Source organism: Symphalangus syndactylus, chromosome 14, assembly GCF_028878055.3.
Source record: "Symphalangus syndactylus isolate Jambi chromosome 14, NHGRI_mSymSyn1-v2.1_pri, whole genome shotgun sequence".
In the NCBI taxonomy this organism is placed as follows: Eukaryota; Metazoa; Chordata; class Mammalia; order Primates; family Hylobatidae; genus Symphalangus; species Symphalangus syndactylus.
This window is the reverse complement of record NC_072436.2, coordinates 20,767,616-20,839,704: the sequence shown is the minus strand read 5'-3', so window position 1 is coordinate 20,839,704 and position 72,089 is coordinate 20,767,616. Positions and strand designations below refer to the sequence as shown.

At 38.7% G+C, this 72,089-nt stretch overlaps 1 protein-coding gene across 3 annotated transcripts; it reads left to right on the top strand.

Annotated features, from left to right (window-relative positions):
- Positions 1-13,204: 13,204 nt before the first annotated feature.
- Positions 13,205-43,650, top strand: KCNJ16 (potassium inwardly rectifying channel subfamily J member 16). Of its 3 annotated transcripts, XM_055241471.2 has the most exons (3): positions 13,208-13,284; positions 16,470-16,550; positions 40,066-43,650. In XM_055241471.2, exon 3 carries the CDS (start codon positions 40,159-40,161, stop codon positions 41,413-41,415), a length of 1,257 nt encoding a protein of 418 aa, XP_055097446.1. In that variant the 5' UTR covers positions 13,208-13,284; positions 16,470-16,550; positions 40,066-40,158; the 3' UTR covers positions 41,416-43,650. The 3 variants fall into 3 exon arrangements, with proteins under 3 accessions (XP_055097444.1, XP_055097446.1, XP_055097445.1); XM_055241469.2 differs by lacking the exon at positions 16,470-16,550 and having other exon boundaries at positions 13,205-13,284; XM_055241470.2 differs by lacking the exons at positions 13,208-13,284; positions 16,470-16,550 and adding an exon at positions 39,419-39,558.
- The last annotated feature ends 28,439 nt before the right edge of the window (positions 43,651-72,089 follow it).

The following is a 72,089-nucleotide window of genomic DNA, read 5'->3' as shown; positions in this document are numbered from 1 at the left end:
AAGCCTCATTCTTAAGGCAGAGAAACGAATGCTACACAACACCAAAAAGGCTAAAATTTGTTTTGCATTATAAATAACAGAATCCTAAAACATCTACCTAAAAGCACATTGGAATGAACCATAGCAAGTTCCTAATTTTGTTTTTCATTTTGTTTTTATTGTTTTATGAGTCTTAGTTTCCATATAGGATCAAAATGACTCAAATCACATCTTTTACATAAGTGTTTTCTACTTTTAGCCTGTATATTTACAATTATGGAAAAAACCATATATGCAAGTTTAACTGCCTCCAAGAAAATATGCATGCAGTGGATCTGTAGATACCATGTGAAGTCAAAGAACAACATCTTAAGATTTTTATCACTTCCTGACCATGGGATGTTTTACAACCTAAGAATGGCATTTCTGAAAAACAAACTCAAAGCATGAGTTATGTAAGAGGCAGTTGGTTTTACAGTTCGAAATAACTGAAATATGTGCTAGTCCATTGTATTAGTCAAGGTTCTCTAGAGAAACAAAACCAATAGATGATAGATAGATAGATAGATAGATGATAGATAGATAGATAGATCGATGGATGGATGGATAGATAGATAGATGATAGATGAGATTCATAATGAAAATTGACTTATTGAATTATGCAGGCTAAGAAGTCCCACAATATGCCATCTGCAGCTGGAGAACTAGAAAAACTGTGCTGAAATTCAGTCTGATTAAGAAGGTCTGAGAATTATGGGAGCCAATGGTATAAATTTTATTTAAAGTCCAAAGGTCCAAAACCCTGAAGCTCTGATGGCTGAGGGCAGAAGATGGATGCCCCATCTCCAGAAAAAGAAAAAGACGTTTGTTCCTCCTCCACCATTTTGTTCCATCCAGACCCCCAACAGATTGCATGATGCCCCCCACATTAGCGAGGGCATTCTTCTTTACTCAGTCTACTGACTCAAATGCCAATCTCAAATGCCAGACATCCTCACAGACACACCCAGAAGTAATGTTTTACCAGCTATCTGGCCAACCCTTCGCCAGTCAAGCTGACACATAAAATTAACCAACACATCCATCAATTTGCAAAGGTTGAAAGTTAGTAAAAGATTCCTCACAAAGGAAGAAATGGAAGAAAATCTAAAAAAGGTGAAATAACCTTTTGGACGCAAGTGTCGATGCTCTATAGTATTATTTGTCTAAGGCTGCTGTGACAAAGCATTGCAAACTGGGTGGCATAAAACAACAGAAATGTATTTTCTCACAGTTCAAGAGGCTAGAGGTCTGAGCCAAGGTGTAGTGTTGGGAGGGCCTTGCTCCCTCTGAAGCCTCTAAGGGAGAATGTCCCCTTTCCACTTCTAGCTTCTGCTAGCCCCAGGTGTTCCTTCCTTGCAGCAGTGCAATTCATCTTCACATGAATTCTTCTCTGTGTATGTGTCTGTGTCCAGATCTCCTATAAGGACACCAGTCATACTGGATTCGGGCCCACTCTAATGACTTCACCATAACTTGATTACATCTGCAAAGACCCTATTTCCAAATCAGGTCTCATTTGCAGGTACTAGGAGTTAGAACTTCAAAATTTCTTTTTCTGGGACACAATTTAACCCATAATAGATAGTGATGATAAGAAAATGAGAGACTCCAGGAGATTCCATGCTTTCCTTATAAAAGGGTAGAGAAACATAGTGAAATGAAGGATGGCTTTGTTTTCATTTTCTTACTAATAATTCTTTCATTTACTGTGCTTTTAGTTTTTTATGGCCATTATGGGGAGGTAAGATAATACCACATGGAAGCACTTGTTTTTCTACTTATTATTTAAATCTTTCATTCTTTTCAAGAGGCTTGGCCAATTGTTCTGTAATTTGCCATAACTATTGGAATATGCTTAGGTGTCAGCAAGCAGGCAATCTTAGTACAGATAACAAAAAACAGAACATGTTTCACAAGGAGTAAGGGAAAAAAACAAATAAAAAGGGCAAATAAGGGGAAGAATTAACCACGGATTAGGGAAAGGTGAAAGACATGAAGCATTGTCAAAAATATTTATCCTATAAACTTGGTTTAAATTGCAATTTGGTATTGACTCAATGGCTCATGACTCAGGATTCCTTCCATAATATCTCTTGCGCCCCAGACAGCCCTGTGTTCTGAAGCTACCTTTATATTTTCCAGAATTCACAGCCTAAAGAGAAATAACAATTGTGACATTTGCATTTACTTAAGGCTTTGGAAAAACTCAAAGTGAAAATAAAAGTAACCTTCAAGAATTGTCTCCATGGAATAACGGTCTCAACTATTTTGGCCAAGACTGTCTTTAGGTCTTTATTTTCATTGGCAGGAATAGCAATAGTTTCAAGCTTTGGAGGGTAAGGGAAGTTGGAAAGGTGGGAATATCAATTGAATCTTTCTACAAGAGAAAACATCTACATGAAGAAATCAGTAGTTAGTGTTGCAATTAGAAATTTGAGAAATTGTAAAAGTTGAAAGAACTTGAACTGCTAACAATTAGTAAAAGTATGTATTTTATCTACAGATATCATCTAGAATGAAAGGATGGGAAGGTGAGGTATTTAAATTATTGTAACCATCCATTGCAATTATTTATTAGTCAATGAGGTGAAAGGTGGGGGGAATGATAAAATATATTTTCTTAATTTTTTGTGATTAAACAAATTTGAGGTGGTAGATTTGATAGGGCTGAAATTTATTATACCACTATCCCCCACAGATTTAAAACAATTTAGGACACTACATAGAATTACACTTGAAAGTAAATGCACTGTAGGCAAACCATGTTTCCAAGAACATGACACATCTTACTGGCTAGAGTTAACCAGTCCTGAGAAATGGCAGGAACTCTTGCTCTCAAAATCCTATATTGCAAGGCCGTAGAATTTATCCACAGAAAATCATCACCAGTCATCACTGAGCATTTGTCACAGTAGGTTTTATTAAGATCAGACAGATTCAATTATAATTAAATCAATCAACTTTTAATATATTGGCTAATAGACTTCTAAGAAAACCAAGCTTCCCTAAAAAAAAGCAATTAGATATTACTTTCTTGATTCAACTTATGTGAGCATCTGAGTAATTTACTTTTGTTTAATTCACAAATAGTTCAATTTATAAGTATTGGTGTGGGCTATAGGCTTAAGAAATGTATTTGTGTAAAGCTGCTATCCCACATAGCATTTACCACCATACTATGTTTTTTATCTGGAGAGGCTGAATATACAAATAAATACTGGCCAGACCATATAAGACAAAACAACTCTGACCACAAATCTCTGCAGGAACCAGCCCAGGAAGCCCAATCATAACCTTTGTAGCCATTTGGCCCAAAATGGTCAGAACTTGGTCAATGACTCCCAGCTTTTCTTATGCTTGCCTTCACTTCTGACCTAGAACCAACCAGAGAAAGAAAATGCGCTCCCCAAACCATTCATAGCGGAAGCCCGGCTTCCACATAGCCTACCTCCAGCTTCCCCAGGCCAACAGCTTTTGATCAGGGCAAACTTGAAGCTTTTCTATTTTTTCTACTATAAAGATTTTCCACTCCTCTGCCTGCCTGTGAGTCTCTGGCAAACAAAAGTGATGGTACCTGACTTCCTTGCAAGCTCTGGATAAATAACTTCTGCTTGTTCTGGTTCAGATGATCATTGTTTATTTCCACAATCTTTATTAGGATCTCTATACAGAATCTTTTAAATGGCAAGATTAGCCCTGCCCACATTTAGGAAATCATTTAGGGCCACTGGATATCAAATGTGGTACCAAAAAGTGTTGAAACTGATTCAAACTTGGGTCGAGATCCCTTTGATCTAGCTCAAATCTGTGATAATTTGGCATTTTATATTACTCAGTCCTCTTTTTCTTTTTTCTTTTTTTTTTTAGATGGAGTCTTGCTCTGTTGCCCAGGCTGGAGTGCAGTGGTGCGATCCCGGCTCACTGCAAGCTCTGCCTCCCGGGTTCACGCCATTCTCCTGCCTCAGCCTCCCGAGTAGCTGGCACTACAGGTGCCCGCCACCACGCCTGGCTAATTTTTTGTATTTTTTAGTAGAGACACGGTTTCACCATGTTAGCCAGGATGGTCTCGATCTCCTGGCCTCGTGATCCGCCCTCCTGGGCTTCCCAAAGTGCTGGGATTACAGGCATGAGCCACCGCGCCCAGCCTACTCAATCCTTTTTCCAGTTCATTTCAGCAAAAGCCTCACTGCTTGTGAGTGTCCTGCATACAGTCTGATTTGGGTGGTTGTTTTCTTTGTGGAACTACTTAGAGGTCATATGACATTTACCTGTGGATAGTTCAAATTGGCTCTATTTTCTTAGGTCCATTTTGCCCTTATTCACTGAGAAATGTGTGGTCTCTGATATAAGATTGTTTCCGTTGAAATTCTGCCAATACCTTTTATTCATCTTGTAAGCATGGACAAGTATTATGAACTTATTTAAATTTATTTAAAAATTTTTATAGTGACATTAGCACCTACCTTCTAAAGTTGAGAATTAAAGCATAATTTCTGTAAGACAATTACCAAAGTTCCAATATGTAATGCTTATTCAATAAATAATAACTATCATCATTATTATTATTACATCATAATAGGTGCCTATATTTCTAAATTAACAATCTTTTGTATTATTGATGTGACAATATGTACATTAAGTGGGGTGAAGAATTAAGGCATTGTCTTTATAATCAGGTGATAGCAACCTTCTCCTTTATTGGGAATCAAGCATCTCAGAACGAGCATGAATGGATATTAGAGTTTTTGCCTCAGTGTTCTCAACAGCTTCTACCAGTAGAGCAAGTTACAGCTAGTAACTTGGTCAGGGTTTTTGGATATAAACTTTATTGTTTAGAGTGTAGACCAAACTACATTTAAAATGTGATACTTCAGAAGTGCAGAAAGGTACGCGACACAGCCAACTGAAGAGGTAACATGTCCTAACATATTAAATTTTCTCTGTTCTCTTTTGAACCCTATTACAATCAAAGAAATCTCCATGGTGAAATGCTCATTTTGTAGACATGATATTGTGTAAGTTTAATTTCATGATCACACAAAGGAAAAATTCCTGGGCATTTTATGTGCACTTTTGTTAAAGTGATCACAGATACAGAGTTAGCCCTTCAACCCCAAATGAGACATGACCTCACTGGGAAGTTTGTTCGTTGACTACATTAGGGGGATCCACACAAAGGGCATGTCAATGGCACGACCCATGCGCTCCTGTCTCCCCACTCATGTCAGGATTTGTCCTGGGAAGTTTCTAGCAAACATTTTTGGAGCAAATATTTTGTGAGAATGTCACTGTTTTTGTTAGAAAGGCCATTTAGGGGTCTAACTAGGAACCAAGAATGGAAAGAGTTACCTTATTAAAAATTTTAAATCAAAAAGTGTTTATATTGTTTGGTGGGTTTCAGTAGAAATTAGAGGAGCGGGTCAGGAGCAGGAGGATGGAGAAATAGGAGCTCTATCAGGAGCACCAGGAATGCTTTTTAAAAACATACATATTCTATTAGATTCTCAAGGAAATGTGACTAAGAACAGGCCCTCATCACAGCCCCATATAGCATAGTTTTCAATTTTTTCACAGTGACTATTTCAAATATTTTCCATTCTCTTCAAATCTCTACTCCTGTCTCCTTTACCCACTACCCCTATTTAACAGGGAAAATAAAATCACAAACTTCTTGTCTACCATCCATAGACCTGATTGCATCTGTATCCATTCTTTCCTTGGAAAGAACCTTGACTCTTTCCCATCCTTCTACTCTGCTCCTTCACCTCCATTTTCTTCTCTTTCCTTCATTATGGATTTCTAATTATTGTTGATTCTGACTTCCAAGTCCCTCTTGAATCTGTTCCCTAGGTTATGACCTCCTCATCACTTGTCTGGCCAATCTGTTCTCCACACTAGAGCCAGAATCTTAAATACAGACCTTCAGTGTTTTATCTTTATGCTAATCAGATTGTGTTAGTCTCCTGATCAAAGCTCTTTAACGCTTTCCTAGAATAATACAAATTCTTTAACATGAATTACCAGATGCTGCTTACCACTCCAGCTCTGTCTCATACTTCTCCCCATTTTAGATCCCAGGATCCAGCCAAGTAATAATTTAAGAAAATCTTTCCTGCTAACTCTCATTCAGTGTGAACACAGTTTGTCTCAACGAGTTTGGTTCAGTATGAATAGAGTAAGGGTGTAAATTGCACCCTTGGGGAAATGTGACTCAACAAGTAACTACTGCAGAATGGATTCACTGGAGAATAAAAGCGAACATATTCATGCTTTGAAGAATTTAGGAGTCAATCAAGTGTGGAAAAGGCTAAACATAAAAATAATTTTATTCATGAGTACAGTTCTAACTTGAATATTCATAACATTTTGTTAATTTATCATAAAGACTTAAATGCTTACTGAGTTATAGGAAAACAATTTAAAAATTTAAGATAAATCATTTTTGCCGTATGCCTCTTAACAAGACAGCAGTTGAAATCTTCTTTCTCTTCCCTTTGATTAAAAAAAAAAAACCTTTATGGCCTAGTGGTATATAATAATGGTATTACGTGTGTGTATGTGTGCGTGTGTATAGATATTAAATTATAATGTACACTGATATACAGGCTTTCCCCAATTTTATTTCTAGCACTGTCATCAAAGATTAATTTTTTTCTGACTCAAATATTAGAAGCCAGAGGCTTTTTCTATGACTTTATGTATTTCCTCCACTCATAGTAGCTTTGAAGTTGAATTATGGAACCTTTGAAGTGGAATTGTGAACAGAATCTGGACTGATACGGGGCTGGTCAAACAGCACCTCAATAATTATGAATTAAAATATGTAACATTTTTTAAAGACATTCAAAGAATAACCAGGTGTTGAGCAAATTCTAAGTGCCTGAGCCAGCTCCTACTAGCTCACAAGAGCTAACTGTTTACACCTCTTATGAAATCCACATTCTGAAGCCTCATATCAGTGACTTGACATCAGCCATGCGTGGAGTGTTTACACCACAGAAATGGGAAACTCTACAAATCAATCCTTTTATTTCCTCCAGAGAGGCAGTTAAAATGCACCAGCACTCCACTTCTTACGTTTAAGTTGACCGTATATCACAGCAGTATTGATTGATGCCAGTTGTAGTTCTGACCCATGATTTTCACTTTTGTCCCCACCCTTTTCTCTGTCAAAAGTGACAGATTCAATAATCACTATAGATATCAAGGAAAATAATATAATTGGAGATTTTTCACTGCAAGAAATGAAGCCTGGGTTAGAAGGTAAAGAAGCAACTACAAAATGTTTATCTTTATGTGAAGAATAGGCTCCTGGAAGTAGTACAAGACTTGTTTTGCAGAGCTTCAGGGGACAGCATGAGGACAGGAAGATCTTGTGAAAGCTATAGGGAGACACATTTTTATCTGAGTTTAAGGAAGGACTTCCTCATGGGTAATGTCGAGTCATCATAAAATAGGAATAGAATGCGTTTGGGGGTGAATGAGGTCTTAGTCTATGAAAACAGTCAAGTAGAGACGGACAGCCCTCTTGAGGGGTGCTGTGGAGGAGCTGGGGCAATAAATGCTTGGGCGTTAATGCCTTTCTCGGGATTCATATTGTGGATTGAATCTTTCTCACGGCATTTCTTCACTCAGTCATTTTGGCAGTCCTCAGAGGGTCTTTGCCTGGTGCTATGTGTGTTTGGGAGTAGATACAAGGAGAAGAAAAAATAATTCACTCAAATTCACATAAAAAAGTGACCCAAACCAAAATCCTTATTAAGCCTCACTGTTAAGTTTTAAAATTAAATGATAATCACTAATTTGAGAGGAACTACATGTTAGCCAACCCATCACTGATTTATTTGTGATTTCAGATTTTGAAATCTATTAGGATAATCAATTCCACTTCAGCACGGTTTGGTCAAAGAAAGGAAAATACATCAGAGGGATTCAAATAACTTTAGAATCATAAGTAGTGTGAGAGATCTACAGGAGGAAAGTCCGTTTAGCAGTGAGAACTTCAGACACTTCCTCAATATCCTATGGTAGCCAGGCAGTTAGAATAACAGGAAGCCCTCGGGCCGGCAAAAATGGCACCTGTGAAGTTTGTTTGGGTCTATCTGAAGGCAGGATTTCAGCAGGGGCTGAGGCTGTACGGAACAACTTAAAAATTTCAGTTGGATAAGAAAACTCGGTAAAAATTAAAAATTGTATTCATTTCCTAGGGCCTATGTGGTATTACACATAAGTCAGACAATTGTTTTCTCTATTTCAAATTACTGAATTAGTTTGATTATTATATGGACTATCAGAAGAATAGTGGTACAGTTTTTCTCCAAGATCAATGCCTTTCATTTGCGGATCTTTCATCTTACCTGATACTTCTCTGCCCATGTCTTCGATACTGGAATTTACTCCAGTACTTTTTATTTTCTGTTTGTCTTTTCACCACCCGGAAAACATTACTCTCACTCACCAAACTATGTACATCTCTCTTTATATTCTCCCAATCAGACTTAACAAACACTTAGATGACATTTATTTTTGCCTGGTACTATTTTAAGTGCTTTACAAATATGAATTCATTTACTTCTGCTAAGAACTAATATATTTTTATTATCTTCCTTTTACAGAATAGGGGATTGAGGCACAGAGTGTTAAAGAAATGAGACACAGGATTCTAATTGGCAGACTGGCACTTTATCTCAATTCTTAACCACTGTGTTGCCTCTCACTTTAAAGATAAGAAATTAAACCAATTTTAACATGATTCTCTGAAAAACCAATACTTGCACTCCTTCCTCCATGAAAATGTGGTTTATCCCTATGCATTTTTCCAGAAATCCAGCTTTCTACTTATACGTTTATATTTTCATAAACTTTGCTACAGAGCAAATTCGGTGTTACAAACATTGCTTCCTTTTGTTCACATTTTACATGTTTACTGCCTCCTTAAATAATTCATGTTTACTGTATTTTAGGAAAGAAATGCTATTTATATATTTTGTGAATCCATAGTCTATAATACATTCTGCTAACTAAGAATAAAACTTGTCTACTTGGTTATTTGAGTCTAGAGAATGATTTTCAACCTGGGGTGATTTTGCTCACCAAGGGACATCTGGCAATGTCTGGTCACATTTTTGGATGTCTCTACTGGGGTTTGGGGTCATACTGGCATCTAGTGGGAAGAGTTTAGGGATGCTCTTAAACTAAATGCCATAACCACAGGTCATCTTCCCACAACAAAGAATTTTCTGGCCCTAAATTTTGAGGTTCAGAAACCCAGGTCTAGGATATTCTGTGCATTTAAAATGATTCCGTTGAGAAGAATTTAGGTACTTTCTCAATAGTACTGCAAAAGCTATATAAAAACTATATGTATATAAAAACTATATCTATCTATCTCTAGCTATCATTAATATATCAATCTGCTAGGTTAAGTAGACTCAATTTAACCATCTGGTGTTTCATGTTTGCTTTTGATTTGTAAAAGACTCAGACCTACAACAAAGCCTTAATGCTAATATCATTCTTGAGATAAATGATTATAATTGCAGATTTCTTTTTTTTGAGACAGAGTCTCACTCTGTTACCCAGGCTGGAGTGCAGTGGCACCATCTTGGCTCACTGCAAACTCCGCCTCCCAGGTTCAAACAATTCTCCTGCCTCAGCTTCCCGAGTAGCTGGGATTACAGGTGCCCACTACCAATACTTGAAGATTTCTTTAGTGCTGTGTTATTCAGCCACTCATTCATTTTTTTTTAAAGAATTAAGTATTAAGCATTCACTGTACACCAAGCAATGTTCTTAGTGAACAACTAATTTAGAATTAGATTACAATTAAATTGTGGATTTTAGGACATTTTAGTTAATGTTTACTGAAAAGTATTATCACAGAATTTATATTTTCTATAGTTTATGTTGTTTTATATGATTATAAAAGCAATGTTTTATTTAAGAATAAATTAAGTGAAGTATTTTACATGATGTGGAAAAAATAAGAGAGAAAAAGATGGAAAAGAGTTGATTGAATTATTCATTTTCACCTGATTAGTTGAAGCCAGTGGTTAGTAACATCACATGCACAAAGGACCCAGTGGCTGATTCAAAATAGCAATCCATTCTCTCCCTATGATTTTACAATGAAACTACGAAACCAATCAGGACACCTTCTTTTCATGTTCACCAAAAGCAATTTTTGTTTTTTTGTTTGTTTTTGTTTGTTTGTTTGTTTTTGAGATGGAGTCTCTCTCAGTTGCCCAGGCTGGAGTGTAGTGGCACAATCTCAGTTCACTGCAACCTCTGCCTCCCCGGTTCAAGCAATTCTTCTGCCTCAGCCTCCCGAGTAGCTGGGACTACAGGCACGGGCCACCAGGCCCGGCTAATTTTTGTATTTTTAGTAGAGACAGGGTTTCACCATATTGGCCAGGCTGGTCTCAAACTCCTGACCTCGTGATCTGCCTGCCTCAGCCTCCCAAAGCACTAGGATTACAGGTGTGAGCCACCGCTACCTGCAAAAGTAGTTATTTTTAATAGCAATGACACACAAGAGTAATTGCAGGACATTTACTTAACTAAAAAAATTAATCAGTTGGCAAAATCTTATGTGAAAAATTAAAACAAAACAAATAACCATTTCCCTGAAAAATTAACCCCTCTTGGACCTCCACATCCCTTCCCATCCATCACCACATTTTTCTACTCCTTCTGACAGCGGAACTCTCTGTAGGCTTTCTGCATGCTTTCAACACTTCCTGTCACCTTGTTTTTACTCGTCCCTAGTCAAATCAGGCATTTATCTCCAAAACTCTGTTGTGACATCTTTCATCAAGGTCACCAGTGACATCACACTGCTAAATCCAATGGTCAATTCTTGTCCTTATCTTGACTTATTGTTAGTATCTAACACAGATCATCACTGACTTTTTCTTTTTCCTTTCCTTTTTTTTTTTTTTTTTTTGAGACAGGGTCTCAGTCTGCCACTCTGGCTGGAGGGCAGTGGCATGATCAGGGCTCACTGCAGCCTTGACCTCCTGGGCTCAAGTGATCCTGCCGCCTCAGCTACTCAAGTAGCTGGGACTACGTGTGTGCCACCATCCAGCTTATATATATATTATATATATATATTTTATATATTTATATGTGTATATATTATATATATATATTTTATATATATTATATGTGTATATAATATATATGTATATATATTATATGTGTATATAATATATATGTATATATATGTGTATATTATATATGTGTATATAATATATATGTATATATATGTGTATATTATATATGTGTATATTATATATGTATATATATGTGTATATGTGTATATATTATATGTGTATATAATATATATGTGTATATATTATGTGTATATAATATATGTGTATATATTATGTGTATATAATATATGTGTATATATTACGTGTATATAATATATGTGTATATATTATGTGTATATTATATATGTATATATGCGTATATAATATATGTGTGTATATTATATATTTAATATATATTTATGTGTATATATATATATATATATATATTTTTTTTTTTTTTTTTGTCAAGACAGCATCTCACTATTTTGTCCGGGCTGGTCGCGAACTCCTGGGCTCAAGCAATCCTCTCACCTCAGTCTCCCAAAGTGCTGGGATTACAAGGGTGAGACACCATGCCCGACCACACTGCCTTTTGCTTGTAACACTTTCTTTACTTCATATCACATGTCACAATTTTTCCTCCTACTTCAAGCAATTCTTTTTCTCAGTCTTCTTAGTTAGAGCCTCCTCATTTTCCCAGACTTAAATTAGGCTGTCCCAGGCCTTCATCATTGGAATCCTTCTCCTTTCTAACTACTCTGACTCTTGTATTGTTTCATCCATGTTCATGGTTGCAATTACTCTATGTACATTGATAACTTCCAATCTTATGTTTCTATTCTGAAATTCTCCCCTGAGCTCCAGACTAATATATTGTCTCCTTGACATGTTCATTTGGTTGTCAGAAAGCGTATCAAATTTTGCACAATAAAACACCAATTATTGATTCCCTCACTCCAAAACTCCTTTTCTACCAGCTCCATTATCTGAGTAAACAGCACAAGTATTTACTGTGCTATTTATTGAGTAATGGTTCATTTTTATTTTATTAGCTTTTTTTTTTTTTTTTTTTTTTGAGACAGGATCTCACTCTGTCACCCAGGCTGGAGTTCAGTGGTGTCTTCCTAGCAAACTTGCAGCCTCGATCTCCTGGGTTCAAGCAATCCTCCTACCTCAGCATCCCAGATAGCTGGGACTACAGACACATGCTACTATGCCCAGCTAATTTATTGTTTATTTTTAGTAGAGATGAGGTTTCACTATATTGCCCAGGTTGGTCTTAAACTTCTGAGCTGAAACCATCCTCCCGCCTCAGCCTCCCAAAGTGCTGGGATTACAGGCATGAGCCACTGCGCCTGGCCAGTAATGCTTCTTAACAAGAAACTTGCTCCCTCTCTTATCTGAAATTTAGAGGAAACAAACAAACAAACTGCAAAACAAGACCAGCATGTTGAAAGAACATCTAAACTTTATCCTTGGAGTCACTACTGAGGTTGTTGATAGTCTTTCTGGGGGCACACGCTTCCTTGAAACCCAAATGAAATATGTTGGGCAAGATGCTGTTTGCCATAGGTATAGGGTTACATAGTCAGACAAAGTGTGCATTTGCATAGAAAAATCTTTGCTGTCACAACCACAGAGCACCCACACTTAAGAAGAACACACTTGGAAGAGGTTGTACAAGACCTGGAGGTGTCAGTAAGAGAAAATCCAGCCTTCCAGGACAGTAAGAAATTTAGGGGTAATGTGTGGCCACTTTTGTGATATGGAAATATTTTTATTATTATATAAGCTTCCAGAGGTTTGATCAGAAAACAAAGATGTAAATGGGCATGGAAGAAGGCTATTCTTGATTCTTGTTTTCTGTCCGCCACCATTGGCAAGACTATCTACTATGCGTAGGCATGGGAACCAGTTAAAGAAAGTGTCGATTCACTAGAGCGAAGCTGAGAACTCAGTGGCCTTTGTCTGTGGTGAATGTATCCGGAAAGGCAAAGAAGAGAGAGATTCTCCTGTGGGGTTTCTCATCTCCATGGCGGTAGGTGCTGACAGCTTCAGAAGGGTACTAACAGGGCCAAGAGAAAAGCGCCCTGAGATGCTCAGCTACGGTGCTCTTACGAGATGAAAAGGACATGGGGTTCAGATCTGCACTTCATCATCTTTCACTAAGGTAAGATCGTGTCGTGGATTAAAAGTGTTCCAAGCCTGAACTAATTGCTTGTCTGCTCTCTTAAGCTCATCCTTTTTGCATGTATCCCCGCTAATATGCACCTTTATGATGCTTTTTTTGGCTCAGTAGTCATGCTTTATGGAGGCATGGTCTACGGCTGGGAATAGGTTTTCTTTCTCTCATATATCTCTGGGGAATGCTGAGCCAAACAGATTAAAAATGTCAGTGCCATTTGCAGATCCATTAAGGGAAGTAACATTCAGAGACAGAGAGAGACTAAGAGGATGATGACTTAGCCAGCTGACATAACTTACTGACGTGGAGCAACGTGGAAGAGGTGAATCTTTCATTTCCTGTGGAAAACAGTCATTCATAAAACCGTCTTTTTTGTATGTCTTTGTCACTCTTCCACTGTTGCAAAGTGACAGCAAAGTAGCATCGCGAATTTGAAACTGTGTAATAAAATACGTTGACATCAATTTGGGATTAATTACATCTTCACAACTAAAAATATAGACAGAAGTGCTGTAAAGACTCTTTAGAAAAACAACTGCTAAAAGGTAATTTCAATAAATAATAAGCCCTTCAAGCATTGAAATCTGACTAAGTATAAAAGCATGGGGCTTTTGAACTTTTAATGTTTTTCTTCTGCTCATTGCTTTCTTTCAATTTGTAATCTGGACTGTTGCTATGGAGTAAATAACACCTACTATATTCCATGCCTTCAGGTTTCCGTTTCACTAGAAGAAGTGGCACAAGTTGAAGGAAGGCAGCTTATCCATGTGAAAATTCTAAGACAGTATAGATGCCTGGCCATGGGTTTAGCCATAAATGACTTACTTATGAAACATGTTAAGCTTTTCTTTTTAAAATCCCTCCCCGGCCTTTTAAAAAATTTCCCATGAATCTTGAAATAATCCTGAGAATTCAGATGGAGTGCGGGTATTTTTTTTATTGTTGCTCAGAAAATCCTTGATCCAGTCTGAGTGTTCTGTTATCATTGAGCCATATGCAGAATTACAAAATGAAAATGAAAACAGGTCAGCTAAAATTAAGAAGTCAGTGAAATGAGCAAAGGCACAGATAGTACCAAAACATGGGTCAGGATGATCTGTCCTGTTGGCCTGACAAATATGACTCACAATTATATTTTTTTAAAAAGATTAGAAGTTCTGAAAGTCTACAATCTGCAAGGTAGAGACCAAATTGGCTACGCATTGGCAGTGTGACCTTCCCCCAAATTACTAAGCTCCTCTCTGCCTCCTTTTCGAAAGCCTTTACTAGTATCTATATCTTAGATATTATTTAATTTCATTTGATAATTGTGTACCTGACACACAAGGAGCAAAGGTAAATGGAGACAATTATTGTTAGCTCCATTTTAGAGAGGAGAGAAACTGATAGAGAGTGATAGGGGATTAATAGCTAAGCTCTCAGTAATATACCAAGTGGTACAATTCCAAAGAATACATGTTTTGCTCTCCAGAAAATACAAGCCAATTGCAATTTTGTAATGAGGAAGGTGGAATACTGTTGCAATATCAAAGGTGCCTCTGGCAATTAATACCAGCCCTGACCTGCTTCTGCCATGGTTTTCTGACCTGCAATATTTAATCTTCAGCTTTCAGACATCCACATTCCACTCCGGACCTTGCCTGTCTGGTGAGCCCAATCTCTGCAGGTCAGCCATGCAGCTGAGGTGAGGGAAGGTATGTTGCGATGGGCTGGCATGAGGAGTCATGGGGGTCGAGCAGAAAGTTATGGCAAGAGACATTATTTTATGTGTGCATAGTTTAACAGAGACACATAATGTTCATTTTGATCTTTATTAAGAGGCCACATCAGAATATCTGCTTTAAAGTGGTTTCTCCTGATGGTTTCTTCTACCATTGTCACAGTAGCTGCCTCAAATCAGCCAAAGTAGAAGTTGCTATTTTGCTTGAGAGCTTAAGCTTCAGGCAAAAACTACTGACATTTATGAGATACCTAGTATTTTACAATGCTATCTGATTTAATTCTTAGAATTGTCCCTTTTAAAAAGACAGGGAACACAGAGGTAAAACAACTGCTCTGAGTTCACATAGGTAAATTTTGGAGATGAGATTCAAACAGAAACTCGACTGACTCAAAAACCAAATCTAAGTGATGAAAGTAAAGGCACTGTTTTGTTTGCATCACTTAATAATCCATCTGGAATCACAAGTCATGATAAGAACCTAATAATCCATATCATCAAAACCTGAGCTTGGGTCACCTTCAAGATGCAACACACCCAACATCACAGTGAGATTCAGGGGCACCCTGAAACACAAGAGTGAGAAACAGAAACATCTATCCTTAGAGACTTCCCTTGTAGCCATTCTGCTGAGTCGTATTGTTTTAATTGTTGCTCAGAAAATCCTTGATCCAGTCTGAGTGTTTTGTTATCATTGAGCCATATGCAGAATTACAAAATGAAAATGAAAACAGGTCAGCGAAAATTAAGAAGTCAATGCAATGAGCAAAGGCACAGATAGTACCAAAACATGGGTCAGGATGATCTGTCCTGTTGGCATGACAAATATGGCTCACAATTTTAAAAAAAATTTAGAAGACTCAAGTCTTTTGACTTTATTGAGAAGCTGAAGTCTGACACTGTTTATTTCCAATCTTCTTGGAAAGACTTTCACCACTGCTTATTTCATAAAATTGGGGTGCTATTTACCAGTTAATAAGAAAATGGCATAACATAAAACCTTTAAATACTAATGTTAAAAGAGAACTTCAGAGTTTTCTAATTCAGCCACCTAGCAAACTCAGGAAGCTCCTCTTTAAATTCTTCAAGTTGATTATCCAAATTCAGAGTTAATACTCAGTAGATTGTTTCTGTTGTAAGGTACTAACAATAAAAACATTCATGATACAGACATTAAATCTACATCCCTGTAAAATTCATAAGCAGATTCTAGCCCCGTCCTTTGTAGCACCGTAGAGCAGGGCCCCTGTCTCTACTGCATGAATACAGAGTATTCGTAACTGCATTCAAGGGTGTGACCCAATTGCAGCCAGGGCCATGTTTTGACTATCTCAGCATACCTAGATCACAGTACAGGGAACATAGCTGATATTCAATAAAAGCTTTGAATATGCGAGTATATATCATCTTTAATAGTTTCTTCTCTGTTTTTTCTTTTTCCTGATTTCAGACATCCACATTCCACCCTGGGCCTTGCCCGTCTGGTGAGCCCAATCTCTGCTGGTCAGTCACGCAGTTGAGGTCAGGGAAGGTATGTTGGGATGGGCTGACACGAGGGGTAATGAGGGTCAAGATGAAAGTTAGGGCTAGGGACATTCTTTTGTGTGTGCATAGTTTAATAAAGATGAATCGGTCATTTTGCATTTTGATCTCTATAAATGACCACATCAACATATCTGCTTTAAAGTGGCCGTGTCCCAGTGGCTTCTTCTACCATTGTCACTTTTGAAGGAGGGTCCTGTTCCACTCCATCACTATAGTGACCTCTATTAAACAAAAGAGGTACCAGGAATCAAACATTACATTTCAGATGTGAAGTATCTCCCAATAAACCAGCATTCACTACTTCCACTGGGAATTCTCTGTGGCTAGAAAACTATTTTTGTTGAATCTTTGCCTTGATTTTCTGGGAAAGATATATTTTTAACCCTATTCACCTTCCTCCCTCCCTTTCTCCTTGCCCGTTTTTGCTAGCCCTCTGAGCTTGACATTGATAGCTGTTTAGTATCATCAGTTGCCTAAATTTCCCTGCTTCTGAGTTTCTCCAGTCCCTAGAGCTGAGGGCATTTGATTCCACACGCAGGCCCCTCTGCTCTAGGCCGTGGGACGGGTCATTCCTAGAACTCCTAAGTGAGTGGCTACAAAACTCATCTCAGGGGACTCAGTGAGCATTTCTTGCAGTGAGTTCTGCTCTGAACCTGTGCTCCAGTCCTAGTGACTAAGGGTTGTTTTTTCCTGAGTTCAGGTCCAAATAGCCACCATCACTCTGATTCCATGTCCAACAGTTCCTTTTATTAGTAAGGCTTAAAACTTTAGTAATAAAATGAGATAAATTTCTCATGTTTTTTTTTTTCCCAACATGTATTATCCTATGATACTGAATAAATATCCCAAACTAGTTAAGCTTCAATTCTTTATCTTTAAAATAAGGATAATATTGATCCCTTGTTCTCAGGGTAACTGGGAGAATTAAACATATTTCATGCGCATAAAATGCCTGGCACATAAGAAGTGTTTCTCTCTGGCTGATAATTGCTATCTGATTATCCTCTCTCAGTTTGGAGGTCCTAAACCCCAACTCCGTATCTGGATCCCACTTACTGTTTTTGCCATACCTATTTGATGCAGACTTCTTACCTACACAAATATCTACATACTGCCTATTATCCCTTTTCCTAACTTCCCCAACACTGGGTTTTCCCCCCTTTCTCTTCCCCTGTTCTCTCACTGGGCGCCTGTTAAGCTGATTAACTAAAGCCCTGCCCCCTTTACTCCCTGTTCCAGCAGCTCAACTGAACTTCCATCCTTTCACAATCATAGCTGGATGTGTCCCAAGAACAGAAAATGCCACACTCCAGTGGGCAATCCTAAACTCTTGGCTTTCGACCTTAAAAGTCTGGCCATTACATTGCCTTTTAATCCACGTGTCAGATCTAATAATACTTAGTTGAAGATTTACTATCTTCTCCCTAAATAACTGCTCCCAGCCGCTGGGATGATCCTCGCAGCTCCCCAGCCCCACAATCTGCTAGCATGGAGCTGTGAAAGCTGTATTCCATCAGCAAGGATCTCCCAAGGCTAAAAGACCCAGAAACCTGGCTGTCCGCACCTACAATGTTAGGAAATACACCCTCTTCAAAGGGGAAGGCACTGCTACTACTTAAACAGTTCTCAATTGTGATGACAATACATACTTCAGTCCTGTAAAGTTTCTCCAGACAGGAAGATGGAAATGTGCTTTTCTGCTTCCCAGTCTCAGGCATTCTTTTCTCTCTAATTTGACATGACTAACAGACTCTCCATCGTCACCTGTTATGGTGTGAATGTCTCTTCATTTCATTAATACAGGGCTGCCGCTGACATAAAGTGCTTTTTTGTTTTGGGTCACTCTTCTGTACCCCTATCCTTCCCATATCTAATAATCACCATTATTATATTAAAAGGCAAATTTCTGATCACAGCTTGATAGTGTCCTTGAGACAAACAGGACGACTTTCTGTCTACCCAGTGAAAACAGACTTTGGTCCTTCACAGCGATTTCACAGACAACCTAGAGCCTACAAGGAGACTGGAATGTTGATCTCTAACTCTCAGATCAGGAACCAGACTTACACACCTACACACTTCGTGCACACACACACACACACACTCATTTCCGGCATCGAGTCTTTATGATGAGAGCTAGTTCTTCACTAAGAGTCCAGCTTCTTGCTGCAGAAGGAATTAATGCCAAGATAATTCTGTATACTTTGGATCCACGCAGTGGGAAGCTTTATGCTTGCTGCTTTCCTCAGGATGCCCTGTGACATCACCCACACTGGACTGTTTTTCCTTTTGTGTTAAAACACTTTGGCTTCATTCCAAAGGGTGTCTGAAGACAACAAGCCTTCCCTCCAGTCTACCCACTGGCCACGTAATCCCACAACTGGAAACATTCCTCCGCATGAAAAGGCATCACTCAATTAGCTCTCACTCAGAGCACCCCTCCCACGTCTCAGCTTCCTTTGACCTCTTTCCTTGCTGATGTTTTAGATTCTTAATGGTTTGGTCTGGTGGAGGTCTGCTACAGTCACTTGCTACTTGTACTTTTGTCCCCCAGTGTGTATATCAAGGGCTGATATTATAAGGAGAGTGAGTAGCTATATCTCAGAAAAAATTAAAAATCACATCAGACGCTGAAATAGTTCACTACAACCCTGGTGTCTGGAGTTGCAAGGAATAGGATATAATCTCCTTAATTCTAGAAAACATGGTTCAAGCTGTGTATACAGAAGATATGCACATCTGAGGGCATGAGTGTGACATTAACCATTATGCACCACTCACACCAGTTATAGAGATCTGGGTTGCAATGTTAGTTTTTTTGCTTAGCTTGTTAATTTGCAAAACACAAAAGATATAATTTGCAAAACACAAAAGATATAATACAACCTGCTTCTCAAGATGGCCATTAGGATTACGGGAGAGTGACACAGCACTGAGCCCCAAAAAGAGGAGATGGAGCTGGGCTAAGGGGAAGGTCTCACTAAAAGCAGAAGCGGGGAGCACACAGGAAAACCTTGATTAGCATCATAGGCTGTCTGCGGGCTGGACCTTCAAAGTTGTACCACACTGAATACTTGGCTGTACTATTAGACCTCCTGGCCATTACTGCTTAGACAGCTGAGATTTTGATTAGTGCTGTTCTATTAAACTGGTAGTAAAATATCTTTGGGGAAACGAACGGGGTACATATGCCTGCAGACAGGCAAGGTCACTGATATGGTTTTGCTGTGTCCCCACCCAAATCTCATCTTCAGTTGTAGCTCCCATAATTCCCATGTGTGTGGGAGGGACCAGATGGGAGATTGAATCATGGGGTAGTTTTCCCCATACTGTTCTCGTGGTAGTGAGTAAGTCTCACGAGATCTGATGGTTTTATAAGGGGAAACCCCTTTTGCTTAGCTCTCTCTCTTGCTGCTGCCAAGAAAGAAGTGCCTTTTGCCTTCCACCACGATTATGAGACCTCCCCAGCCACGTGGAACTGTGAGCCCATTAAACCTCTTTTTCTGTATATGAATTACCCAGTCTCAGGTATGTCTTTATCAGCAGTGTGAAAACTAACTAATACGGTCACCAATCCCAATGTGTTGCTTTCATACAAAGAACATTCTTTGATTCAAATGAGAAGAATATACATCAGAGTGGTCCTGCTCAGGAGAGGAAGTGGAGACCCGCTTTGCTTGATGGCACAGCATAGATGATGTGTTGCCACACTCAGGTGCCCCTGGGACCAAGAACCCAAGAACCAAGTATGAGTCCTCGAGGGCTAGGGGTTGATGGGCAGGGCCCTGCACTTTTTGGTTTTCACAAAGTTTTAGTGACATTTAGCCAAATATGAATAACAGGACAAATATTCCTTCAGACTATTATGTCTTCTCTCGTAAATGTTTCTGGATAAGAGAGCTGGCATGGGCACATTCACAAGTTGTTAACAATCTGTCTTTGAGGACTGGTTTCTAATTTTTTTTTTTTTTAATGAGGGCATCCAGTCTATGTTTCTAGGGGAAAATTACATGAGATTTGGGAGTTCAAATGCCAATGATGTTTATAATTCTCAGCTAACATGCCAGTATTTCTTCCTCTCGTCTTGAACTCTATGAATGAAAATAAAATAGTGTTAGTTTATAGGATAATCCTTCCAGTTATGTTTTAAAGTTCTGCAGTACTCCCAAACCCATCAGTTGACTGTTCTTTTCATAAATATTATCTATCATTTATGGGTACAAAATGGCATTTTGATTAAGTTAAAGCAAAAGGTAATTTTATTACCAGAGAAAATATTCATCTCATCCCTGTCCCCTTCTCTAATCAACCTCAAATAAAACAAGGCCATGTGGTCTACAGTTAAAATTATTATAAATAATATTCAATTAAATCAGTATCTAAAATTACTGATTTTTAAATACATATTGGAAATCTTTCTCCATGTAGCTATACCGCACACATTCTTGGCTAAGAAATAATTTTGTTTTGGATGCAGGAAACCTATTTGTTCAAGGCAAGCACCACTCAAATTTTCATAGGTAGATTATCTGCCGGATGAATTAGCCCAAGGAATTAAAATTAAAATTAAAATTCCTAAGCTTCCTTCTGCTCAACAACCCAGAATGTTCTCCTTGGTTACATCTTTCTCATCTGATAGCTTGATTTCAAGGGAACAAAAAATCAGTTTTAATGGGGCATTCTTTTCAAAGCATATAATTTATTCCAAGTCAAATGCAAATTGATTTCTCACTACTTTCCTTTTATGGCTTATCTATGGCACCAACTTCCTTCATTTGCCTAGAAAATCAAGAGGCAACCACCCAAGCCAAATACTAGGGAAGCATCTTTGCTCCTTAAATGGTGGGAAAAGTCTTAACCCTAGTCACCTTTCTTTTGGATCTAGCAGCATCTTTCTCACTTTGATATTATTCCACCATAGAAGTCTATATTCTCAAAGAGCTGTATTGACAGCAGGGCTGTGGTTTTCTTGGCAAGACTGAACTTCTCAACGGCAGTAATATTCCTCATAATTCTTAATCGTAGTCTTCACAATACTTCAGATATAGTTGAATGTTGATTGAATTTAAAAGTACACAAAGATGTGTCCATAATTTTTTCCAGTCCATTACTGTCATTGGTATATTTGGCTAAATGGTATAGAAACTCTTCCCGTGAAGGTTTAAACACCTTACCATCATGGTTTAAGGGAAAAGTGCTCCCATCTTCCCCAAACTCAGTTCTTTGTTGCCCATCAACATGAATATTCCAGGCTGAGAAATGCTGGGAACAGTATCACTTTTCTTTTTAAGGAAAATATTACTAACTTGGGTTGCTGCTGTGTGCATAGGCATTCATAGATAATAAAATTCCAACCTTCCAAATCAGTACAGGATGATTCATTCTTCTTCTATAACACTATCATGGAGAAAAAAAGTGTGATTGGAAGAGAAAGTATTAAAAAAATACATGGAAATTCAAGATTCTATCAAATACACTAACTCCTGTCAGCTCTCTAAATCTTCTATTATCTGTAGTAAGTTGTAATGCTTCCCTGCTAAGAGGCCTTGAGAAGGCACACACTAATAGAAAGTTAATCTCATGTGACAAGCAACATATAGCTTAAGGTATTGTCTCAAGACGCTATCTATCTGGATCTTCCTAGGAAGATCTTTTGTCTTGTATTTTTAAGGCCTTCTTAATTTATCTATATCCACAGGGAAAATGGGAATTGAGCCATCAGCTAATAACACTTACTTTATTTTCCTTCCCAATAAAGATGTCCTGAGTTTTCACTGCAACAGCTTAAAACAAAAACCCAATCACTTAAAGGTCAAAGAAGTTGTAGACACTATCCAGGGAGTTTCTGGTCTACGAGTAAATCACATCTGTGAGTTCAATGATTCCCAGCAGATTGAATAGACTAATAAATAGACTCTCTGTAAATTGCCAAAGAGGACAGTTTGCAGGCAGTTCTCACAAATGGGAAAATAGCAACAGAGAGATAGGAGTTGGATTTCTGTTGGCATACCATAAATACCAAATTTTGAGAGGGTCAAAAGTCATGACACATATGCCTTCCATAAATTACATTTGTTTTGAAACGAACAGTTAGGTTCAACCAAAGCAGCTCCCATACAAAACTATATGGGAGCTATTAAAGATTAGTCATAGGTAATCTGGCATTTAGAAACACCATGGAGAGTGTTGTCATTCTGTTGAAAAACACAAAGCAGGTAACTAGTACAAAATGACTTCTATTCTTAGCAATACTTGTAGTTCTTCTGGGCAGTTCTGTCATGTCTCCCTGAAGGTAATGAAGGTCAAGGCAATTAGATGCTAAAACAGAATTCTGAAACAAGTCTGGGAAATTGCCAATTTTATAATTAATAGTGGGGGAAAAATGCCAGTTAACTCTCTCCCCATTTGGATCTACACTTGAATGATGATATTAATCTGCATAAGATAATTCCACTTTCCATTCGTTATTTGGTTTGGCTAAGACTGTAGTCATAGCTACATGTACTGTGATTAACAACTAAATAATACCACCTAGTATGAAAGGAGGTTTAGAAGCACAGCTTCTTTTTATCCTCATAGCAATCCACTGATCTGCATTTTCAGATGGGCAAACCGAGGCTCAAAGAGGTTGATTAGTTGGTGCAAACGTGCACCGTCTTATTAGCAATCAAGCAGGTATTTAAACTCAAATTCTTATGTATCAGAATCTAGGTCTCGATTTTTGAAACTAAAGGTCTCAATCTCCAAAACGCGTAAGAATCAATTGAGGACCAACCAAATCAGGATTGGGGTGAAACTCGAGAATCTACAAGTATAAGATGCTCCCCTAGAATTTGAAAGCAAATAGTTGACTACACTTTAAAAAACACCACTACACTATACTGCTTGTAAGGATATCTACACGAGGTGTTGGAGGTTATGAATATGTAGCTTGAGGTTATGAATATCTAGCTAGGGACAGCTATTTAGGCAAACCTGCATCATGAATACATAATTGCCCTCCTCAGAACTCATTCATTTAAAGGACCATTTACTTGAGTTTTGTACATCTAGCTAGCAATAGAGACCTCAAAGTAGGAAAGTTGCAAAATAGCACAATTTTTAACATTTTCTTTCCAAAGTTATTGAAAATATTAAGATAAAAGAAAGATTCTTAAAACAGACATTGTTATACAAGCCAAGAAATACAGATATTAACAGTTTAATATGGTTTGGAATGGGAAAGAGACAAAAGGAGACACCAAAAAGGGGAAATGCATTTGGTGCCCATTTAATGCTAACTCTGCTTCATCCCTGATTTGTTACCCACTGTTTTCATGATTTCTCCAATTGCTCTCCGGTGGCCAAATGTGATCTGACTCCCTCTTCCTCCCACCTCCTTGTTTTAAATGAGATCTGGTTTTACTTAGATGAATTAAATGTCACTATATTTGTTTCTGTAAACTGTTCCAGCAAAAATTACAGCATCGATGTCTGACTTTAAATGTCTGTATGATTGTCTGCCTTGCTGGGCTATTTATAGCTGCCTTTTAAAAAGTCTAATAAATGCTTTTAGATTGCTATTGATTTGTTTCCCCTTTACAAAGCCTCAGAATTAATATTCTTCAAAGTATTAACTGAAAATACTTTTTGTTTCTGCAAAAGTCATGCATGTTTACTATTAAATTTTAGAAAATATAAGTATGTGAATAGAAGAAAAAAGAGAAAACTAATCACATCAAAATTAACATTTTGTTGTATATCATTCTGTTTTTCTCCATTTTTAAATATATTTAAACTTAAAAAAATTTATTGTATGAGAGTTTTTATAGCCCTGTTTTTATTTTCATTTAAAAAGCCCAGTTTTTTTTCCTGTCACTCTTCTACTCCATTACTTTTCATGGCTATAGAGTAATCATATGATTGTACCATTACCCATGAAATCAACCTCTCATTTATAAAACAGCTAAATCACATCCAGATTTTGTCACTACAAATATCCCTCCAATGTAGTCATGTCTTTGTATTCATCCATAATAATTTCTTCAGAAAAAAATTGCTGAGAATAGAATTGCTGCATTGGAGGTTGTACCAGATTCATAGACTATTGTCACACATAGCTAGCTTACCTCCAGAAATAGTTCAAATTAAATGTATACATTTCAATATATCTTTAAAGTTACAATATAACACACATTAATATTGGAGGAGTCACATTTCTAGTAATTCAATTACAGACTTAACAAATTTAATTAAACACTTTTACACGAACAGACACTTTTCAAAAGAAGACACACAAGCAGTCAACAACATGAAAAAAGTGCTATCACTAAGCATCAGAGAAATGCAAATCTAAACCACAATGAGGTATCATCGCACACCAGTGAGAATAGCCATTATTAATAACTTTAAAAACAACAGATGTTAGCGACGCTGTGGAGAAAAGGGAATGCTTATACAGTGTTGGTGGGAATGTAAACTAGTTCAGCCACTGTGGAAAGCAGTTTGGAGATTTCTCAAAGAACTTAAAACAGAACTACTATTCAAACCAACAATCCTGTTACTGGGTATATATTCAAAAGAAAACAAATCATTCACCAAAAGTTTCATGCACTCACATGTTGATAAAGGCACCATTCACAATAGCAAAGGCATAGAATCAACCTAAGTGCCCATCAATGGTGGACTGGATAAAGAAAATGTGGTCAATATATGCTATGGAATACTACACAGCCATAAAAAAGAACAAAATAATGTCCTTTGCAGCAACATTTACGTAGCCGAAGGCCATTATCCTAAGTGAATTAACACAGGAGCAGAAAACCAAATACTGCATGTTCTCACTTATAAATGGAAGCTAAACATTGGATACTCATGAACATAAACATGGCAACAACAGACACAGAGGACTACTAGAGGGGAGAGCGGGGAGGGATTCAAGGTTTGGAAAACTAATTGTTGGGCACTATATTCAGTACCTGGGTGCAAGGGTCATTCATACCCCAAACCTCAGCATCACACAATATACCTGAATAACAAACTTCCACATGTACCCCAGAATTTAAAAGTTGAAAAAATAATAATAATATAAAATTTCATACTGAGCTCTATTACCAGTCCTGAGGAAGATGATACGTAAAAACAAATAGTATCACTTTTGTGTTTTCTGTTTATAAGCTGGTATCTGCAATGGGGAGATGTAGGATAAATGGGTGTTTGGAGAACTGTCTGCACTGATGTTTTTATAGTCTTAGGAGTACTAACTCTCTTATGAGGGATGAAATTTCCTTGAGGATAAATATCATCTTTGTATTATTCAATTATTCATTCATTTATTTCTTCAAAATATAATTAGTAAGTGCCTATACATCACATATTGCTTTAGCTGTTAGGGATATAGTGGTAAATAAGACAAGTAAGGCCCTCGTGGAGCTTACAATTTATTTCACAGAACAATCTAACCAACAAAAAAGTTAATCAGCGGCAGAAACATCCTTGGGCTTTAGAGCAGGGTATGGCAAACTCTTCTGTAAAGACTCAAAGAAACTAGGATAATATTTAAGGTAGTAAATATTTTAAGCTTTGTGGACCACATGGCCTCTGATGCAGCTACTCAACTTTGTAAGTTTGTGTGATGTAGGGGAGGGAAGACTTTCCTTCTAGCCTCAAGTTCAGTAATTCAGTAGAACTTATGATTGTTCAGAACTTGAGTCTATAAGCTGACAAGAGGCAGATTGTATCAGTCCATTCTTACATTGCTATAAATATCTGAGACTGGGTAATTTAAAACCTAGCTAATTTAAACCTGTTTTAAAGAAAACAGTAAGAACACATGGACACAGGGAGGGGAACATCACACACTGGGCCTGTCGGGGGCTAGGGGAGGGATAGCATTAGGAGAAATACCTAATGTAGGTTATGGGTTCATGGGCGCAGCAAACCACCATGGCACATATATACCTATGTAACAAACCTGCATGTTCTGCACCTGTATCCAAGAACTTAATGTACAATTTAAAAAAAGAAAAAAGAAAAATAGATAAATAAACAAATGCTGGAAAAAAAAAAAAAGATGTTTAATTGGGTCATAGTTCCGCAGGTTCTCCAGGAAGCATAATGCCAGCACCTGCTTCTGGGGAGGCCTCAGGAAGCTTACAAAATGGTGGAAAGTGAAGGGGGAGCAGGCACATCACATGGTGAAAGCAGGAGCAAGTGAGAGACAGAGTTGAGGAGGGAGGTGCCGCCACTTTTAAATGACCAGATCTCATGAAAACTCACTATCATAAAGACAGCACCAAGCCATGAGAGATTCGCCCCCATGATCAAAACACAAAACACCTCCCACCAGGTCCCCCCTCCAGCACTGGAGAATACATTTCAACATGAGATTTGGGTGGGGACAAATACCCAAACTATATTGTGCCCTGGCCCACCCCAAATTTCATTTCCTTCTCCCATTGCAAAATACAATCATTCCTTCCCCCAAATTCCCAAAAGTCTTAACTTATTCTAGCATTAACTCAAAAGTCTAAAGTCTTATCTGAGACAAGGCAAATCCCTTCCACCTATGACAAGTTAGTTACTTCTGAGATACAGTAGGGGCATTGTACAAACAGGCATTGGATAAACATTCCCATTCCAAAAGGAAGAAATTAGTCAAAATAAAAGCTCTACAGGCCCCACACAAGTTTAAAACTTAGCAGGGCACTCATAAAATCTTAATGCTCCAAAATAATCTCCTTTGACTCCATGGCCCACATCCAGAGCACACTGGTGCAAGGGGTAGGTTCACAAGGCCTTGGGCAGCTCCACATCTGTGGCTTTGTAGGGTTTAGTCCCTGAGACTGCTGTCACAGCTTTTCCATGCACAAGGTGGAAGTTGCTGGTGGATCTACTCTTCTGGTGTCTGGAGGATGGTGACCCTTTCTCACATCTCCACTAGGCAGTGCCCCAGTGGGGACTGTGTATGTGAGCTCCAACCCACGTTTCCCCTCTGTCCTTCCCTAGTGGAGATTCTCTGCGGAGGCTCCACCCCTGCAGCAGGCTTCTGTCTGGGCACCCAAGCTTTCCCATACATCCTCTGAAATCAAGCAAGAGGCTACCAAGCCTCATAACTCTTGCATTCCATGGACCTGAAGGCTTAACACCACATAGAAGCCACCAAGGCTTATGGCTTGCAGTCTCTGAAGCAGCAACTCAAGCAAGCTATGTCTGGGGCCCTTCGAGCTAAGGCCAGAGCTGGAGTGACCTGGATGCAAGGAGCAGTGTCCCAAGTCTGCACAAAGCAACAGGGCCCTAGGCCCTACCCACAAAACCATTATTTTCTCCTAGTCCGGTGGGCCTGTGATGGGAGGGGTTTTTTAGAAGATTTCTAAAATTCCTTTGAGGCATTTTTCCCATTGTGTTGGATATTAGCACTTGGCTCCCTTTCAGTTATGCACATATCTCTAGCAAGTGGTTGCTTCACAGCCTGCTTGAATTTGTTTCCCCAAAAAGCCTTTTCTTTTCTGCCATGTGGCCAGGCTGCAAATTTTCTAAACTTTTACACTCTTCTTCCCTTTTAAATGTAAGTTCCAAATTTAGGTCATTTCTTTGCTCTTACATCTGAACATAGGCAGTTAGTTAGAAGAAGCCATGGTACATCTTGAACAATTTGCTGCTTAGAAATTTCTTCTACCAGATACCTAAATTATCACTATGAAGTTGACACTTCCATAGATCCCTAGAGCAGAGGCACAATGCAGCCAAGTTCATGCATGAGTCACCTTTGCTCCAGTTCCCAATAAGTTCCTCATTTCCATCTGAGACCATGTCAGCCTGGACTTCATTTTCCATATCACTGTTGGCATTTTAGTTACAACCATGTAACGCTAAGCAATTCCAAACTTTCCCTCATCTTTCTGTCCTCTTCTGAGTCCTCCAAACTCTTCCAACCTCGCCTGTCACTCAGTTTCAAAGCCACTTTCACATTTTCAGGTGTCTTTGTAGCAATGCCCCACTCTCAGTACCAATTTTCTATATTAGGCTGTTCTTGCATTGCTATAAATACCTGAGACTGGGTAATTTATAAAGAAAACAAGCTTAATCAGCTCATGGTTATGCAGACTGGACAGTAAGCATAGCGCCCACATCTGCTTCTGGGGTTGCCTTAGAAAGTTTACAATCATGGAGGAAGGTGAACAGAGAGCAAGCACTCCACATGGTGAAAGCAGAAGTAAGCAAGAGAGAGATACAAGTGTCTGGGGGGAAGAGAGATGCCACACACTTTTATATGACCAGACCTTGCAAGAACTCACTCATGGTCATGAAGACCTCACTCATGGTCATGAAGACAGCACCAAGCCATGAGAGATCTGTCTGCATGATCCAAACCACCTGGCCCCATGGCAACCCCACCCTCAGCATTAGGGATTACAACTCAACATGAGATTTGGGCAGGGATAGATATCCAAACTATAACACAGATTAACAGGAGAAAGTGTATATGCATTTATCAAGTGAATTTTCTTTTATAGGAAAGAAAAGTGAATACTCAAGAAACCAGTTAGACTTAAAAGCTTATTATACCCTCTTTATAAGGGAGAAGAGAGAGGGGATGCAGACAAGTTAGGGGGTATAAATGATTTGGGGGAAAGATGATGGGGTCCATAGAAGAAGAGGTGACACAGTTTGTCTGGGTGTGGCATGAACTTCCAGTTACCCCTTCTGGGATATGAGTTAATCTCTGATTGACAAAACTGGGGGACAGCAGGGGTATCGATGACAATTAAGAAGTTCTTTTTGGAGGATCCGTCCCTAGGCAGATAAGGGGATCACAGAGAAAGACTCTGCCTGCATCTGTTGTCCCACAGAAACTCCAGTTTAATGTAATCAGCTACCATAGTGGCATATTTTGGGGTGGCATTTCCTGAACATTTTCAGGAACAATATGTAGCCACAGACCTTAAACAATGGTCTGGCTGTATTCCAATAAAACTTCATTTACAGAGACAACTCAATACTCAGATTTGGCCCTCAGGCTGCAGTTTTCTGACCCCAGTGTTTGTTAGTGAAAAAGGAAGATACAGTGAAGATCTCTACCTATCACAGAACGGTGAGAAGAGTAGTAGGAAATACTTTAGAGAGAGGGGCAGATGTTAGATGTATCAATCTGCTTACCATACAGATTATGCAAATTACTCTAATTGCAATGGAAAGAAACTGGAGAGTTTTAAGCAAAGAGTGACATGTTTTGGCTTTGTTTTAAAAGAGGGCTGGGTGTAGTGGGTCACACCTGTAATCCGAGCACTTTGGGAGGCTGAGGCCGGCAGATCACTTGAGACCACGAGTTCAAGACCAGCTTGGCCAACATAGTGAAACCCCTAGTGAACATTTTGCTGCAGAGACATTTCTCTACTAAAAAAAAAAAAATACAAAAAATTAGCTGAGTGTGGTGGCACATGCCTGTTGTCCCAGCTACGAGGCTGAGGTATGAGAATTCCTTGAATCTGTTAGGCAGAGGTTGCAGTGTGCCAAAATTATGCCACTGCACTCCAGCCTGGGCAACAGAGCAAGACTGTGTCTCAAAAGAAAAGAGTAGAAAATAGATTGATGTGTAGGAAGGGCAAAAATAGGAGACCTCTTAGGAAGTTGTTGCCATGGCCTACTGAAGACAGTGGTTTTGACAACAATGAGAATTGAGTAGATCTAATATCCACTTAGAAGTGAACTAAAGGGCTTGCTGGTAGTTGGCATGATGATTTAAGGGAGAGTCATGAGACCATATGCTTGCATATCGGATACTTTTTTTTTTTTGAGAAGGAGTCTTGCTGTGTCACCCGGGCTGGAGTGCAGTGACACTATCTCGGCTCACTGCAAGCTCCACCTCCCAGGTTCACACCACTCTCCTGCCTCAGTCTCCCAAGTAGCTGGGATTACAGGCACCCGCCACCACGCCCGGCTAATTTTTTTATTTTTTTAGTAGAGACGGGGTTTCACCATGTCGGCCAGGCTGGTCTCATACTCCTGACCTCAGATGATCCACCCACCTTGGCCTCCCAAAGTGCTGGAATTACAGGCGTGAGTCACCGCGCCTGGCCAGAATACTTTTTAAAAAGGTACATCTAATTAAATTTTAACTGATTTTTGTTGTTGATATTGTTCAAGCAACAAAAATTATCCCTGGTTAACACCAGCAGAAGAAAACATTATTGAAAAGATAACCGTTTGGCTTATAGCATCAAATATAAGAAGACAGAATCTGATTTGAGCAGAAACAAGAGGAAAGGCAAAGTAACAATCTTGTCTCAGAGACTGCCTCGTAGGGAGCTGTGACTTGCCTCTCTCTTTCAACACTTAGATGTGCACCACCTCACCACTGGCCTCTTGACTGCCTGCCATTCCCTTAAATAACAGGAGTTAGCAACTCTGTGTCACTTCCTCAAGATTCAGCCTGGTTTGTGAAGTTCTGATTGGCCACTCCTAGGACATGTGGCCCTGCTGCACATGAAGAGTGAGAAAGCACCGTAGTGAGAGGTGGCTTCTGATACCTTCTCTGGCCCCATCCTAATCCCAGTCATGATCATCTCTTACCTCATTGTTGAAATAGCTTTCTGGTTTACCTCCCTCCTTCTGCTCTTAAATTTCCTCAACTGATTTTTCAATGGACAGCCGGCAGGATCTTTTTCAAATGCAAAAGTTATCATGCAATGCCCTTGGTTCAAACATTTCAATAGCTTTCACTGTACTTGGGAGAAAGACCCAAATCTTTACCTATGAGATATTTTATGCTCTGGCTCTCTCTAGCCTCAATTCTCCTTCATTTCAACCCATGTCCACATTCAGGTCTTTGGAAAGCATGTCCTACGCCCCTTTGAAAAGATATTGAAAAGATAACAGTTTGGCTTACAGCATCAAATATAAGAAGATAGAATCTGATTTGAGCAGAAACAAGAGGCAAGAAGCCTTTGCATGAGTCATGCAGCCTTTGCAAATATTGTTTTCTCTGCCTGGAAAACATTTTTGCTTCCTCTTCTTATTAATTCCTCTTCCTCTTTCAGATTATAGCTTGGACATGCATCTCTCCCAGACTAGATAAGGCACTATATCATAAGCTATCAGAGGAGAGAGATTGAAGTTAAGGGATAAGGATGACTGTAAATAAAAGAGAGCTTCCCAGGTGCTAGCTATTACGCGCTTTCATTTTATGTCATTTATTCCTCACAAAAACATTTTGAGATAAATCGACCATTGTCCCCATGATTTCAATAAATACAATGAGGCTTACAGATGCTGATTCCATGCAGCTAAGATGTGGCAAAAAAAAAATAATGAGAATCCAAGTCTTTGATCTTCACATTCCTGCCCTTTTGACTATTCTGCTGTTAGACCCCATTCTGCAGCTTGTACTGTACCCATGGTAGCAGGAGGAGAGATACTTACATTTCAGGCTTAGAAATGATCGCTCTGGATGAAAGAGGCAATAAATGAGTTGAAAGGCTGTTATGTAAACCAGGTGAAGCCAGGTGAGAGATCAGGAAAGCCTGCCTTCAATGATAAAATGCAGGTGCGTCCCTGTAATGATAACTTCTTATGAGAACCAGGTCTTAAAATTAGCTTAGAAAGAGGGAGGCTGCAGCCAAATTACACCTATAAATAGTGAGAGCCTTAACAACTAGATAGTAACTGTACCTCAAACAAAATAAGAAAGGGAGCAAGGTATGAGTTGAGAGCATTTTAACCTAAGGCTAGGAATGAAGAGCTCACTCTGAACTTGAATGTCAGGCCCTGGGCCAAACCTTCCTGGATGGCCCTGGTTCAACAGTAACCTCCCTCCTTGCTCCAGGCACTTCTCCGTAGTATCACTTTATTTTGTGTCCTCCATGATAGTTATTACTGTCAGAGATTGTTCCTTTGTATGGTTTTCATGTTTGTTGATACCCGCCTCTCCAATGTAAACTGCAATTCTGTTTTCCGGTGCCTAAAAGTGGATGGGTCTGTCACACAGTAGGAACTCATTTTTTTAAAAAAACTTAATGAAAACAATTAGTAGCAAATACTCCTACGGGGAATGTAGAGGCTGTTGGGGGAAGTGCTTTCCTTATACAATGAAAAGAGACTGAGCTGTGGTCTTTTAAAGGAACATCAGATCTCATGTTCTCTGACTTCTTTGCCAACTCAGATCCAGCTCAAGGTAAAAAATCTAAGCAACTTGGGCTAACATCCAACCAAGACAGGGATGGGCAGGCTGATTTTCAAGATAAGAATAAGAGAAAGTTTCAGAACCGTCTTAGTAAAACACGTACACACAATTTAAGACAAATAATAAGCATGATAATCACCTTGTGGATTTCTTTAACCTGTTAACTTTGCTAATCTTGCCAATCCTGTCTCCTTTAGGCTCATTCCTAAAGTAATACATAGCAAAGCAGTAAACAGTAATAAAATTTTTAAACTGAGTTGAATAGATGGGTGTGTGTTTGTGTGTGTGTGTGTGTGTGTGTGTGTGTTCAGATATGAGTGCTGATAATAAGGAGCAGGGGATCTCTCATGTAGTGATGGTTGTAAAAAGAAAGAAAAGGTGGCTGGGCACAGTGGCTCACATCTGTAATCCAATACTGTGGGAGGCCAAGGCTGGAGGATTGCTTGAGGTCAGGAGTTCAAGACCAGCCTGGGCAACACAGCCGGACCCTGTCTCTAAAAATAAATAAAAAATTAGCCAGGCATAGTGGCATACATCTACAGTCCCAGCTACTTACTTGAGAGGCTGAGGTGGGAAGATGGCTTCAGCCCATGAGATTGAGGCTGCAGTGAGCTCTGATCACGCCACTGCACTCCAGCTTACTGACAGAGCAAGATCCTGTTTCAAAAAAAAAAAAAAAAATGGAGAGGAAAGAAATAAAAGTCACCTTGTCCCTGGGGCTTTGAGGAACTAGTGAAAGGACAGAAAAGTGGCCCAGGTTGCTTTGTGGTAGGAAACAGTGGTATATTCCTGAGCTTAGATAGAAATATATACTGGGAACCACAGGCTCTCTGCCAGTGTCCTGCCAGTGGAGCACCCTTTGAGAGAGTGAAAGCCAGTGTTCTGATATTCTACAGAGGATGAAACTCAGTTCTCATGGTGTTACTGGAAAAGGCTCCTGATCCAGACCCCAAGTGAGGGTTCTTGGATCTTGCACAAGAAAGAATTCGGGGCCAGTCCACAGAGTAAAGTGAAAAAAAGTTAATTAAGAAAACAAAGGAATGGGCCAGGTGCGGTGGCTCATGCCTGTAATCCCAGCACTTTGGGAGGCCAAGGAGGGTGGATCACGAGGTCAAGAGATTGAGACCATCTGGCCAACATGGTGAAACCCCGTCTCTACTAAAAATACAAAAGAATTAGCTGGGCGTGCTGGCGGGCACCTGTAGTCCCAGCTACTCGGGAGGCTGAGGCAGGAGGATTGCTTGAACCTGGGAGGTAAAGGTTGCAGTGAGCCAAGATCGCACCACTGCACTCCAGCCTGGAGGCAGAGCAAGTCTCCGTCTCAAAAACAAGAAAAATAGGAAACAGAGGAATGAAAGAATAAAGAGTAGCTACTGTACAGACAGGGCAGAAAATGCCCACCTTGGGTGCAATGCTTTTATATATATAAGATAACAAAGCAAAAAAATCATGGGGGAGATGTGCTTTACTACAAGAGCTTTTGACAAAGGATTGCTAATTTTTGTGTAACTACAGTCTTCTGAAAGAATTTATATTATTATCTTTAAAGTGAAACTGACTCTTAGTTTAAGAATGCTTTTGTTCTTAAGATATCAGGACATCAGGACATTTCCTGGATCTGTTAGGTTGTAGGTCTGTTCAGTAAACATGATTAACTTATTCTCCTAACTGTAAATATCCTGTTAACTAAGAATGCTTAACCTCCTGGGGAATACAACCCAGTGGGTCTGAGCTTCATTTTACCCAGCTCCTACTCCAAGATGGAGTCCCCCTGGTTTGAATGCCTTTGACAATGGGGTTCAGATTCAAACATAATTATTGAATGACTCTTGTGTGCCTGGCACATTAAAAGGTGGCTTCCCATTCATTATCTCATTCAAACTTCACAGTAATTTGGTGACATAGGTATCATAACCTTATTTCATGAATGAGTACCATGAGGCTCAGAGAAAAGTTATTTCCACAAGATGCCCAGGAAGTTGAGGGCAGACCTGGAACTGGGGTCTGCCTCCTAGTTCAGGCCCTCTCTGCAGTACCGAAAACCATTTTATTTTAGACTATTTATTAGATTGGTGCAAAATAATTGTGGTTTTAAGTTTTGCACCAACCTAATATTAAGGGAATTTGATTTCTAAACTCGGTAACTTAAAATTATAATTTATATTGTTTTGGTGCAATCTTGAAATCCAGAACCATGGAGAAACGTAATCCCAGATTCTACATTTCTTCTACTTCTTTATAAAACAGCATTTGGGGAGAGGTAGGATTTATAATCAGGATGTAGATACTACTTAAGGAAAAACTGGGCTAGAAACAGGATCTCCAGATAACATTACTAGTGATGCTGTTACACTGGATTTCTTCCCAGCTCCAGCTTTCATTTAGCTGTTTGCTCATAATATATTATAACCCCTTTCTATAGTAAACCGGCACAAGGTTTTCTTAAATTGATTCAGGAGGAGAAACTGTAAAGTTATATCAGGAGAGGGGTAAAATCCACATTCACCAAAATGGTGGATTAGGGTTAGAGGTTAGAGCTGAGAGGGAGAAGAGAACAGAAAGGGAAGAAAAGGTGTAGGACACCCTGCTCTGGGGATGAGAAGGGAACCTGAGAATGCCATTGACTTGTCACCAAAGGAGAAACTGAAGTTAGAGAGCCAGAGAGTTATTTGGAGAAGCGTGGACAGTTATCCAGTAGGTTCTGGGTAAAGCAAGAGTTCAGTGGCCGAATGAAGAGCTCCACCTAAGCGGTTCTGAATGTCTCAGGAGGATTCCAGGCCTCAGGCTCCTGCATAATTCTACGGCAAGGGCAAGCAGTTGTAAAACCGGTTTTGAGCAAAATAGCCACCTAGCCTAATTTGGCCCAGCATTGTCCTAACTCTTAATACCTCTCTCTCTCTTTGTTCCTCAGCACCCAAAGCCCACCCAAATGTACCATCCAACTGCACCTGCCTCTACTGGCCTACTCTTCACCTACCCTGGGTCCCATCCTCCCGTCTCCTCCTCCTCCTCCCTCAGAGCTCCACCTAGGCCTGTCTTCAAAGGCAGTGACCTGCATACAGAATTAGGCCATCTCTTCTACCTCCACCCCATCAGCTCTCAAATTTCCACCAAAACTTATCTCATCTTATAGTTGTCAGGAAAGTAACTTGAATACTGATGACTTCATGTGTTAACTACCTCAGGTCCTTTACATGGTAAAGAAAGCACTCGTTACCTCAAACACCACAGACATTCAGAATTGAATTTTTTGAAGAAATTTTAGACCTTTTTTGTGGTGCATCTCAAGGTATACAAAGCACACACTTCATATTAATATATTATGTTAAGTAGATGCTAGAGGAAAAATCCAGTTTTATCACCAGTGTCTTAATCACTTTGTTGTACCCTCGGTATGAGCTTACCTTTGAAGAGCAATCTACAAGAGGAGTTTACCTGGTAAGTCGCTGAATTTGAGAGGAGGTGGCAAAACGGCGGTGGAATTGCTTCAAAATTGATGAGTCTGATTGAGACGCTTTTGTGTATTGGAAACGGGGACAAATGAGCAGGATGTGCAGGATGTGCATTTGTTATGTTGAGAATGTTCCTTGCTGTGTTTATAGCTTATTTGAAATGTACTAAATTATTAAAAGTTTCTCCTTAAATACATACAAAGATTTAGAAAGCTGAGGCCCAAAAGTAGATCCTACTAGTCACAGTAGATTAAGAAACGTTTCTGTATCTGAGTTTAAGACAATGAGTAAGATACGGGAAAAGTGGTTATCAGGGTTGGGGTTACTGACCCTTCTAACTTTCCCTCTCTCAGACCTCCTCGTGGGATGAAGTAAATCAGGGAGTCTCTCGCTGCTTTCCTCAGTGTCTGTGGGTATTTAATAAACGTTGATGGAAACGCTTCACCATCCTGAGTGCATTGCCTCTTCTCTAGCCTCATCTATAAAAGAACTCTAAGTCATTTCGAAGCCAAGAAATGGCTGTGCTTTTACTACCTTTGTCATTATTATACGGCAGAATAGACCTTACCTGATTCAGCGTTTTCCTTCGAACTTCATATTCTACAGCTTTGTAGTGATAGTTGATAGTAATTTTCACTGGCAGTAAAAAAAATAAACGTTTAAACCAATGAAATAGCTGCAAGGCTGTTGTATTGGTTCGAACCCCGAGAGCACGCCAACAAACACCACAAGGCGATGTGGAGCAACACGCTGTTCTAATGAGCGCCTGGGAGCAGACTGCCTGAGGCCTACAATGGCGTCAGCACCAAAGGAGTATGGGGCAGGGGTTTATATAGTCTCCTGCAAACAGGAAGTGTCTCCGTCTGATGTAACTGCTACGCGGTACCCGGACGGCCTCTCTCTCGGTCTTCAGCGGGGGGTACGTGTCTTCCGGGCAGCTGTCTTCCTGCTTCCGCTGTCTTGCTGACGCAGGCTGCTGGCTCAAGTGGTCTTGAGCCTTGGGACTGGGCCTGAGAAGGGAGGAGTTATTCACCCCCCACCCTGCAGCTTTCAGGCTCAGGGGAAAGTCTTTCAATAGCCACCATCAGTTTCTACGGAGCAACATGAAAAAAAATTACAAAAGTAGGAACGTTGCAAGTGCTTTCTCATGGCGGAATTGATGGCGACAAGAAAATTACGAAAGCATCGAAGCACTTTTAAGGCTGAGTTTTAATGCTAAGAAGCGCAAATGCTAAATATAAAATTCCAGTCAATCGACAAGTGCTAGCCTCGATTATTTAATGGTAAACAGTTGGAAAAAAGCTCAGATTAACACGAAATACTAAATAAGAGACTAATAAATATTTCATCTAGTCAGTGTGACAAAAAAGGCCTTCATAAACTTCTTTGCTCATTGGATAGGCTGAGAAATGGGTCAGATTGGATATGATTTATTTGCTTACGATTGATCATTTGGTCTAAAGACAACTGTCTTTTAAAAAATGCGTTGTTTATGTGGTTGGAGATTCAAGAAAAGGATAAGTGTATAGACCTAAACAGAATCTGAATGCTTGTCTTTGGCTAAGTTGAAGTTAATGGTCACAATAATGAAACACATCAGGAGACATGGTGAGCTTGGAGCCGAATTTTCAGTTGTAACTTGTACCTCTCAAATTGTTACATTATTCAACAATACATTTTCCACACACTCAAATTTGTTCACTTGTAACTTGTATTAATTGAAAATTCATTCACTTTGGAAGGTGTTTTGAAAGAGGCTTGTTTACAGCAGTTGCTGGTGCCCCTGGAATTCAAAATGATGCCAACTGAATGCCATTTCAAATAAAACCTTTTATTTATTTATTTATTTTTTGGCAGCAGAAAAGAGCGGTGTCACGCAGTAGCTCTTGATTTATGAACAGTGTTTTCTAACTCTCAGACTCCCACCATGTGTGTAGTTCCCTTGAAGGAACTAGGTTGGACACATTTAACAAGAAAATAATTCTATCTCCATATCTGCTTTTTAATTTGAAATCATACGAGCCTTTGATTATACTTCATCCCATTCTCATGCCTCCTATGACCAGTTGAGAGGGTGGACACTGAGAACCCTACAGCAGCTTCTTCTGTTTGTAAAATATTGTTCACTGACAAGTCAGATAGATAGAAACCTCCAAAGCATGGTGGCTATTGTGGACAAAATTTGTGAAAATATTTTACACTGGACCTTCCAGTAAGCACTTTTGCAGCCCTAGGTCACATCCTGAAATTATACACTTGGATCCCCCCAAATCAGGTTGAAGTGCTGACAAAGGAGAGGATGTAACAGATCAAAACTGATCTGGATGATGGGTGAGTGAAGTGGCCGACAGGCAGGTAGAGGACAGAGATAAACCCATACGTGCCTTACAGGAGTTTCTAGCTTTAAGTGGAGTCCATCCTTGTAAGTGGTGCCTTAAACAAAGAGTTTATTGTAAAGTGGGCCTGATCCCTGGAGGAAAAGAAAATTGATTCTTTTTCACTGGAGGGAAGTTAACTCTTTCTGTCCTTTTGCAGCAAAGAAGGTGCTGAACACGTATTTAGTGATGAATTTCCCTGGTTCGTTCCAAGGGGTCTTTATGTCAGGAATAGTATTTATTCATACAACATTTTCTACGTAGTAGAGAGGCAGGATTCCCTAAAGTCCCCCCGTTATAATCCCTTCATCCCATCTAGCACAGGTAGACTGTGTAAAACACATATTCTAATAGTTACTAATATTCTAAAACACATATTCTAATAGCTATTAAAATTGGCTACAATACTTCGATTTTTGTTTGTTTTGCACAGGAGTAACTCAAGATGATTTTGATGTTGCAGTTTTAAATTTCACTTTGACTTGAGCTGGGAAATCCATTGGCCTATTATACCATGGATGCTAAAAATGATAAGAGCTGCATGTTCTGCCTTGATGTTTTCAAGACTGAATTTGGAGGGAAAAAAATTATTTTGCCTAAGGATGTCTGTGAAAGTATCAGGAAAACACTGAAAAGCCGGAGAGAAGGGTTCAGTTGTGGCATGCTCCCTTTAAGAGGGAAACGAGATTAGCAACTTTGGCAAATTTTTGGGACTCTATTCAGAGAGAAAGAGAAGAGCTGCCAGTGTCAAAAAAAAAGAAAAAGGATGAATGTTATGAGACAAAGGCAGAGGCAATTTTACACCTTTCTGAAAGCTTACCTGGGAGTAGTTTTAGCTCCACTGAGGTTAAGAAAGATGCATTTTTTTTTTCTTTTCTTTCAAGACTAAAGGTGGAGCTAGGGGGAAACGAGTTTAATGTGAAGTAGTGCCCCTGTCAGTTCTGTTTGTCCTGGGAAGTATACAAGGAAGAAAAGCCTCCGTGGGAGAGCAAGCACCAGGTGCTGAAGGTGAGGGATAACCTATTACATTAACAATTATGAAAGTTACATTATGATATGAAAGTAGAAACTCTTTATTGCATCCTTCTTTTAAGGAAAAACCTGATTTAAACAGTTAGGAAGCTCATGACTGCTAGACACATATCTGAATTGTATTTTGCCTTTTCATATTAGCAATTACTTTGTTTTCTAAATGTCCTCATGCAAGAAGAGTTTACAAAAATAAAGCAGATTTTTTTTTTATATCAGGTCAGAAAAGTTAGTGAGGCATCATTTGGGATAATCACAGTGTTTACCCAAGCCTTATTCATATATAAAAATGTTATTTTCTCTAATTGCATATTTTGCCTCTATAATGACTGGTTAAATTCTAAACTGAAATGAGTAATCAATACTGTGCAGCTAATGTTCAGATGAAGTCATAGCTATTTTAGATGGTATGACACTGCTCCAAATTTGGCAAATTGCTATAAAGATGGACATTGAAAGCTAAAAAGTGTTTTTGTTGTCTTTTAGGTTCTAACTGAAAACCCAAACCAAGAAATAGCAACACATCTAGAATTCTTACTACTCCAAAACTCACCTAGATCCCTAAGGGCACAGCAAAGAATGAGCTATTACGGCAGCAGCTATCATATTGTCAATGTGGACACAAAATACCCAGGCTACCCACCAGAGCACATTATAGCTGAGAAGAGAAGAGCAAGAAGACGATTACTTCACAAAGATGGCAGCTGTAATGTCTACTTCAAGCACATTTTTGGAGAATGGGGAAGCTATGTGGTTGACATCTTCACCACGCTTGTGGACACCAAGTGGCGCCATATGTTTGTGATATTTTCTTTATCTTATATTCTCTCGTGGTTGATATTTGGCTCTGTCTTTTGGCTCATAGCCTTTCATCATGGCGATCTAGTAAATGATCCAGACATCACACCTTGTGTTGACAACGTCCATTCTTTCACAGGGGCCTTTTTGTTTTCCCTTGAGACTCAAACCACCATAGGATATGGTTATCGCTGTGTTACTGAAGAATGTCCTGTGGCCGTGCTCATGGTGATCCTCCAGTCCATCTTAAGTTGCATCATAAATACCTTTATCATTGGAGCTGCCTTGGCCAAAATGGCAACTGCCCGAAAGAGAGCCCAAACCATCCGTTTCAGCTACTTTGCACTTATAGGCATGAGAGATGGGAAGCTTTGCCTCATGTGGCGCATTGGTGATTTTCGGCCAAACCACGTGGTAGAAGGAACAGTTAGAGCCCAACTTCTCCGCTACACAGAAGACAGTGAAGGGAGGATGACGATGGCATTTAAGGACCTCAAATTAGTCAATGACCAAATCATCCTGGTCACCCCGGTAACTATTGTCCATGAAATTGACCATGAGAGCCCTCTGTATGCCCTTGACCGCAAAGCAGTAGCCAAAGATAACTTTGAGATTTTGGTGACATTTATCTATACTGGTGATTCCACTGGAACATCTCACCAATCTAGAAGCTCCTATGTTCCCCGAGAAATTCTCTGGGGCCATAGGTTTAATGATGTCTTGGAAGTTAAGAGGAAGTATTACAAAGTGAACTGCTTACAGTTTGAAGGAAGCGTGGAAGTATATGCCCCCTTTTGCAGTGCCAAGCAATTGGACTGGAAAGACCAGCAGCTCCACATAGAAAAAGCACCACCAGTTCGAGAATCCTACACATCAGACACCAATGCGAGACGAAGGTCATTTAGTGCAGTTGCCATTGTCAGCAGCTGTGAGAACCCTGAGGAGACCACCACTTCAGCCACACATGAATACAGGGAAACACCTTATCACAAAGCTCTCCTGACTTTAAACAGAATCTCTGTAGAATCCCAAATGTAGTCCTAAATTGCGATTATGAGGGCTACCACTCAATCATTTTATCTTCCAGCCCATCAAGTCATTGTAAACACGGCTTTTTTGAAAGTGTTATAGCTATGTTTTATGATGAGGCTGGGTAAGTAGAGTAAGTTAAACTTGGTAAAAGATAATCTAAAAATTCCATAATTCTCAGTATTAAAATTTTTCTTGCTAGCCAATTTTGTATTAAGAATGCTATTAAGAAGCCTAATTGATTAAAATTTATCTTTTTTATTATCTTATATACTTGTATCTTCAGTTGGAGGTGTAGTATTCAAAAATGGGGAATGAAGGCAGAAAGGAGGCTGGAATAAAGAAAAATAAAAAGACAAGTAAGGCAGCATAAATAATACATTTTTAAATATGTCAACATTGATAATACAATGAAGATTTACTATAAAAAGTATCATATCTAACCAAGATATGCAAAAGATGCATTCAGTAAGCTGTAATGTTGAGAAATGTAACTGTGAAATCAGCTCACCTGTTCAAGTCACTAGGTTCGCCACTTGGACTGTTTTGGTTTCAGCGAGCATAGCGAGTGGCTGTAAGAAATTGTCCATGCCACCAGTTCCACTGCCATTTGCCCAGGTAGTGATCAATGAGAGCTAGAAGCGATTTTTCTCTAACCGATGAGGCAGAAGAAAAGTTGATGGTATTTAGAGCAGCATTTCTCTCCTAAAGTCCCTGGTTGACTCCAACAAATGGAGACAAGAAACAAGGCAACCACGACCTTGCTAGTTTCTCTGAGAAGAGGACTTTCTATGTTCATGTCTCACCTTCTTCCAGGACATGACCAAGGGACAGGATCACACAGATGAGGTGAGGGGATGGTTAGCAGCGATAAACATTCTCAGACCCTTGGAGAGAAACCGTTGCTAGCTTGCTGGTCCCGAAAGATTGCAACTTTGGCTGCTACATAAAGGATAGAACCTTTTTGGAGGGAGGGTGGGGAGGGAGATATTTATTTGTGCCCAGAAGCAGTTATGTATGCTTCTTGTCTTGGTTACCGTACAAGACACAAATGACTCGAGTTGTGGATTGCAAGAAACTCTTTTATTAAACTTGGAACAACCATTTAAGTGAAGGATTTTGTGAGATAGAATTCAGTTAAAGTGATTTTAATGCACAGTAAGTGGATAATCTGAGTACAATGAAATTTCTTAAGTTTTAGAACATGAGATAAAGTTGTATACTCTACTTTCATGTTAAAATATGTTAATCATGATTACTTTAAGCCCGCATCCACTGAGTAAAGAGTGACTTTAAACTTTATAAATCAAAGAGATATTAGGAACATTCAGAATTATTTATGTTTTGTTTTTGTTTTACATTGTTGCTGCACTGGCAATAAGTATGTGGCACAGTTTTTATTTGTTTATTTTATTTAAATACACACCCAGACACTCACACCCACAGTTTTTGCTTTTTCTGGAAAATCTTTCTTTCTCTCTCCATGTAAATTAAAACACACAAGTGAATGAAGTAATTACATAGTCCAAGATTATAAATACAAGTAAAATATATAGGTATAGGTAGATAGAGTGCCTTTCTGTTTCTTTTCTTTTTTCTTTTTTTGTTTTTCCTTCCTTTCTTCTCTCCTCCCCCTCATCCTTCCCTTTCTCCTTCTTTCCCCCCCTCTTTTTTTTTTGACCTGGGAGTAATAAAGTTACTTTTTAAATGCACATGTGCAGTCTTTTATTCCTGTTGTTTTATGGATAAGAGATTTGTTCAGGTCAAAAGTTGCAAAACTGTTCTGAAGCTTAATATTAGAGACCCAAGTAAGATTGTTTTTAGTATTGCTTGAGGAATGCACACTCCATTTAAAAAATTATGCACCCTGTAGATTTGGATTTTACAGCAGCAATTACTTGGCTAAATTAGAGTACTGAAATCTTCTAAGTAGAAAACAGCCACCATGACAATAAACAAACACTTAAAAATATTTTTAGCTTGTTTTACCTACATCTAGTTTCATTTCACCTTGCTTTGCTTTGTTGACTGTGCTACTGCTGATGTTTGCCTTGTCAATATCAGAATAGGGGCATCAATGTCCCGTAAAATACATTTTGTTGTGCTATGAGCCTCTATAATCAAATGCTTCTACTCAGAAGAGAGTGTGAAATCAGCATTTCTATGTAATATATATCTCTAATTATCTGTGTAATTTTATAACATACTTTGACAACCCTAATGAGTTGCTTAATAATAAAGATCTTAAAATAATGCAGAAAGTGTGTGCATATACCTATATTTTCAGTGGTATAAGTTCTCTATGCTGATGTGGTCAGCATTGGGTACAGTGCACCAAAAATAAGAATGCTGCTTCATAGAAATAGAACATAGGCAGCATTATAAAGCATTTTTATGGGTTTTTTTTTAACAGTTTGTAGAACAGGTATATCTGAAGTAAAAATTAGTTGCTTCTGTAAGTATCACAAGCAGGTTCTATGTAAAATGGCAATTCTAGTTTGAAATGCCCTGCCAATAACAAGAAGTTGGTTGAATATTTTTTCTTATGCCATCCACTTTTTCCCCCAAAATGAAATTATTCAATGAAGTTAAATAGATTTAGAACGAATTGTGGCATCAAGGTATTGCTCCACCATATGTTATAATTTCTGAAGGGGGCCCTGGAGAAGTGAGTAAGACTAAGGAGAGAGAAGAAAATATTATTTTCTTTTTTTAAATTTTATTTTATTATTATACTTTGGGTTTTAGGGTACATGTGCACAATGTGCAGGTTTGTTACATATGTATCCATGTGCCATGTTGGTTTGCTGCACCCATTAACTCGTCATTTAGCATTAGGTATATCTCCTAATGCTGTCCCTGCCCCCTCCCCCCAACCCACAACAGTCCCCGGAGTGTGATGTTCCCCTTCTGGTGGTCCATGATTTTCATGTGCCACCAGATTAGTGAGTATTATCAAGTGATTGATGCATGGATTTAATCCCCACAATAACATAGTAAGGTGGATATTTTAAGTTTCCATTTCATCGACTCTCCAATCATCTTCTTTTCCCTAACAAATTCCTAATTGGAAAACAATGTGTTCAGGTTTTAAAAAAAAATTACAGCTGTATTTCCAGTCCCGATGCAGGTTGCTGGAGGGTAGGGTTAACTGGCATAGTTCTGGCACATGAGATGTTAGCAGGAATCTATGGGTGTGGCTTTTATGGAAGCTTTTAAGCTGACTTGGCTGGCACATGCCCTGTTCCTCTCCCTGCTCACCTTTCTCTCTATCTGGACCTCTGACTTGGTAGCTTATGCTCTTGAAGCCACCTTGTAAGAATGCAAATCAAGGACACCCCCTACAAGGGAAAATAGAAAGGTAGGAAAAACTGCAGCCCTAGATTGCATATCTCCAGACGTCTTTTTCATGAGTGAAAATAAATATGATTTCTAATTGACACAGTGAGCAATATATGTAAGGGAAATTATCCAGGAAACAAGGCTGGTAAGAAAAAAAATGATGCACAACTTAGGTCCAACTTGTATTTGTCCATGACAGTTGATGGAGTTGATCACTGTGAAAACAGCTAGCTTTCTTTCTTTCTTTCTCTCTCTCTTTTTTTTTTTTGAGACAGTCTTGCTCTGTTGCCCAGGCTGGAGTGCAGTGGCATGATCTTGGCTCACTGCAACCTCTGCCTCCTAGGTTCAAGCCATTCTCCTGCCTCAGCCTCCCCAGTAGCTGGGATTACAGGCCTGCACCACACCCAGCTAATTTTTGTATTTTTAGTAGAGACGGGGTTTCACCATGTTGGCCAGGCCGGTCTCGAACTCCTGACCTCATACTTTCAAAGGAGTTGAGGACGTGACACTACTGTAAGACACACACAAAGGATTGCTTTTGGCCTGGAAATCCCTCTGAGATGCTGGTGGTGGAGTGACCTTGATAAAAGGATTAACCAGGCCCGCTGCTCTTTTGCTTCTTTCTTCCACCCAACATAATTACATTCTGTGTTTTATTGAGGCTTTCACTAGGGTGAATGGTTTAAAATCCACAGAAACCTGGATAAAGCAGGCACTGTACAACTTGGGCAAACAATAAAACTCTGCTAATATTGTCTCAGACCCTCTATCCCTCACCAAGACTAAACTGCATCCATTTAGAATATTTGAGAGGATTTTAAATACACACAAAGGAATCCAGATTTTTCTTTAAATATTTGTATTTCATCATTTCTGAGTTGGCCAGGACATGTGCTGAGTGGATTCTCTGGGCCACTTTTATGTAAATTTTTAGGCACCAGATTCTACTCAGTTTAATATATTCCATCTATTAGTCTCATTGGTTACAAGCCTTGATTCTTCTGTTCTGAATATTCTGCAAGGCGTGTGCGAAGTCCTGTGTCTTTTAAGGTAAGACTTGCCTGTGGATATGTGGATATCTATAAACCACGCCTATTCACCCTGGGTACTCTATAAATCACAAAGCCCTGACTCAATTCTAAAATCAGCGTGGCCTCTCTCTCTCTCTCTCACTTTCATTTTTAAAGGAGCAGTATGACCGAGGCTCCGAGAAGAGAGCTTTTGGCTCCACATGCAAAATGCAAGTTGGCGTTAACACAGGATACACAGATTATGCAGCAGGCAAGCACTTGGTAAATTCTTTTCAAATGTTCCCCTAGATAGGAGGTCTTTGAAAGCAAAAACTGGGAACCGAGATTCAGTCCAGATAAATCTGTGGGCAGACAGCAAGTAAGGTCCCCTAGAAGGGGCATTTTCCTAAAAAGACGTAATCACAATGCTGCCCAGAAACCATCATTGGTCTGCATTACTTTGTATCTTTTCTTCAATCAGAAAAACCTGATCTACCAGTAAATTCCCAAGTGTTTTCTTTCACTGCTCTTGGTTTCCTAAAGCAACTGAACGCACCCCTCTTATGACTATGCGGTTGGGTCATGAGATTTGGCTTGGAGTAAGCAGCCTCTTGCCTCATCCTGCCACCCTGTGCTTCTTTCCTTGGAAATGTCCAAGCTTGTGGTTTGGGATTCTCTGTGCAGAGTTTTGAGACTTACGTCGACACCTCTACATGTTTTGAAATTCGATAGACTGAGTTGCTGAGCACCTAGCAGGGACGGTAGAAAAAACAAAAATAAAATGAATAAAATAAACTATGGCCTTTTTCTGTTGGGTCTCATTGATTTATTCTACTTTATAAATACTGTAATGTAAAAGGATACCATGTCCAGGGCCTGTCTGCTGTCCCAAGAAAAAGCAGCTGGACTGAGCTGGAGAGTCTTCCAAATAAATAAGACAATCTGTGCTGGGTAATCACTCATCTCAGGCCTGGAATGGAAACTCTGGGGACGCTTCAGGCTGCAGAGAAACAGGTTAATTATTTAAAGTATTTCAGCGAGCCCGATGGATGAAAACTCAAACAAATAGATTAAGTCTTGCTAAATTACACAGCCAAAGAATGCTGTTTTTATTTTTATTTTTTTTCCTCTATGCTATCATTTACCACAGGGGCCAATAAAAGGTCTTTAATCACTGTCTAAGTAACTTGAACTTGAGATAGAAAGGGCCCCTGGAGATTTAGTCACTGTGAAAACCTCTTTACAGCAAGTTATCAGAAATCTTCAAATTTTCACGTAAAATACTTCAGTCACATGCGATACTCACTGTGGTTAAATGCCCTTTATTTGAATTAGAAGCACATGTTGAAGATCAATTATTTGTTGTGCTGCTGGTTGATTCTTTCTGACACTAGTTGGCCTGGGGAAGGGAGGCTAGTCATAGGGGCCGGGTTAAGGACAGAGCTAGCCTCTGCTAGCCGCCAATTCCAGAACCAAACATTTTTAGGATATCAGGAGGACATCAGCTCATTTAATCAGATCCCTTTTTATGCAGGAGGAAACCTCCAACTCGGGAGTTATCTGCCTAAAGGGTGACAGACATGGAGGGACAGAAGAAGAAAACGCAATTACCAATGACCAACCTGGGGCAATAAGCAGACCTGATGCTGCCCAAGGTTAAAGTATTGCTATTTTTTAATCAGTAAATAGCACAAATGATCATTTCGAGACCCTTTGTTAAATAGCAAGCTGGTATTTTCTAGAAGTGCTATTGATCATTAAGTATTCAAAGAAGTGGCCGGGCACGGTGGCTCAGCCTGTAATCCTAGCACTTTGGGAGGCCGAGGCGGGTGGATTACGTGAGGTCAGGAGTTTGAGACCAGCCTGGCCAACATAGTGAAACCCTGTCTCTACTAAAAAATACAAAATTAGCTGTACGTGGTGGCATGCGCCTGTAATTCCAGCCACCTGGGAGGCTAAGGCAGGAGAGTCGCTGGAACCCGGAAAATGGAGGCTGCAGTGAGCCGAGACCACACCACTGCACTCCAGCCTGGGTGAGACTCTGTCACAAAAGAAAAACAAAAAAAAGTATTTGGAGAAGCTGGGAAAACAAAGGTAAAAAAAAAGAAATGTGGGAGGCAGCTGGTAAGAGCCATGATAAAGGGAGATAAACTTCTTCAAAATGTGCACAAACAACGATTGAATAATAATAATAAAAAAAAAAGCTCGCACCTTTTCAGGGAAATGCTAATTCTACAGTGAGGCACACCTATGTATACTGATTTATTGCCACCAAGCCTTTTACCTTGGAAGCAGAAATGTTGAGTCTTTTGGCAGGGCCAGCCCTAAAGCATAAACAAACACAAGGGAAAACAGGTTTTTTGTTTTGTTTTGTTGTTTTGTTTTGTTTTGGGAGCAACAGGGTTTTTGTTGTTGTTGTTTTCGTTTTTATCATTAAATGGATGTGCTCTCTTCTTGAAACAAGTGCTATGAAGAAAACAGCCCAGCCTGAGAGAATCACACAGGCTTGGGCTGGATACAGCCACTTATTAACTGTGCCACCTGGAGCAACTGAGCTGCTGTCTCTGATTGTCAGTTTCCTTAGCTATAGATTTCCTTTCTGTATTAAGCTACAAATTTAAGGGTGCAGAATTAAGAAACAATTGCCTTAAGTTTGAATTCTAGTTCTACTACTTTCTTTTTTAAAAAAGTAATTATTATTATTATTTTTTTTTTGAGATGGAGTCTCACTCTGTCACCCAGTCTGGAGTGCAGTGGCACGATCTTGGCTGACTGCAACCTCCACCTCCCAGGTTCAAGCAATTCTACCCCCACAGCCTCCAAAGTAGCTGGGATTACAAGCGCGTGCCACCACACTCAGCTAATTTTTTTGTATTTTTGGTAGAGATGGAGTTTTGCCATGTTGGCCAGGGTGGTCTCGAACTCCTGACCTCAGGTGATCCACCTGCCTTGGCCTCCCAAAGTGCTGGGATTACAGGCATGAGCCACCACGCCCAGCCTAGTTCTACTACTTTCGTACTGTGTGACTTTGGGCAATTTACTTAACCTCTCTGGGCCCAAGTTTTCTCAACTGTGAAGTAAAGAAAATAACAGCACCCACCTTACGATTGTTAAAAGGGTTAGTGAGAAAATATTTATAAGGTCCTTAGAAGAATGCCTAGCACTTAGTGAATGCTAATACAGTGTAGGCAATTAATACTGCCACCAGCAAACTCATCTTTTTTGGTGTTTCATAATTTACATTCCTTAACTTTTAACATTGACCTAATCAAAAAAAAACAAAAACAAAAAATTAAAAAGGAGAAATCATGCAATGATTTAGTAGAAGAAATATAAATTATTCCCAATCCAAGTGTAAATTGTTTCTGTACTATCTGACCAAAATTACTTTGGATGATTTATATCATACATCCTTTCCATTGTGGGAGGCACGAGCACTCAGTAAAATACAGTTTTGAGAATAAAATACTACTCTACTCAGATACACCTAAGGCTTAGTGAATAGCAACAAACAGAGGAAAAATCAAACTGCATATAATACAGGATAATCCTCCCGCATTATCTACTTACTGGGCATTAAATTAAAGCCATTTCCAAAAGTACTTAACTGCTTCATATCGTAATAACATGCGTCATTTTCAAACTGTTCAACATGTTCCTGTTAAATCGGAGGGGTCCTGAGAGGAGTAGGCTTATCATCCCAAAATAACATATCACTACTCAACTAAGCTGCTGCTCATTGAACTTGAAGAACCTCACCGGCCTATGATGTGCTGGTGGACCCCACAGAACTAAAAACTGCTCACAAGACAGAACCACACCTCATGATGGGAAAGAAGAGGTGTGTTGAGCACATTTGAGATGGGAGAAGAACAATTCATCTTTTTCTCTAATGTATGACATACTTTTGTAGGAAGATCATGGCTAAATCAGGCAGAAGTGGATTCAAATTCCTTTTTTAAAGGCGTGCCCCTTGGCAGCTGTATGAACTTGGGTAATTTTCTAATTGTCATTGAGCCTTAGTTTCTTCATGAGTGTAAATGGAGCTAATCATATGTACCTGTAGGCTCTCTCAGTCCATGTTGTGCTGCTTATAACAAAATACCACCAACCAATTAACTTGTAATGAACAGAAATTTATTGGCTCACGGTTCTGGAGGCTGGGAAGTCTAAGATTGAGGGACGGCCTCCTAGCTGTGTCATCCCATGGTAGAAGGCGGAAAGACAAGAAAGGGAAAGAGAGAGAGGGGAAAGGTGACAAAGTCTCCCTTTTACAACGAATCCACTCCTATGATAAAGGCGTTAGTCCACTCATGAAGGCAGAGCCTCCATGGCCTCATCACCTCTTAAAGGTTTCACCTCTTAATACTGTTACAATGGCAATTCAATTTCTACATGAGTTTTAGGAGGAAAAAACATTCAAACTATAGTATGGGCTAATTGCAAAGAGTATGTTAGGATATCTTTACACACAAACACATATGTATGAACACACCTATATATGTGTGTATGTATGCTTATATACATGTATATATATGTATGTATAGACAGACACACATCTAACTATCTGGCAGATAGGAGTTATTCAGTAAATGAATATTCTCTGTTTTCTTCCATATATATTAGTAATAGCAAGGTATTTCAGTGGAATTTGAAAGCAAAAGCACTATTAGCGGTAGGATAGTAATGCTCTACTGATGATCACAATTTTAAAAAATATCTTATGTTTTCATCTTGATATGGTGGTTGACGTATGAGATCATAGTCTCCTCCTGCTCCCAAGGGAAATTGATTTCCATCTCAGGGCTGCCATTAATGAGCATGGGTTTGGGGGGAGTTAACCTCCTTGGCCCACTATTTCTGAACATTGATGACATGGGTGTTCTTTAAATTACTTTATGGTTCTTTACAGCCACAAACTGTGCTGAGTTTTCCTCGCTCTACTTCCAGCCCTGATTTTTTTGTTGTTGGCTTACAATGCTTTTATTTCATTGGCATATTGCTGTGGTCTAAATATTTCTGTCCCCTCCAAATTCCCATGTTGAAATCCTAAGCCCCCAAGGCCGTGGTATCCAGAGGTGTGGCCTTTGGAAGGTGATTAGCTCATGGGGGTGGAGGTGTCATGAGCAAAATTAGCGCCCTTTCAGAAGAGGTCTGAGAGAGGCCACTCACCCCTTCTACCCTGTGGAAACACAGTGACAGGGTGCTGCTGCCTCTGACCCAGAAAGTAGACTCTCACCAGACAATGAATCTGCCTTGATCTTGGACTGTCAAGTATCCAGAACTCTAAGAATTAAATTTCTGTTGTTGATAAGCCATCCAGTTTACAACATTCTGTTATAGCAGTCTGAACAGGGTTAGGTACATACGTATTTTAGTGCAGTATTTTCTATTCTCATAATTACTGTACCATCTGAATTCAGCTGGAAAGTTCCAATTTTACAATACTTCGTGCTACTTTAAAAATCTTTAATGTACAATTCACTGTGATGTACATTTTATACATCCCATGATAATAATTTGACAATTCAGTTAAAGTCATATTTGTTGAATTTAGTTTTCAGTTCTGCTATTACTGCCCTTTTCTAAAATTGGGTCTATTTTAAACAGGAAAATTGAAGCCATTTAAAAATACCACAAAATTTGATTTCAAAAAAGATGAAATATTGCTTTTACAGTTGTAATGGCAGGAAGCAAGTAGCATCATGAAAAATGTAATAACTGTAGTAGAACACTAAAATTCCAGTGGGGACACCTTACGCTCATGACATAAACTAATAAGAGGCATCATCATACATGTTATTTTGTAAAATGCCAGAATTCTTAATCTAGGGAATTTGGGGGAAAATGCTCATTTATATAATGCTACTAACCGTTCATGTTATTATAAAGGAGTGCATCAGGCCTGCGCACGGTGGCTCACGCCTGTAATCCCAGCACTCTGGGAGGCCTAGGTGGGCAGATCACGAGGTCAGGAGATCGAGACCATCCTGGCTAACACGGTGAAACCCCGTCTCTACTAAAAATACAAAAAAGTTAGCCAGGCATGGTGGCAGGCGCCTGTAGCCCCAGCTACTGGGGAGGCTGAGGCAGGAGAGTGGCGTGAACCCAGGAGGTAGAGCTTGCAGTGAGCCGAAATCGTGCCACTGCACTCCAGCCTGGGCGACAGTGAGAGTCTCTGTCTCAAAATAGATAAATAAATAAAAAATAAAAAGGAGTACATCTTCAGGTGGATGATTTGTTTGACGAATGGCAAACTGTACCTGGCTAGCCTGTATTTCATTTTAACTTGGGGAAAAGGTAGTTTATCTTGTATACCTTTCCAATGAGTGTAGCTCACCATCATTGCAACACCTAGATTCCCAGGCAACAGTGGTCTCCCAGTCTCCTGAACATGCTGAGAGATGGCCTGTTCTCAACACAAAGCCAACATGAAATAAATGCAAGGCACACTGGGCTATTCTGGGTTCTCTTCCCAATATTGTGCCTGGCATGAAATGCAGAAAAACAGCAACTTTCAGTGGACAAATCTGAACCTGTAGTGTAAGCCGAAGTTTCTGGAATGGTATTTTTATTCTTACATTATAAATAAATGTTAGCATGGTCATGAAATAACTAAGACTGAATGGAGAGCAGCATTAGATCCATTGAACAATATAAAGTTGTGTTTATCCTTCTTCAAAAGTGTAACTTATTATTTAAGTTATTACTCTTTGTTTTAAATCTTTGAATAATAAATAAAATGATAGCTCTGTGGACCTGCTTGTCCTGGTGGGGCTGGAGATTGGAGGAAAAAAAAATATTAACGATGTTGCAGGCAGAAAGAAGACAAAAAATAAACAGAAGCACTTTGCCTTTTCCCCAAATGTTGGGGTGATATTTAATTATGAAATGTCATAATTGTAGTGATAACAATATTAATAATAACAATTACGTAAATGCCTCTGGTAATTGCAATTCTATTAGGAGGCTAAGTATTTTTGGTCACTATTGTGCCACCTTGTGGTCACAAGAGAACACATGTTTTTTTCCATGAAGTAAATCCATTAAGTTTTAATTTATCCCCGACTGCTATGGAATGATATTTGGAAAAATAACTTGGAATGCTCGGTGTCAATAATACCGATAAACAAAATATAATGGACACCATTCAAGTCAGAAAATAGCAGGCACTGAAAAGCAACAAATAACATTGTTCTAAGTATAGATTCCATGTGCTAGATTTCCCCCAGCTACCTCAACATGGATTACATATTTAGAAGATAAAATTGTAATTTCTTTAGACTGCCATTCTCAATCTACAAATATAGACATGAAACTCTGGATGACATCCGTTGAGCATCTAATAAATAATTCAACACTCTATTTATTGCAAGGGAAGGCAGACAAAATTTAGGTATCGATTACCAATATTGTGTTAAAATAATCATGCTAATGCATATATAGGTATAGTTTAATAAACATGATTTTAATGGCATGAGTGAATATTTGCTTTATAAATATGTATATTATAATCTCATAATTTGTATGCATTTCAAAGAATTGTGATATTTGTTTAAATGATTTTTCTGTTTCTAAATCCTGCTTATGTCAGTATCCAGATGTGATGAACAGAGAAAGGTAGGATTAGCCACCTTCCCATAAAGTACTGTCTGCTAGGAACTAAATAATATATTTTGTAACAAATGCAGACATTTAATGGCCACCATCTTATACCATCAGTGCTTATCTGATTAAGACTGTGGTTTTTCTTTTTAATTAAAGATAAAAATATTAGAAACAACAGTCTCAATAATTCTGCCATTATAAGTAGTGTCTGTGGGTGTATGTTGGGGTGTGTGTGTGTAGAATGGGGGTGGAGGAAGGGGAGAGAGAGGGAGAGAGAGAAAGAAGTAGTTTATAAGATAATTTAATGTATTCTCACAGATATACTGCCATGCTGGTATTGGTTTTAATATCTCCATCCATCTCTCTGTCTCTTTGTCTCTGTTTCTTTGTTTCTTGACCTTATATGTATCGATTTCTCTCTTTTCTCTGACTTTTTTTCTACTTCTTATTCTTACTCTCTACATATTAGTCTCTCTTTCTCTGTTTCTTTCTGTGTCTGTTTCACTCTCTCATTTAATTCAGATTGAAATCTAGGTGGTCAGGTAATCTAGATTTGATTCCTAGCCCCATGGATTACTAATGGCGTGGCCTTAGGAAAACTCCTCAAGCATCTAAGCCTCAGTTTCTTGTTAAATAGGGGTTAAAGTACTTACCTCGTAAAATTGTTCTGACAAATGAAGCATGACATATTGTAAAAGCCCTTAAGACAAAATCTAGGACAGAGTAAATGGCCAATATATGGGGTTTATTTGTATCTTTGTTGTCTGTGAAATGTATACATTTTTAGTATTCCAATCTGTACCATCATAAGATGCTCTAATACTGCCTTATTTATAGGTATAATAAGTGACAGATGTAGCTCACAGAATTTTAAAAATGAATCTCCCATGTACCTCTTCTAACCACTTTATCAATGAAATGCTCAGAAGAAGGTGTCTTACTTACAGTCACATCATTGTTAAGTAGCAGATCTGATACAAGATTCATATCTTCTCTATCCTTACACGCAGTTCGTTGCAAAGAACAATAATTCTCAATGTAAAGCATGCCTTTTTTAGTAGTCTGTCTTTCTTTTCTCTTTCTCTTCTTTCTTTCCTTCCTTCTTTATTCCTTTCTTTCTTTTTTCTTTCTTTGTCTTCCTTCCTTCCTTTTATATTTCTTTCTCTCTTTCTTTCTTAAATTAATGCAGCCAGTGAGATAACAACTTTCAACAAGTACTCGATTTTTATAAAATTCATTAATTCATGCATTCATATATACTATGTGTCAGATCATTTATAGACATTTTGAAGGTAATAATGAACTAAATAGAAAAAAAGAGATTTCCCTCATGAAACTTAAAATACAGTGGGAGAGCGGCTGGGCGTGGTGGCTCACACCTATAATCCCAGCATTTTGGGAAGCGAAGGCGGGTAGATCACCTGAGGTCAGGAGTTCGAGACCAGCCTGGCCAACATGGCAAAACCCCATCTCTACTAAAAAGTACAAAAAAATTAGCTTGGCATGGTGGTGCACACCTGTAATCCCAGCTACTCGGGAGGCTGAAACAGGAGAATTGCTTGAACCTGGGAGGTGGAGGTTGCAATGAGCTGAGATTGTGCCACTGCACTCCAGCCAGGGCAACAGAGTGAGACTTTGTCTCAAATATATACATATATATTATATATATAATATAAAATATACATATATATTTATATATACATAGCGGGAGAGACAGAAATTAAAGAAACAAATATATTTACTCATGTTAAGCCTAATGATATTTCATTATCAATGGACCACATATACAATGGTAGTCCCATAAGATTATAAAACCATATTTTTAATGTGTTTTTTTCTGTACTGAGATGCACAAATACTTACCATTGTGTTGCAAACTCCTACAGTATTCAGTACAGTAACATGCTGTATAGGTTTGTAGCCTAGAAGCAACAGGCCATATCACAGAGTATGTAGTATGCTATATCATCTATTAATAGCTTGGAGCAAGTACACTCTATGAGGTTCTCACAATGACAAAAATCACCTAATGATGCATTTCTGAGAACATATCACCATTGCTCAGCAATGCTTGACTGCAATTTAATGTCAGGTACCATTAAGGGGAGTGAAATAAAAAAAAGGAACATACCGGTGCAAAGATAAGTTGCCATTTTAGGTAGGGTAGTCAATGGAGGCCTCTTAGTAATGTTTACCCAGATAACCAGAATAGAGAAAGCAAGCCATGTGGATTCCTGAAGAAACAGAATTCTAAACCAGTGCAAAGGCCCTGAAGAAGAATTTGAGAATCTAGGGGGGCAGTAAAAATTAAGATTCAGTTTTGGCCAGGTTATGTGTCAGGTACCCATTTTATATTCAAATGGGGACAAAGAGTAGAAGGTTGTATATGTGAATTTATAGTTGTGAAAGAAAGATCCATAAGATGCACATTCGGAAACCATCTGTATAGGTAGGTAGGTAGGTAGGTGATAGATAGATGATAGATAGATAGATAGATAGATAGGTAGATAATAGATAGATAATAACATAGGCTTGAATGACGCCTCCTAGGAATCAAATGGAGATAGGGAATTAGGTTGTGAGGTAGAGCTAGAATCACTATAACACTGTGATGTTGAGGCATGTCTTAGTTCATTTAGTGCTGCTATAAAGAAATACCTGAGGCTAGGCAATTTACAAGGAAAAGAGGTTCATTTGGCTCATGGTTTTGCAGGCTGTAGAAGAAGCATAGTGCTGCCATCTGCATTTGGTGAGGACCTCAGATTGTTTCCACTCATAGCAGAAGGTGGAAGAGACTTGGCAGATGCAGAGATCTCATGGTGTGAGAGAAAGCAAGAGAGCAAGAAGGAGGTGCCAGGCTCTTTTTAACAACCAGCTCTCACAGGAACTTAGTGAGAACTCACTCCCCACAGGGCCGATTCCTCATGAATAGGTAAATAGAAGGGCATTATTTGATTCATGAGGAATCTGCCCCCATCACCCAAATACCAGGCATTATGCCGTGCCACTAACATTGGTGATCAAGTGTCAACGTAAGATTTGGAGGGGACAATATTCAAATGATCGCAAGACATAAGGGAAAAGGCAGAGAAGAATGGTTACTTAAAAGCCAAATAAAGAATATGATCCAAGGAAGAGAGAGGTGATGGATTGTCAGTGACAGAACCAAGCATCAAATACTTTGGAAAGAATGTCTGGGGTAAGTGCTTAACTGAAGAGGCTTCAATAGAGAATGAGAGGTGAGAAAGTAGAGAAAACATTTGAAAAGTCTTGATGCTAAGGAGGGAAGACAAATGAAGTAATAGCTGGAGGGAGATACAGGGTCATTAGAAGCTTTCTTTTTTCTTTCTTTCTTTGTATTTTGCTTTCTTTTGTTAGTGGGAGGTAGTTCAGTATGTTTATGAACAGATGGGAATGATCCCTCTCTAAGGAAAAAATAGATAATGTAGGAGAGAAAGGATAATTAAAGATGCAGAGTCCTTGAATACATGAGAAGGGATCTCGTCTACAAGTAGAGGGAGTGGTGAGAGCTCATCTGAGCTACAGACACAGAAAGGGAAAAGCATGCACAGGTAGAGACGCAGAGGTGGATTTCATGTTGGGTGAGAGAGAACAGAACTGAAGGTTGAAGTTGTTCTCTCTGCTTCCATTTTTTTTCAGTGTAATGAGAAGCAAGGTAATCAGATGAGAGTGAAGGATATCGTTAGAGGTTTGAATGCAGGCAGGAAAGGTTCAAATACTTACGTCAGAGACTAGGAGATTAAATAGACTATGGCAACTAAATAGGATTGTCAGGCAATATAATAGGATTGTATTTTTAATTTTTTTAAAAAATTGAAACAGGACATCACTCTGTCACCCAGGGTAGAGTGCAGTGGTGTAATCTTGGCTCACTGCAGCCTCGACCTCCCAGGCTCAAGTGACCTCCCACCTCAGCCTCCCAGGTAGCTGGGACTACAGGTGTGCGCCACCACGCCCAGCTAATTTTTATATTTTTTTTAGTGACAGTGTTTCACCATGTTGCCCAGACTGGTCTCTAACTCCTGAGCTCAAGCGATCCACCCACCTCAGCCTCCCAAAGTGCTAGGACTGCAGGCATGCATCACTATGCCTAGCTAATTTTTGTATTTTTTGCAGAGACAAGGTCCACTACATTGCCCAGACTGGTGTTGATCTTCTGGGCTCAAGTGATCTGCCTGCCTCGGCCTCCCAAAGTGCTGGGACTACAGGTGTGAGCCACCGGCCAAGATTGTACTTTTAAAGTAACACAAGACTGAGCATGGCTGTATGTTTTTCTTCATATATAACATTTGTTATAAACTTTAGTTTCCAAATACTGATCCGTTGAAAAAAATCCAGCTTTCCAACATACCATGTTTCATTTTTGTGAATGACACATGCACTCACAATTCAATAAAAGAGATGACTAATTTTATCTGTCATTGAAACGTTAATTGTGAGGATCTGGAAATACGTGACTAGATCACCATTACAGCTCAAGAAGAACCTCTTGCTACTTAAGTATAACAAAGAGCAGGACCCACTGTCTCTGCAACGTGCTGGCTCTTCATCCTTTTTTCTATTTGGTCACGTATTACAACAACTGTTGAAGGGAAATAGGTAAAGTGGTTGGGACTCTATCAAAAACACTTATCCTAGCCCATGGGTCTGTGTACTGCTTCACAACCTTTCTGGGATATCACATTAAGACATAATAGAAGGTACTAAGTGCTGAATACATGAGCTAGAGAACCAAGAGCTGTTTAAACTAAAATTGTCCTAGAACAGCAGCCACCTGGCTATGTGGGTTGATGCTGGAGCTAAATAGCAATCAATTGAGAAATGAAGATTTCAGTCAAATATTTGTTCATCTTCATAATAATTTTACTTACTTTTTCCATCCATGGATTTGCTGTGCTTTTTCTTACACACTCATGTACAATGTCAAAACTGGTTCTTTCCCTTAAAGCCAGCCCCCCACTTTTGGCAGTGAGAGTAGAAGCAATTTTTTTTTTTTTTTTAAATAGAGACAAGGTCTCCCTACGTTGTCAAATTCACGAGGCCAAGCGATCCTCCCACCTTGGCCTCCTAAAGTGCTGGGATTACAGGCTTCCCAAAGTGCTGGGATTACAGCTACCATGCCAGGCCTCCTCAATGGATTTAATGCTGCCTTCGTTTGGGATATATTCTTGGATATCCCTTTAGAACAAAAATTTGATTTTAAAATTTACTTTTCATGCTTTCAAAATTCACTATTATGGGACATGTAGTTAAGTAATACTAAAATCTAATAGGGCTATTTGCAATCAGTCAAAACATAAATAATAAAGATGTTCATTTTTCTCTAAAAGTAAGAATGAGAGAAAGGGATGGAATGGATTCCAGTCTGACAATAGCTTTTTAGTGAACAAATGAGGTATTCATAAAGGGGAGTGTGGGTGTATGTTAGAGCATGCATTGTAGCTACTGTCCCAATGAACAGTGTTCAGTATATTTTTAAAGTATTGAAAAAAAGGCATTTATAATGAAACAAATCTCTACCTTAATATACTTTTTGTGACTGCCATAAATTCAATTGCTATATGTGAATGAGGGATGTTTGATACAATATGTGAATGAGGGATATTTAGTTTTCAGTAAAGCTGATGTTTATCAGGTGGCTACAGTAAATCATTGATTTTTGTTAGCTATTATAGCATATAAGCAAGACAGATGCTCACAAAAACTTGTTGGTGTGCTTGTTTACAAATACTTACAGAGGAAACAGTCTTGAAAATATACAATGCACTATCTTCTTATTTCCTGGTTATTTTCAATGAAAGCTGCCAGTCTACTAAGTTTTTCCAGGAGCCTGTATGAAGGAAATCCATATCTATGTTAAGAACATTGTATTGAAAAGATAGAAACGCGGTTTTTAAATTCATATGCAGTTACTGGCCATGAAGAAAGTAAGTAGTTGTCTTGAGTTTGGCATACTCTACTGAAAAATATGATGATACTAACAATAGTAACAGCATCTTTGGGTGGGTCCTAAGAGATATCAGATTAAAGTCACTATGTAAAAAACAAACAGAAGAAATAATGATGTCATGTTGAATGTTATAGGATAGGGATCCCCAACCCCCCAGTACAGGTCGATGGCCTGTGGCCTGTTACAAACTGGGCCACAAAGCAGAATGTGAGTGGCAGGTGAGTGAGCATTACCGCCTAAGCTCCACTTCCTGTCAGATCGGGGCAGCATTCGATTCTCGTAGGAGTGTAAACCCCATTGTGAACTGTGCAGGTGAGGGATCTAGGTTACATGCTCCTTATGATAATTTAGGGATAAGTGTAATGTGCTTGAATCATCCCGAAACCATCACCCACAACCACCCCTCTCCTGTCCGTGGAAAAATGGTCTTCCATGAAACCAGTCCCTGGTGCCAAAATGTTGGGGACCATTGTTATATGACTAAAAACACCAGGTCAGGGAAAATTAAGTTAATAACTTATATTTAACTGTGCTTGTATCATAATCATTCACATTGTATAACTCCCAGGGGATTATATTCATGCAGAAGTGCTTAAAATTGATTCTAGCAATTATATTTCTAGTAGATCAAATTATTAAGATGGCCAAATGACATAAGGTAAAACTTCTGCCATTTTAGTTATACCGAAAAGATCACAGAGAAAAGTAACAAGGGAACTTTAAGGAAAGTCTTGTTCAACTGCCTCTTTTGTTTGGAGAATAAAATCAGGATAAGAGAAATGAATTAAGTTGTCCGTGGAGTTTTGATAAGTATTTAACCTCAATAACCACTAAATCCTTTTTATTTTATATTTTATTTTATTTTATTATTTTGAGATGGGATCTCGTTGTGTTGCCAAGGCTGGACTGCAGCGGCATGATCACTGTTCACTGCAGCCTTGATCTCTCAGGCTCAAGCAATTCTCCTGCCTCGGCCTCTTAAGCAGCTAATACTGCAGGAACATGCCATCAAACCCTGCTACATTTTAAAAATTATTTTTAGTAGAGACGAGATCTCACTGCGTGGTTCAGGTTGTTCTCAAACTCCTGGGCTCAAGTGATCCACCTGTCTCAGCTTCCCAAAGTGCTGTGAATACAGGTATGAGCTACCATGATGCCTGGCCACTAAATCTTTTCTTAAATAAAAATCTTTAGTCCTAAAATATAAAGGATTCAGAAGAATCCCATTTTGTTTGAGGTAATTAGCATAACTGTTTCTATGTCATTGGAATAGATTCTGAAAATCAAGATTTCACCAAAATTTATGGGTTGGTTTTATTTATCTTTAATGTTTGATAAATTTTCTTCCTAGAATTTCTCATGAAATGCAATCATTTATTATTTTTTAATCCCATTCATCTTCATATTTGATTTTCCCCCTCTGTTGCGTTTTACTTTAATTGATTCCTTGAAGCTGTTCTGAAATTTTTACCCACATCTGCCACCAGATTCGATTGGCTAATTGTCCTCTATGGAAGCACACCCATTATGCAACTGTTACGAAAACTTACAAAAAATCAATGTCAGGTCAACAAACACATCAGCCATGATCTCACTGAAAACTAATATTTTCAGGAAGCTTTTCACTTATTTTCAGGGGCTGTCTGTGGGTTTAGCATTTCATATTATTAACAGTGCAATGACAAACCTAGGGCAGGAGAGTTAATAATGGGATGTGCTTTTTCCTCTTGCTTTTAAAGAAAATATTCAAATGAGCAGAAGTTTCAAAAGCCCTGTTCAATACTGAGCTTTCTATATTAAAATAAACTGACAACTTGACTCTGACAGAATTAGATTCAATTAGGCTTAAAGGTAGGTCTAAAGGGGCTCAGGGAGAAATAAACAAACTTCTATTAATTTTTAGAAATATCTAGTAAGAACAAGTCATTTATGACTTTGTAGTTAAGTTCCTAGAGAAAGTTTACTAAGAATTGCTTTCTATGAGGCATGGTGGTAAAAGCTGCAAAATGAATTATGGTGAAAATATGCATTCTACTTTTTATTTTTCCTTATTAAATCCAGCAAGGGAATTTTGCCGAGCCTCTCCCACTAGTGAATTTATGTTGGTTTAGAACTACTTCTGCTTTCACTCATTTAACAGCTAAAGATCAAAATATTATATGAATGATTTAGTTATTTCTAGACAGACAACAGGTTTTCTTCTCCTAATGAGTAGAGAAATATGACTTCGGCATGTCCTGAAAGAGCATTTACCCAGTATTCTTTGTAGCCACCTAAACAAATTAAAGATCAAAACTGCATCATGGTCTTAATAAGAAAAACAAACATAAGAGGTAATGAAAATGGAATCATATCTCTTTTGTATTTGTAAAGTAATAGAGTGTATCAGGTTTTGTTCCTTATTATGAAATAACAAATTTTTAGAGAAAATAGAAAACCAACATAAGAAAATAAAAACAAATTGTAATCACATCAACTAGGTCACTTGTTAAATTATATATACACGTGTGTATGCCTGTGTATGTGTGTATGTGTGTGTGTGTGTGTGTGTGTGTGTGTGTAATACTGCGGTGAAGATACCGGAGCCTGACCTTCACAAAATGCTGTGGGGCCCCCATCCGGCCATGGAATACCCATCTCTAAATGTTTTTTCATGAGAGAAAAATATGTCTTTTTGGTTAATATATTGTTATTTTGAATTCTTCTATTGTAGACAACTCCAACTAATCTATATACACACATACACATGATCTATTTTGCTTATTAAGTTATTTTGCATAATTTTTTTATTTAAAAAATAGTGCATTACGGTATTATTTATCTTGATTACTGGTGGTTTTTTTTTTTTTTTTTTTTTTTTTTTGGTGCCTCTTAAATTTTACACCTGAGGAGAGTAGTGCCTTACTTACCTCATCCTAATTCTGGCCCTGAGGTCAAACATAGCAAAAGATAAAAATATAGACATTGATATAAACAGATGTATTTTTAATCAAAGAAATAAAATCAAACAATAGTACAATATGCATTCAAAATTAAGTGAAGTTCTTAAACACTTTTCAGGATATAATTTTTTGTTGCAAAATAATCCAATTTATTCAATTATTGTTTTTGCACTAAGTACTCTTAAGTGCAACATTTAATGATCACTAATGAGATCATATTCAAGGTGTTTTGAGTTCTTAAATGCAGCATTTAATGATCTCCAATGAGATCAAATTCACGATGTGTTTAGTTGAAACAACCCAAAGTTAAACATTTGCCTGAAAACTTCACAGACTCCTATATCCCTCTATGGAACAGCAGGCTTACAACAGTCTAGTGATAGATTTGCAAAAATCAAGAAAATATACAGTGTCAAAAAATAGATCAAAAATTTATCTTCATGGAATCATTCACATTCATTGATTTTATTGACTGATGTTAATAATATTTCTATTTTATGAATCCATTTGGAAGCCACTTAATATGCAAGGGTATTTGATCAGAGCATGTCAATTACAATCAGTTTGAACAGAAAATAACATGTGTTAGGTTTTCGTTCTGTTTGGTTTTGCTTTTGAGACAGGGTCTCGCTCTGTCATCCTGGCTGGCATGACCACAGCTCACTGCGGCCTTGACCTTCCAGGCTCCAGAGATCCTCCTGTCTCATCCTCTAGAGTAGCTGGGACTACAGGTACGTGCCACCAAACATGGCCAGTTTTTCTATTTTTTGTAGAGATGGTGTTGCTGTATGATGCCCAGGCTGGCCTCGAACTCGTGGGCTCGAGTGATCCTTCTACCTTGGCCTCCCAAAGTACTGAGATTACAGGCATGAGTCACCGTAGTCAGACACATTTATTGTTTGTGTACATATTTACAATCATTATTTAGTTCATCCTAAAAAAAATCTATCTAAATTTTTTTTTTTTTTTGAGATGGAGTCTTGCTCTGTCACCCAAGCTGGAGTGCAGTGGCGCGATCTCGGCTCACTGCAACCTCTGCCTCCCAGGTTCAAGCAATTCCCTGCCTCATCCTCCCCAGTAGCTGGGATTACAGGTGCCCTATACCACACCCAGCTAATTTTTGTATTTTTAGTATAGATGGGGTTTCACCATCTTGGCCAGGCTGGTCTTGAACTCTCGACCTCGTGATCCACCTGCCTCGGCTTCCCAAAGTGCTGGGATTACAGGTGTGAGCCACTGTGCCTGGCCCTGAATTTTATCTCCACTTTAATGAGGAAGCACCAACATTTAAGTAACTTAGTCAAATTTACTCAGCCTCCAAGAATCAAAATGAGAGACAGTTCTCACGTCCTTTTTACTCAATTCAGCCTGGTAACTTCATAGCATTACTCTAGGTCAGCAATCAGCAAACTTTTTTTTAAATAAAGGATCAGATAGTGAGTGTTTTAGAATGTTTGGGCCCACATACAGCCCCTATGTCACCCACTCAACTCTGCTGTTGCAGCTGGGAAGCAGAGACAATCTGTAACTGAATGAACATAGCTGTGTCCCAATAAAACTTTATTCATGAATACACATATTTGTATTTCATAAAATGTTTGAATGTCACAAAATAGTATTCCTCTCTTGGTTTTTTGCTACCTTACAAGGGTAAAAACATTCTTAGTTTACAGGCTGAAAGTTGTGAGCTTGATTTGGCCTGTGGACACAGTTTGCACACCCTATAATTCTTTCCAGAAGGGAACATGTGGTGCCCTTACTTAAAAATATCAGAGGCCGGGCGCGGTGGCTCACGCCTGTAATCCTAGCACTTTGGGAGGCCGAGGCGGGCGGATCACGAGGTCAGGAGATCGAGACCATCCTGGCTAACACGGTGAAACTCCGTCTCTACTAAAAATACAAAAAATTAGCCGGGCGAGGTGGCGGGTGGCTGTAGTCCCAGCTACGCGGGAGGCTGAGGCAGGAGAATGGCGGGAACCCCGGGGGGGCAGAGCCTGCAGTGAGCCGAGATCGCGCCACTGCACTCCAGCCTGGGCGACAGAGCGAGACTCCGTCCCAAAAAAAAAAAAAAAAAAAATCAGAAAACTGCAGAGTTTTCTTTTCTACTGGTCTAGTTATATAAGGATATTCTCTGGTAAAGCATAAATCTCGGTTCTGGGTCATTTTCCTGACCCAGATACTTTTCCATCAATAATTCTCTTCCTCATATTGTTTTTCATGAATAAAAGGAGAGAGATACATTTTAGAATAGCCCATATATATGGTGTAAGGAAAGTCACTCCACACAGAAGAATTGAGGCTGTCTTTTTTAAAAATGGATTATTATTATTATTATTTTATTATTATTATTTTTGAGACGGAGTGTTGCTCTATCCCCCAGGCTGGAGTGCAGTGGTGCGATTTCAGCTAGCTGCAAGCTCCGCCTTCTGGGGTTCACGCCATTCTCCTGCCTCAGCCTTCCGAGTAGCTGGGACTACAGGCGCCCGCCACCACGCCTGGCTAATTTTTTGTATTTTTAGCAGAGAGGAGGTTTCACCGTGTTAGCCAGGATGGTCTCGATCTCCTGACCTCGTGATCTGCCCGTCTCAGCCTCCCAAAGTGCTGCGTTTACAGGCGTGAGCCACCGCGCCCGGCTTTAAGAATGGATTTTTAAAATAAAAATCTTCCAATTATGCTATCTCTAAATGTTTACTTTTTTCTGGATGTCTACCTTTTCCATTTAAGTTAGTTCTTCATCAGCACTTCTAATACCATCAATTGCATTCAGAAGTCTCCAAGATAGCCCTTCTAAGGTATCTGCTACTCCAGATATTTCAGCTCTGTTGTCAGGAGGCATCGTAGAGGTTTTCCTTGAAGAATTTATGTGTGGATAGCAGGAAGGAGGAGGAGAGGGGAGAAAGAGAACAGAGTACCATTGATGGGCTATTGTCAGAGCAGCTGCTGTGTCAGTGGCATCTGTGGGCTCTCCAGGCGAATACACAGCCACCCTGATACATCCATGGCCAAAGGCAAAAGAGCAACTTCTCCTCCCTGTGGCAGCAGATGCCCCTGTTCTTCAGCTGATGAAAAATTCCTAGAGGAGGAAAAGGAAAGACAAAGAGGAAAGGAGATTGTTGGGTCGTTAAGAGATACGAGTAGGAGGGAGAGGTTGCAACCCACTTCTCTGCCCCCTTTCTGCTGGCCCCAGAGAACCCTACACTGAGAGCTCAGTTTGTAACTAGCTTATTCACCTAGGGATGCCTCTATTGCAGGGCTAGGACAGAGAGGACTGAGGCACTGGCTTCGTTTAGTCTTTGGTGCATTTGATCTCACCTATAAAAGGAAACAAATGTGTGTCCTTTATTTGTTCCCAACTACTTTTCACTTGCTTAAGACAATCCTCTTCCTGTATTTTGCAAAAAAAAAAGGCAGAGTGCTCTGCCTCATGGAAGGCAATGGTATCAGGGCCAGCTTTTTTTTTTTTTTTTTTTTAACTGAAGCCACTGCAGTAGCTTTTATCTACTCATAGTTCTTTCTGGAGTCAAGGCCTCTGGCTATTCAAGCCATCTCCCTTCTTAGCAAGTTAAGATTGGGACAAAACAATTATAATTCTGGAACTTGTCAGCTTGAATCGAACCATCACAAACCAATCACACAAGGCTGCTCCCTTCAGCCCAATCGTTGAGATGATTTTCCCACGACCAGGAATGGACTTTTTAGATCTCTTTGGAAAGCAAACTCACCGGCAAGTACATCTCTCTGTCTATAGGTCCTTTCTATCCAGAAATTTGTTGAGATCATCAGAAGTGGGTGAAAACGTGTCCTTTAGGGGGAAGGTTTTTTAGACCAGAAGCATTAGTTATGGAGGTTGTCATTGTTGTTGTTTCTTGCAAGGAAGAGAATAAAAGTGTAATCACACTAGGTCATGTGTAAATTTATGCTGTTTTTACTGGCTCTTAACCCTTTTCCTTCCAGGAATTGTTAAGTTCCTTTGCAGTCATATATCAGCCCCTGGGTATGTTCTCACCAAGGGTGACTGTTTGACGGTAAGGTCCCCTCAGTAGACCAACAGAATACAAGTCAGGTCATGGAACTGATTCCCTGGAAATTACGTAAGAGAAATAAATACTCTGGTTTTTGTACAGAGAGGAAATTATGAAATCGAGCATGAATCCATAGACTCTCTTAAATTCTCCTGTGAGAAAATTTTTGCTGGGTTTGAGGGGGTCTTCAGTGGAATTAGGGGTAAAACCTTTTGTATGAGAGATCTCCAGTTCCTAAGTTGCTTGAAAGGGGCTGCAGGTCAGGCTGCCTTCTGATGGAGACTCGGAGGGGTTCAGCAGACAGGAGCGAGCACAGAACATCTGTCAATGCTTAGAGTTATTTCTTTTTTTCTTTGGTTTTATGTCATGACCTGTAAGTCAACTCACAGAGAATTGCTTTCCATTATGGAGAAATAATTCCAACAATGATTTTTTTTTTTCTTGCTGACTGGATTGTCTCACCCTGTGGGGGTATGGCTTGGTTTCATATTATCAAGCGTGTTTGGTGCTTTTTCTGTGTGTTGCTTTGATAGGCAATGCTTTTCAGTGGACGCTGTGGAGTTCCAATCATGCAGGTCTTGAGCTGTATTTTCAGAGATGAACCCAGTGCTAAATCGTGGTAGTAATATAATTCAGAGCATTCCGCGTGGATCACCGGCTATTTTGGGGTCCCAATCCCCTTTATGTAGGACTTGAAATAATGTATGGACTACGGAGAGAAAAAAAGGAACAAAGGCAAGCAATGCTTAAGGAAAGAAGATAGAATACAGGGAGGAGTAAACTCATTTCTGTGTTTAATTCATTTAGAGAAGAGCATTGATCCCTTTTGAACCCAGGATTAAAGAGACTTGTATACACTTCCATTATACTGTCTGGATTTTGAAACTATGGATACGGCATTGGGGACTAAGCCTGTTGGGCTAAATGATACTTTGACCAGGTAGATGTTCAGATTGCTTCTGAAAAAAAAATTAAATAATATGTGCATTGTCTTTTAGTCTAAGGGAACTGCTTAAATTATGTGTACTTAGCTCATGCTTTACTGACATGTTGAAGCTGTTTAGCCTTACAGCTTTACAGATTGTTCTACTTTTCAAAAATACTGAGAGTTGCCAGTATCTATTTTGAATGTTTCGTATTTTAGTGCATAATAAATATGTGCGTAATGAGTGAATAGGTGACTTTTTAAATTGCAAAATGTAACTGGACTCTAAATACCATAAAAGCAAGATCATGAAGGCAGGTTACGAGAAAGAGTCTTAGAACTGACCACAGCTCTTCTGTTAGAACTAAGCAACTGCAAATCAAATCTTAGCCCTCTTCATCTTTTTATGAGGTTTTTGGATGTGTCATCATTGGGTCAACAGATATAATTGTATATGTGCATGTGTCTGTATGTGTGTGCCTGCATGTTCATATACTTTTTGAATTTTCTTTCTGCCAACTGAACTATTACGTATATACCTTCCTTAGCTTAACTGTGCAAAGAAGGCATTGTATTTTTATATAAAAATAATATACAGTAAAAGCAATAGCTTTGGACTTTGATAGGTAGGACATATTATTTTTCAAGGTTTTTTTAAAGCATTCTTACACGTGCTAACACCTAAAAGAGGTTTAATCTCAGTAAGTGGGAAAGCTGGCTCTCCTAATTAATTTTTTCCCAAGTTGACATACCAGGCAAAATGTGAGTATTCACATATTTCTGTTTACATGCAGGGAAATGGCAATCAGATTACAAAAAAAAAAAAAAAGCATTATTTATACTGTCAGTTCCTGCCTTGCTAAAACTTGGTGACTCAGTTTTGCAAACTATACAAAAGAATAGACTTTTGTATTACTACACGTTTTGAAATGAGATCTTTGCTGATGAAAAGATCAGAAGCTGAAACACTGGTGATATAATTTAAGTCTATGATATAAATTCAGAGTTGCTCTATCACTAATCCTAGAAACAATTTCTAAAAACATTTGCTTATAATAGTAATTCATTTAAATTAACACTTAAAATGAATTGTATGTAGCTCAAATCCAAATGATGCAGATGAAATGTCTGGATTTGAGCCCAATAACTACATCAAAAAATCTAATTAAGCACCTATTTTTTTCAACCTTATAATTTCTGCTTTAATGGCAATCAAGTTTAAAAAAGTACAGTTCCACTTATTCATCCCATTCCTTTATAAAAGGCAGATTTCAAGGAAACTTCTAAATGCATATATAATGTAGAAACTAATATTTTCTGACAGTCCTTGGTTCCCAAAAGTTGAACTTCATCATATGTGTTTTAAACTTTTGTCAAAATAGTTATGAAAGATATGTTACTTTTGCATTACAAGGTAATTTATTAGGGGCAGGAACTCATATGACAGTATAAATCCACTTGTCTAAACTTGCATGAGGCTGTGTGCATTGTAAAATGTCACAAAGAGTTTTGGGCCAGTGAATATTTTGCTGAAGGAACAACACTTACTTTTAACTGAGTACTTTTCTGCAATAAATAGCAAAGTAAGTTTTTGTACCTGTAAACTGTGTACACAGATAACTACAGGCTGGTCTGTCATGGAGCTAAAAGTTTCACCTGAAAACCTGCATTTTCTTTTAATAGTCATATAATGCTATGAATACTATTGTGCTATCATAAATCACTAATGTTATTGGTAGTAGTTGGGTACAGCATTTTATTTTTGCATAGTTGCAATACAAGTTTTATTTATTTGTAACTTATACAGTAGGACTTTGAATATTAAAACATAAATTTATTGGAACACTGAAATTAAATCTCAATTGAGGATAAGTGCCTACAGAATGGAAGCTGGTCAATGATAAAGGAAACATTCAATTAAACCTGTAGATGCTGATCAAATTTATTTTTAAAATGGAAGAAACTCTTACACAGGCAAGCATGAAAATTGAGCCAAGCATTTGGAATTGGGTCCTGCAAAAGGAGCAAAAATTCAAATTTCATATATTTTAGAGTTAGGAGAGAAATAATATGGAGGATATGTAGGGGAGAATTAGAAAGTGGCTTTGAAAAATAGAGGTCTTATTTTAGGTTTCTAGATTTGTCTGAGCAGAGATGCTAGGAAAAGTTATACTCTGCAGAAAACAGAGGAATAAACATTGAATTTGGTATCAGCAGGCTAGGAGTCCACATGTATAGGTCCCATTCACATGAAGAGATGGAATATAATTTCTATATCTCTATTTCCTTTTAAATAAACATTGGAATGTTGGAAATCATATTAAGAAAACAAAAATGGAAGCAAAGATAAGATGGTAGGGCTGCAGCCAGAGGCAATGGATGGAGAAATGACAGTCTGATTAATGTTCCAACAGCCCGGTTTACACATCTTATCCTTCTGCTCAGTCATCTGTAGATCTCTCCCTGTGTGAAGAATCAAGTGCCAACTCAAGATCTTTGTCTTGAAAGACTAAAATCTGGTCCAAGTTTAATGTTCAATCTTAATATTTCTTTAAATACCTTTATGAATTTATTCAAATTCTAATCATCAATTGTGAAATCCATTTTATTTACTTTTTTCTCTGTTTCATGCCAACCTGTACTATCAAATATAGAACTAATATGTTGCTAAGTTCCTCAGATGCTTACCTCTTCATTTATGACTTTAGCACTTATTCAAGCACTACATAAACTTCTGTTACTTATTTATAGACTTATTGTATGCATGCCTTATTATCCTAGCTAACATGTTTGATTTATTCACTTTATCATTCTCATCATCATTAGTGGCAGTAGCAGTAGTGACAGAATAAAAAGATACCTTTGATTAGTTGATCACAAAGTGTTAGGCATTTTACATATATTATTTCTAATTCCTATTACAATCTTTCGCAACTAGTAAGTGGCAGGTTGCAAACACATGTCAAGTTGACCCAAAGCTCAACCTCTCCCCACTGGGCAATACTGCCACTATGCGAAGTCACATAATTTAGAACATCCTTGAGATTCAATCCATTGGGATTTCATTAGAAAGAACTGAATTAAAAAAAAAAAAAACCTTTAAGAGTTCATAAGCTTTGACCTAGTAATTGTACATCTAGAAATCTATAATGAAAAGAGAGAGATATGAAAATCTCCAAGGCCAGGCAAATGCATACTTATAAGGGTAAAAAACAAAAAAAATGAATATAAAGGTATAAGGATAGGTGACAATTAATTATAGTTCATAAAATATATGTGAGCATTAAAATATATACTTTCAAATAATTTTTAGTTGCGTGACAGATGCTTGCATAACATAAAAAGTGTGATGCTCATGTATTAAAAATATGACACAATTGATCTTAAAATTATAGAGGCTAGGCACGGTGGCTCATGCCTATAATCCCAGCACTTTGGGAGGCTGAGTTTGAGGATCGCTTGAGGCCAGGAGTTTGAGACCAGCCTGGTCAATACAGTGAGACCCCATCATTAAAAAAATTAACCCAATGTTAATTTTTAAAAGTTATAAAACATAGACTTAAAAATAGAAACAGAAATATAGGAAAAGGAGAAAGATATATCAAAGTATTTATAATGGTTATCTTTCAATGGTGGGAATATGAATTTATATTATTTTCCACATTTATCTACATTCTTCTACATTTTAAAATGCTTATCTTTTACATTTTCCAAAATAGCCATACATCATTTTAGCAATAATTTTTTAAAAATACCAAAAAATACTCTTAAAAAAACCCCACAAATTCTTAAAGCCCAAATCTGAAAATCTAGACATCCAAGTATGTACATTTTCTTTCAAGAGCATCATTACAGTGTTGTTGACGTTACTCAAAATATGTTTTGCATTTTCTTCGTAGCTTGTGGCATATTCCATAAATATCTACAATAGTGATTAGTTTTGGCTGTCTGAAGTTTGTGCTGTTTGTTTTAATTTTTTGTTTTGTTTTTTATAAGTTCTGGAAAAAGTCAAGTTGCATGACTCTTATGATCTTCCAAAGATGTATTACTAAAGCAAAGAGACATTCTTACAGGTGTTTTAAACATGAGATTCAGTTTGCTAATGGTGGCACCTCTCACTGGAAAGCATTCCTTACTGTGCTGTAGAGGGGGACTATGGATGCTGGTGGCAGTCTCACTTTCCCTGGTGGCTACTGAACGTGTTTGTGTCTCCTTTAGAACCAATAGTTTCTAATGAATATTTTCTTGTCTCCTCTACTTCCTCCTTCCTTCCTATCTTCCCTCTCTTCATTATTTTCCCATGCAAATGTACATGCAATACAAAACATCAGAATAGCACATCCTGTAAAGCACAAAAGCAGTGTTTGTTTCCTGGAAAACCCTCCATACACGCTAGCTTATTATTAGCCTTCTTATTACTGCTTGATTGCTATGATTAAATGATGATACTACACCCTTCCAGTTATAAGGCTTGCCTTTCTCCAGTGGCAATGATGAGTCTGTGCATAACAATTGATATTTTCTTGGCTGGCACCTCTTCTAACCGATGACCTGCACTTACGGCAAGGCTACCTGATCTAAGGAACTGCCATCCGTGATTACAGAGGGTAAACCGAGGCTGTAAACTCATTACCTTTGGGAGACCTAATGTATCCCAGAAAACACGGATGAAATGATCATTGTAATCACTGAATCAAGAAACATAGTAATGTAGGGTCTGGCCCTAAAATGAATACGGTATTTTCAGAGTGTAATTGTCTCACTCATGTGAGATAAATGAAGTCTTTCAAAGCATGACAGAAGAGGTAATTTACTAAATAATAACACGGAGGCTCTGGAAGTGTGAGCTTCTTAAAGAACAGC

Coding starts and splice junctions, on each gene's coding strand:
- KCNJ16 (XM_055241469.2), top strand. CDS start 40,159: ATGAGCTATTACGGCAGCAGCTATCATATTGTCAATGTGGACACAAAA.